This window comes from Zingiber officinale, chromosome 3A, assembly GCF_018446385.1.
Source record: "Zingiber officinale cultivar Zhangliang chromosome 3A, Zo_v1.1, whole genome shotgun sequence".
In the NCBI taxonomy this organism is placed as follows: Eukaryota; Viridiplantae; Streptophyta; class Magnoliopsida; order Zingiberales; family Zingiberaceae; genus Zingiber; species Zingiber officinale.
The window spans coordinates 30,585,806-30,657,894 of NC_055990.1; the positions used below are offsets into that span (position 1 = coordinate 30,585,806).

At 41.1% G+C, this 72,089-nt stretch overlaps 1 protein-coding gene and 2 long non-coding RNA genes across 4 annotated transcripts; 2 read left to right on the top strand and 1 right to left on the bottom strand.

Annotated features, from left to right (window-relative positions):
- Positions 1-20,481: 20,481 nt before the first annotated feature.
- On the top strand, positions 20,482-20,909 carry LOC122053640. Its single transcript, XR_006132278.1, has 3 exons — positions 20,482-20,527; positions 20,658-20,767; positions 20,861-20,909. It is a non-coding gene; the product is annotated as an uncharacterized LOC122053640 (long non-coding RNA).
- Positions 20,910-27,214: 6,305 nt separating this feature from the next.
- On the top strand, positions 27,215-29,624 carry LOC122053641. Of its 2 annotated transcripts, none has more exons than XR_006132279.1 (3): positions 27,215-27,423; positions 28,236-28,306; positions 29,595-29,624. It is a non-coding gene; the product is annotated as an uncharacterized LOC122053641 (long non-coding RNA). The 2 variants fall into 2 exon arrangements; XR_006132280.1 differs by having other exon boundaries at positions 29,592-29,621.
- A 6,012-nt stretch (positions 29,625-35,636) lies between these two features.
- LOC122050309 (putative disease resistance protein RGA3) lies at positions 35,637-44,216 on the bottom strand. The gene is made up of 3 exons (XM_042611227.1): positions 42,272-44,216; positions 41,272-42,177; positions 35,637-36,091 (listed from the first exon to the last, which is right to left on the bottom strand). Exons 1-3 carry the CDS (start codon positions 44,214-44,216, stop codon positions 35,637-35,639), a joined length of 3,306 nt encoding a protein of 1,101 aa, XP_042467161.1.
- Positions 44,217-72,089: the final 27,873 nt, after the last annotated feature.

The following is a 72,089-nucleotide window of genomic DNA, read 5'->3' on the forward strand; positions in this document are numbered from 1 at the left end:
CTCTTCAGAAGGTAAAACCAAAATCGAAGCCGACACTAGTCTCCTCTTCAGCTCCTAGAAGCTGGTCTTGCAATCCTCAGTCCAAGTAAACTTCACGCCTTTCATGGTCACGCGTGAAAGTAGCATAGCTATGCGGAAGAAACCCTCGACGAAAGGTCTATAATATCCTGCGAGTCACAAAAGACTGCGGATCTCCTACACTGATTTCGGCTGTTCCCAACGGTAACAACCTCTATCTCCTGTGGAACCACGGTACACTCCTACTGGTGACCGTGTGTCCCAAACATCATCACAAAAGACAATCCAAATCAGCACTACTGATAATCACATATAGATATTCTCGTCGAATCATCTCTGGATCTATGCAAAGGTGGTGCACGTAACTCACCTCTGATCCGAAATAGATCACCACATCGTCAACAAAGACAATGGAAACCAATCTAAACATCTTAGGAATACCCATATCATCGAGTCCATGATAACATCTAGGCTCTGTAAACCCTAATGGTCAAACCGAGACACATAATGTCCGTATCACAGACATTCCTAACCATATGATCTCTGATAATAAATCGGAAATCTAATCACCAACAACATAAATCACCAAGGAATAGATCCTCTAGTGTGAGAGCAACGCTCCATCACACGAAATACCACATAGGTGGGAGCAACGCTCTACCACAAGAAATCCTCCATATGTGGGAGCAACGCTCCACCACAAATAATCCAGAATATATATATCCACAATATATATGGAAGCAATGCTCCGCTACAAACAATCCGCAATATGTAGGAGCAATGCTCCACTACAAAACAATCCCTAAATATGTGGGAATCCAGAATATGTGGAAGCTACGCTCTACCACAAACGATCCATAACATGTGGGAGCTACGCTCTACCACAACAATACAAAAGTGCCCAAAGCACCTAACTATCTAGTTAGAGACTGCACAAGATCTCTCTACCACAGATCACTGTGGGTAGCCTAGGGTATAACCACCCAGTAAGCAAATCAAATCCATAGTCAACTCTATCATCCTCCTAGTGGGTCGGTCACCCACTAATGGGAGAATTAGTTGACCGGGTAAAACGACCAATATCATAATGTAGACATTTAATATTCTACATTTAACATAGGTAGAATCATCATGATGCTACCAACCATACATCTGACACACGTGTACACACAACATATGTATGATCGACATAATCCTCCGATTAGTACACACCAAAAATACTCACATCATAGGTATAAATCACCGTGATACCTCCAATATTACAAACCGAACCCGTGTGCACATATCAATATAGGTATAATCGACAATACCCCTCAAACAATACTCACATGACAAATATACACATATGCCAAGAGTATAATCAACATATACTTCCAATATGGCATGCTAAAACCCAGGTGCATTCACAAATCACACATAATCAACAAGATACCTCATATACCACACCAAAAACATATGTACATATCACAACACCGATGTTGTCGACAAGATACTTCCAACATGACATTCACACCCATGTGCACATACCACGACACAGATTTAAATCGATAAGACACCTCCAATATGTCAATCAGGCACGTACAGCTAACTAAATAGCTATAATCCACAAGAAACCTACAATAACCATATCTAGATGGAAATACCCTCACTATCCACAAAGGAACTATCCATCATAGAACTCCTTTAACTCATAACAATCATATGTACACTTCATAGATATGCATAATCAGCATATTTAATCCAATCTATCACACAAACCCTATGCCATCTTCTAAGTTATCCAATTAGGTACATACAGTCTAAAATTACAGTACCCATGGAATAGGATACATCGATCCTCTATCAACTGACCAAATCATCAATAGTATATGGCTAATTCAATCCTTTCCACGTCAGTACAAAACATGTACTCAAATGTGCTCTAGATACATAACTAAGCACAGATAACATAAAAGTTCGAACCTCTAGAAATAGAGTATGGCAATCCTCTACTCATCAACCAACAACACTAAATCATTCATCTTTCAACTGATCAAGATTACATTAATCCTCTTCAAGCAACTATGGTAAATCAAACTTCTAATGATCAATCTAACAAGAGTAGATCAATTATCCACTAATAAAATTAATTAAGATAAAATGATATACTACTGGCTAAGTCAAAATGAATATGTAGACACTATCCACTACACAGCTAATAATAACAGATGCTGGTATGTGCCTCGATCTTCTAATCAAGTCATCATAACAGAAGTAAATGTAAAATCACCAAAGCCTATAATCCTTAATCTCTATTAAGGTCAATCAAAATCAGTGGCTAACTCATCACATGTAATATACGCTACAACAACCAGACAGGTACTAATAAAGTATACTAATATAGGTGATAAACTGTAATAGTCAACAGGGTATATACTAACAGAAAGGTAGAATAACAGTATATACTAACATACCTCCTATAGCTTGGAGATGTCCTGTCACTGCCAGGTCCCAAAAACCCGAAAAGTCACATCGAGAAGACCAAAACACAAAATCCAAAACACCGGAAAAAATAAGACACGTAAGTCAATCCCTGATACCAAATAAATTGATATCAGATAAATCTCGAAAATCCAGAACACATAGCAAGTATCGTATACCTGCTCTGATACCACTAAATTGTCACGCCCCGGAGGAGTCCCTGTCCGAAGAAATTTCGGCAGCACCTCCCCTGTACGTCGGACAATCTGAAACTTTCTACATACACAATATACATCAGCCACAGGCGGCTGGAATATATACACACAACCACGCAGTTATATATATATCATCAGCCCACTCGGCTGGAACAAAACCAAAACACAAAGACTGCTAGCCGGCTAGGCTTACACAACCAATAACAAATACAAAATACCACATATCAACATCAACACTCCAAAATAAAACCGGAATACAGAGCTAAACAAACTGATACATAAACAAACAAAACATACGTGAAACCGATAAGTCTTCTGATGTGACGTGGGGACCAGCAGACAGGATATTCCAAGCGACACCAAAACCAACCTGGTACCTGAAAAAAATAGTATCAACGGGGGTGAGTTCAACAACTCAGCGAATACCAATGGACATGAGTAGTAAGATATATCTAACTGCAACAAACATGGAATACAGCTTCCTAATCATATATAGGGAATACGCAAAACTGAAAGGTAACTGAGGAAGCTGTACTCACCAGGAACTCCTATCCAGACAACAGGGTCGTCAAACCGAAAGTGTCAATAATCCTGTATGTAGGTCAAAAGTATGTATCCAACCAAAATGCAGCAACCAAATGCAGCAAACACAATTATAAAAATATAAATGCATCAATGCATATGATGCTAATGATGCGTCCTGGTCACCCCTGACGCCAGTCAGTCATCTCACACACAAATGGTGAGACCGAGTGGGTAGGGCTGTGACAACCGTGCACTCTGTCGTCACTACTCCTGATGGGTGACCGAGTGGACGGGATGCTGTCGGAGTACTCCTGTCCTGTGACCCCAAATCATAAATAGGGGAGCTCAATGCTCTCATCTCCGTGAGACGAGGAGAGGTATCTCTGGCTACCACGCCGAGTCACCGACCAACGGAGCCAAGCAGAGTCCACCGTCTGCCGGCTACTACTGCTACACTAAATGCCAGTGAGCCAAGCAGAAGCAGGCTGCCGGCTACAACGAGTCCTCGGACCAGCGGGCAAGCAAATGAACCGCCACACACATCGATATACCACTAATCCATCGGTGGTGGTGTATGCGATACATATAGTGGCGATGTGCTCAACTATAGTGGAGCCGACAATCGCGCAGCATGCAATCATGATGCATGACACTAAGCATAGTCATAAACTGATCAACATAACCATATCCATATATGTATAATATGGGTACCACAGTATCAGTGAGTCAAATCCATGAATCTAGGGTATACAGATCCTCTATGGTATAACAACCTAGATCCTAAACATATCCTCCTTCCATAACATATGTACCAACAATATACATAGATCAAAGAATCAGAGTCTAGGTACACGAATCATATATGATATACAAATAGAGGTACACAAACCAGGTATGGTATAAAAACCTAGGTATCAGATAATCTAGATACACCTGCCAGAAATAAAATCCAGAACCTAGTCCTAACCTCAATAGAGCATGGTATGTCACTTACTCTAGGAACTAAGGTACTCATGGTAATAAAGTACTCATGGCAATAAGATACTCATGGTAACAAATCACGAGATATAAGCACGGATACATAACAAGCGACAAACCTAACATGCTATGGATATCAAACAGTGACATACCAAAGACAAACATGTTCATTGCTTGCAGCTATAAAGTACTATGCATATCCAAATGACGATATCATAAAAGATAAGTCAAGAGGTACCCGCCTCCAATGTAGATCGTGTTGTATGTCCTCTAATCAGAGCTCTTGTCTCAAATCAAAACCCTGAAATAAATATACAATCAACACTTAGGTTTATCGTAGATAGGATAATGCAAGCCGAAACCTCAATAAATCCAATCTTATGACCTCACCCTTTTCTTCCAAAACTCGTCCAACACCTGATAATCATTTTCTATTAACATAATCCACCTTAACAATTCCTCAAATAAATGATTACTAACGAATCTAAATCTGTAACTAAACTCTAGTTAAAATCCACAACTGGAAATGAAATCAAATCTCCAATCTCAACAGATTAATGAATTCAAAAATCAATTAAAGATTATCAACTAGATGTCTAATCGGATTCAGTTCCCTACCCAAACAAACATCCAACCTCCTTCTCCTCAACAAATTAAAACAATCCATTACTACAATATTATCACTCTGCATCAACCCGAAAACAAAACAAACCTCACCTCCATGTGAATGTATCACTGTTGATTCAAAGTCAAAGATGTTGGCTGTCGGAACAAGCTAGAGGTCCTGCTGGAAACAAGAAACAACACCACAGCCTGAGATCAAACAATCGGGTGCTCCACCAATCCAAATCCTTCGGCACAATCTCACCTTGTTGGCTCGGGTCTAGGGCACGGCTCAAGAACAAGGAGTCGGTGGTGATCAACAGGGCAGCGCACAAGGACAGGTTGTAGTGGCCGCGGGATGGTCGTGCCTGGACACAGGCTAGGGCTCACAGACAGCGGCAACCGGCGGTGCTCAGCGGAAGTGGCGTCGTTGGCAGAGATGGGAGAATGCCAGACGATGCTAAGGCAAAAGATAGGAGTCCGGGTCTGCGTCGGCCAGCGAAGAGGAGAGGCGGCTCTCTGGTCCCTGGCGTCGTCGGCGTCGGCAGAGGAGAGGGAGGAACCGGCGGTTTGCGGCGCCGGTTAGGGCTCGCGTGAGGGAAAGAGAAGAATCTGGGCACGCGCAGGTTTGTGGGGGAAAAGGGAAATGGAGTGTAGGGAGAAATAAAAAGAAAATAGGAAAATGAATAAATAAATTCAACTTTTCCTCACTTAAATGGGGTAGCCTAAACAGGCTTTTCCAGGCCCCGTTTTTGTCCCCGTTAACTCGTCCATACGAGCTCCGAAAAATTCCCGAAAACTTTCCAAAAATTCTGGAAAATTCCCTTATTAATATTCGCCTATTTTCCGGTATTTTACAACGACCCTCCGACGCTCAAGTCACACACCAGCAAGTGAGGAAAACAAAGGAGGCAAAGAGGAAACAACAAGCAGTGGTTCCCTAAGACGTGTATGCGTCCCTCCGCGGATGGCTGCTCCCCTCCTTATATAGATCTTCGACGGGTAGACTACACGCTTCCGGGGTGGATGAGCATTCCCAAACTTTCCCCAAAAACTATCACCGGGAAAGGATCCCTGATATCTTACCATAACAGGGCAAACACATCTCTGCCAAGGCGGCGGAATCTTCTTCCGTACGATCTTCTGTACATCCGCGCCGTCCTTCGGCGGCACCGACTCCCAAAAGGATATTGTCAAGTGTCCCCAGTCTTATTTGTCGACTATTAGTCCGACTGGATTCCCCTTGATCGGTCCGACCGGCCACTACTTTGACCTCATACGCCTATGTCTGGGCTGATCCGACCAACCACTTACCTTGGTGCGTTGTAGGCTCGGCCAACCCTGTTCGAACTTTTCCGTCCGATCGGGGATGAATGGCATTCCGATCGGCTAGTCTCTTAGTTGACCACCCCTTGACTTTGGCGACCACTAAAGCGCTGAACTTCCTTGGAGGTGGGTCTTCCCGAGTCATCACCGGATCACATGCCTCCTCTTTAAGTCTAGTCGAAGGAGGCTATAAGTTCGACTGACTGGACAAAATGGTGCGGAAATATTACTCCCTGCTTGGCGCTCTGGTCGGATCTGCTTCTTCGCGGGAGATCCACCTATCGGCCCAAGTTTCTTTATGAGGTGGGGCTTTCGACAGGCTAATCGGTCAGCATGAGGGAACGTCCGAATATGAGTCAGCTACCCCCGCTCGGTCGGCCCATAGAGTCGTTGCCTTGGCACTTCTCCTCAACAAAATCTCTCGACATTGGTGCCATTCTGAGGCGTTAATGAGGAGGACACCTTCTTAATTGTTCCAACAACTACCCTACAAGCGGTCTCCACGTATCATCGCCTGCCACCACACACTTGATGTGATAGGGGGATGTGACCTTTGCACTACAAGAAAAACCCTCATAGACATCGGTGGAACAACAACAGTTTTAAGCAAAAACCGATGTCTTTGAGTATTTTACATCGGTTTTTCCAAAAATCGGTGTCTATGAGCGCAGATTTTCGCTCATAGACATCGGTTTTTTAGCCGATATCTATGAGCGCTATTTTTTTCGTTAATAGACACCAGTTTTGTTACGCCCCCAGAGGAGTCCCTGTCCGAGAAAATTTTGGCAGCATCTCCCCTGTATGGTGGACAATCTGAAACTTTTCTACATCTCATATACCTCAGCCACAGACAGCTGGAATAATAACAGTAAATAAAATCAATCACCACGCAGTTTATATATGTATTCAGCCTCTGGCTGTCACAACCACGCAGTTAAGATAATTAAACAGAAAGATAATACTCTGACTCGAAATCAACCCTACTCAACTACACTCGTAAATCCCAAATCCGATTTTTCTTACCTCTTCTGCCGTCCAGGCAGGCATGTAGTAGTATAAAATCGAAGACAAATCCATCAACGAGACAAATTATATAATATCTAAGTATTCAACATCCAAATCCAAATATAGTCAAGTGAGAATCAAAAACAATACAAACGATAGCAAATAGCTGGAGGTCTGCAGGGAACTAGCAACTGGAACTCCCTCCTGACAGCATCAACCTGAAAATAACAACAATGGAGGCGGGGTGAGTCCAACACTCAGCAGGTACAGTTGATATGCAAAGTAAAGAAATAACACCTAGCACTAATCATGCGTATAGTCTCCTGATAAAGATAAAGGTAAATACAAACCGAAGAAGACAGGAGAGAATCTGTACTAACCAGGACCCAGTCTAAGAACAAATAGTCCGAAAGGTATAGAAGACCTGTATGCATGTCAAACATAGGTATCCAAACAATATGCAGCATATAAATGCAGCAAACACAATCACAAACAATAAATGCATCATGCATATGATGCCAATGTCATGGTCACCCCTGACGCCAGTCAGCCAACTCACAACAAAAGTGGGACCAAGTGGGTAGGGCTGTGACAACCGTGCACTCAGCAACACTACTCCTGATGAGTGATCGAGTGGACGGGATGCTGTTGGAGTACATACATACTCCTACCCCAAATCATAAATGGGGGAGCGCAATGCTCTCATCTCCCGGTACGCTATGACGGGGAGGAATCTCTAACGTGCTACACGCTGCGTCACACTACCCCTGAGTGGATCAACGGAGCACCGGAAGAGTCAAACTGACATGCTACCACGCTGTGTCACGCTACCCGTGAGCGTCACAACGGAGCACCGAACAGTGATGAAAACTGGCAAAGTGCTCGACAATAATAGAGCAATCTATCGCACAGCATGCGATCATGCAAATGGTGCATGTCACTAAGCATGGTAATATACTAAACCAACCTCTGGACATATAACAATGGGCACCATAGTGAATAAATCAAATCAAGGTATACTAATCAAATAAGGTATCAAACCTAGGTCCTGACATGGTAAGACATGGTTATATCACTACCCGTGAGCATGATAAATCAGGTACAAGATCCATAAGAGGTGCAATCAAACAACCAATCAAACAGGTAACATGTATTGGGCAGTAATTAACCGAAACAAATATGAAACACAATTAATGCAACATATTATTTTCATTACTAAGCATATCAAAGACAAATAGTCAAAAGTACCCGCCTCCAATCGAAAAAGGTCCAAATCTGACTCCGAGATACTCGTCTCGCGTCAAAGTCCTGTGTCAAACAATAAATCTTTTTATTTAGCTACATTTCACATAAATAGCTAAATACAACCTCTAACCCTAAAATTTGGGTAAAACCCTAATCAAATATAACTCAAGTTAACTAGGGTTAGTTTTATTTAACCTTAACATTCTACTATTCGGGTTCAATTGAAACCTACACACGATTCCAAATTAACATATAATGCCAACACAACTAGCAAACATCTACAACAAAGTCCAAAACCCTAAATCTTACCTCAAACTCACAGCCAGATAGTTCCTACCGGAGAAGGGTTGTTTTGCTGCTGTAGACAAAAACAAGCAAACCTCACAATTGTTACGCAAAGCTTACAACTTATAAAAACTTCCACTGACAGCTACCTAGAATCACCAAATCCTTACCTTGTTGTTGCTGGATCAAGACTTGTGGCCGAATTGGGTTGTCCGCCACTAGAAGGTGACTGCCTGTTGCTTCCTCTGCCGAGACTTCACTGTAGGAGGTGGCTGAAGGAAGACACAACAGTAGAATTAGGGCACGGACGAACACACCAAGGCTAGGGTTGCTGCTCCCAACTAAAAACCTTCTCAAACCTCTGAATTCCAGCGATCTAGGGCACAGCACCGTGGAGGAGGCCAATGCTAGGGCTCGGTACAGTGGAAGAAGTCAACGGACGAGGGCTCGCTAGGGCAAGCGAGGAAGAGATGATCGGCTTCGGGCAGAGAATGCGTCGGGAAGAAGTCGGCGCTATGGCTCGGTTGCCGGCACAGATGATCGGCCGAGGAGAGTGGCTGGCGATCGGGAAACTAGGGCTCGGCTCTGCCCTTGGTTGAAGTTGTGCACCGGGAAGGAGAGAAACGAGGGGGTCGCAAGCCCGAGAGGAGAAATCGGTCGGAGAACTAGGACTGAGGAGAATAGCTCGGCTTCACCGAGAAGAGGAGAAGATAAAGGGAGGAACCGCCGTGGCCGGCGGTTAGGGCACCGAAGGAGAGGGCGCGCGGCAGCGTCGGGGAGAAGAAGGAAAGGGGTGCGGGACGGCTCGGGTTCGGCGACAAAAGCAGAGGAAAAGAAATAAAGAAATAAAAAGAAAAGGATATATATATATAATCTTTTCCTCGCTTAAATCGGATAGCCTAAACAGGCTTTTCCGGACCCCGTTCTTGTCTCCGTTAACTCGTCCATACGAGCTCTGAAACATTTCCGAAAAATTTCCAAAAATTCCGGAAAATTCTCTTATCAATATTTGCCTATTTTCGGTATTTTACATTCTCCCCCACTAATAAAAATTTGGTCCCCAAATTTCGTTATCTACCATCAGCAAGTACTAACAACAGATACAGAGTATAAATGCTGAACGGTAAATAAATCACATACCTCAAGTGAAAAGATGGGGATATCGAGCTCGGATCGTATCCTCGAGCTCCCAAGTAGCCTCCTCGTCCGAATGATGCTGCCATCCGACTTTAACCAGCCGGATAGTCTTGTTCCGCAACTGACGCTCTTTCCGGTCGAGAATCCGTACCGGAACCTCCTCATAAGTAATGTCAGGCCGAACTGGAACTGGAACATCTGCCAGCACATGTGTCGGATCGGGTACATATCTCCTCAGCATGGATACATGAAATACATCGTGCATGCCTGACATGGACGGTGGTAGTGCCAGTCGGTAAGCTACTACTCCGATCCTCTCCAAGATCTCGAAAGGACCAATGTACCGCGGAGCTAGCTTACCTCTGAGGCCAAACCTCTTCACCCCTTTCGTGGGCGAAACTCGTAGAAATACATGGTCGCCAACAGAGAACTCTAGTGGTCTGCGTCTCCGATCAGCATAACTCTTCTGACGATCCTGCGCCTCTGACATCCTCCGCCTGATAGTACGGACCAACTCTGCATCCTGCTGAACTCTATGAGGTCCCAACAACTGAGCCTCTCCAACCTCATCCCAAAGGACGGGTGTCCGACAAGGTCTACCATACAACGCCTCAAACGGTGCCATCTGGATAGCCGAATGGAAGCTGTTGTTGTAGGCAAACTCTACCAACGGCAGATGGTCCTCCCAACTGCCTCCGAAATCCATAGCACATGACCTCAGCAGGTCCTCTAAAGTCTGAATGGTCCGCTCTGACTGTCCATCTGTCTGTGGATGGAAATCAATACTGAAACGGAGCTGTGTGCCCAAGGCCTGCTGCAGACTCTGCCAGAAACGAGACGTAAACCGTGGATCTCTATCCGAAATGATACTCAATGGAACACCATGTAGTCTGATGATCTCTCGACAATACAGATCTGCCAATCGATCCAGGGGATTAGTCCTCCGAATCGCTAAGAAGTGCGTGGATTTGGTTAATCGATCTACGATTACCCAAATCGCGTCATGACCTCGTCGTGTCCTCGGCAATCCTACCACAAAGTCCATGGTAATGTGATCCCACTTCCACTCAGGAATAGGAATCCGCTGAAGTAATCCTGCAGGCCTCTGGTGTTCAGCCTTCACCTGCTGACAGACAAGACATCTAGCTACGAAATCCGCAATATCTTTCTTCATGCCGTTCCACCAATAGGAACGTCTCAAGTCTCGATACATACGGGTCCCACCTGGATGGATCGTAAATCGAGAACGGTGTGCCTCCTGTAATAGCTCCTGTAAGACCGGATGAAACTGAGGTACGCATAATCTGCCTCGGAAGAATATAATACCCTCCTCGTCTCGTGTAAACTCGGTCTGCTGCCCGGAAGCTATCTGACTGCTAATAAACTGCAAATGCTGATCACTGGCCTGTGCCTCTCGGATCCTCGTCCTGATCGACGACTGAGCAACCATGGTAACAAGAATACCGCCTGGGGTCCCCTCGCTCTCAAGATCTAACTCAGAAACTCAATCAAGTCCGTGATCAAGTCTCGTGGCAAGCCAAAGTCCCTCTGGACTTCCTGCTGAGTGCATCGCAACCACATTAGCTTTTCCGGGTGGTAGCTAATGGTACAATCGTAATCCTTCAGGAACTCCATCCATCTCCTCTCTCAAGATTAAGCTCCTTCTCGGTGAAAATATATTTGAGACTCTTATGATCAATGAGAATCTCAAATGTGATATCATATAAATGATATCGCCATAGCTTCAGAGCAAAGATGATGGCGGCTAACTCAGTCATGAACTGGTAATTCTTCTCATGCTCCTTCACTGACGAGAAGCATAAGAGACTACTATGCCGTCGCATCGAAGCGCCCAAACCTCAAGAGATGCATCGGTAAAGTACAACCGTCCTCTCGGAAGGTAAAACCAAACTGAGTCGACACTAATCTCCGCCAGCCTCGAAGTTGGTCTCGCAACTCGACCATATGAACTTCACGCCTTTCCGGTAAGACGTGTCGCGGCATAGCAATACGCGAGAAGCCCTCGACAAAACGTCGGTAATATCCGCCAATCCGAATCAGCGGATCTCTGAATCGACTTCTACCGCCCCAACCGTGACATTTCGATCTTCCGAGGATCAATGAAATACCTCAGAAACCACGTGTCCCGAAAACCAACCGAGGATAGCGAATGCACACTTGTGAACTTCGCATGTGATGTCGTCAAGAATTTCTAAGATCGCGAAGATGCTGCATGCTCCTCCTCGGAAGAGAGTAGACCAATATGTCATCAATGAAACGATAACAAACTGATCCAGATACTCCAGAAAGATGCGGTTCATCAAGTCCATAAACACCGCTGGAGCATTGGTAAGCCCAAATGGCATTACCAAAAACTCATAATGACCGTATCTGGTACGGAAAGCTGTCTCCTGAATATCTGAGTCTCTGACTCTCAGCTGATGATATCCGGATCGCAGATCAATCTTAGAATACACTGATGTACCTCTGAGCTGATTAAACAAATCCTCAATTCGTGGTAATGGATATTTATTTCTGATGGTCACTGCATTCAGCTGTCTGTAGTCAATACACAACCTCATAGTACCATCCTTTTTCTTGACAAACAGAACTGGAGAACCCCATGGTGAAACACTAGGGCGAATGAATCCTCTGTCTAAAAGCTCCTGGAGTTGAACCTTCAGCTCGTTCAACTCTTTTGGTGCCATACGATACGGAGCTTTCGATGTCGGCGCGGTTCCCGGAATCAGCTCAATAGCGAACTCCACTGGCCTTCTGGGAGGCAAACCTGGCAGCTCCTCTGGAAATACATCTGGGTACTCCCGGACTACAGGAACATCGGAGAGCTGCGAACTACTACTGTCCTCAGTACTGATCAACGATAACAGAAAAGCAGCTTCTGCGCCTGAATCGCCGAAATAATCGAGATACCGTCGTCTCTGATGCCAGTGAAACTCCACGAGGGTTGGTTCGGAGGCCGGAAGGTGACCACCCTCGTCTGGCAATCAACGGTAGCATGATATATTGACAGCCAATCCATGCCAAGTATGACATCAAACTCGACCATCTCCAATACTAGAAGATCTACCGTAAGTATCATGTTGCCAAAGTCTAACGGGCAACCTCTGATCTCCTGGGTGACGTCTAAAGTATCACCGGACGGTAGGGAGACAGTCAATCGCTGGGGTCTGCAAGTGGGTAATCTACCAATCTCCCGCATAAAGGTACGGGATATAAAAGAGTGCGAACTACCAGTATCAATCAAAATATCAGCGGAGAATGCATAAATGGAAATCATACCGCGGAAAACGGATCCGCTCACGCGCATCCTCCCCGTAATCGCATGAACTCGCCCGCCTCCGCGAGGAGGAGGAGGTACGCCCCGGGGCGTAAGCCTGCCACTGAGGCGGCTGGATAATGAGCCGAGAAGACCGAGAGGATGGTGACTGACATCAGGTACCGGCCGACCGAGTCTCGACATCGCTTCGAGTCGGATAATAAAGTCTTGGAGCAAAACTCTGGGTTGAAGCACTGGAGTACTCCTGCCCAAGCATGCCAAATGCCGCCGCTGGATGCTCCCTGCTGACGCTGTGAAGGTGTGAATATCCGCCTCGCCGAGACACCGATCGACTAGACTGCCCCTCTGCTCTAACCCTCCGGGCTGTGGCCGAGCCTTCACCGACAATCGGCTCAGGCCTGTGCAGGTAATAAAAGCAAACCGACTGCTCCAGAGGTCAAGTGATGTGGTCTCGGAACCACATCGAAACATCAGATATCGCTGGTGGACTGTTCGATCCCGCCGAGGAGACCGAAACGCCCCGAGGAAGATCGCCCCGACTTCGAGGCCTACGAAACCCGGAAGAACTCGACTGATCGTTTGCGACTACTCGATGCCGTCCTGCCGCCGGTTCCGCTGGACCGCCTCGATGTCCGACCAGATGCTTTTTTTCCGTCCGGATATGCTGTCACGAGCTAACTCTATCATCAAAGCTCGATTCAATGCATCGAATAAGATGTAATCCCTAATCCGCAAGCTGTACATGCAGATAACCATCCAATCCCTGTATAAACTGCATCATGCGAGTTCCGTCCTCCGCAACTAACTCTCGACAAAACTGAGCCAACCGGAGGAATTCAGATTATACTGGTCCATCGAGCGATTATTCTCTTAGACTCATAAAATCGCTTACGAGCCATCTGATAGGACAGTGGAAAGAAACGGCTCTCAAAAGCCTCTCTGAACCTGGTCCATGTGACGTTGCGCTCACCAATAATAGAACGTTGAGTAACCCACCAGGCATTAGCTTCATCCCGTAAATGGTAAGCAGCCAGCTCTGCTTTCTCCCACTCGGAGCAAGCCATATAGAAGAAAGTCTGCTCCATAGTCTCTATCCATGACAGAGCCATACTCGGATCGAGATCTCCGCGGAAAAGAGTGAAACGAGTCTTCATCGACTCAGCCAGTGCTGGAATCCTAGCTCGTGCAGCGACAATATCAGTGAGCTGTGTCGGGACGGCTGCAGGAACTGGCGGAAACACTGGAGCTGATACTACAGGTGGTACCGCGGAATAAACCGGAGGAGGAACTCCTGGTGCTGCTGTATATACCGGAGCATAAGCCGTCGGTGGTACTGCCTGGGGAACAAAAGTGGTGGCAGCTGGAGGTACGGTAGGTAATGGTACCGGATATGGTGCAGCTGCTGCTACTGTAGGCACTGGGGGCACAGGTGCCACTGGTGTCGGGTACACTGTAGGTCCAGGTGGCGGTGGTGCCGAGTACGTCGTAGGCTGCTCTGGAGCAAATGTCGGGTACGCCAATGGTACACCTGATGGTACCGTAAATACGGTAGGAGTGGATACCGTCGGTGTGGCCAAAGTAGGTATCTCTACAGGAGCTATCGGGATTTGAGAGCCCGATGCTCCCGCTGCATCCTGAGTCTGTCCCTGACTGACAGTGGGCATCTCTGGCATATCCAGAGATCCCGTGGTCCTCGCACGTGATCGTCCAGCACCACGTCTCGCAGCAATACTAGTAGATCGTCTCATATCTGTTAAATTAAATTACAGATATCAATACCAATATAACAAACATAAAATAACAACATACCTATTTGCCGTCTGGAGATATTCCGTCGCTGTCCAGTCCCCAATTTGACCTCAAAATTCCGAACGTACATATCGCCGGAAATCCAAATAAATCCGAAACGGAAATCCGAAACATAACCATATCAAAAATCCGATAATGCCAAGTTTGACTCGCAAACCTGGCTAACCCAAATATCCAGAATACCAACAACAGGTATCCGATAAATCTCCAGAACACCAAAAGTAGGTATCATAACCCGCTCTGATACCACTCAATTGGTATCAGATAAATCCCGAAAATCCAAAATACAAACATCCAACAAGTATCGCCAAACTTGGCGCTCTGATACCAAGTAAATAAATTGGTATCAGGTTATCCCAAACATCCAAAATATGAAAACAAAAGATCGTATAACCTGTGCTCTGATACCACTAAATTGTCACGCCCCTAGAGGAGTCCCTGTCCGAGAAAATTTCGGCAGCATCTCCCCTGTATGGTGGACAATCTGAAACTTTTCTACATCTCATATACCTCAGCCACAGACGGCTGGAATAATAACAGTAAATAAAATCAATCACCCTCTGACTGACACAACCACGCAGAAAGATAATACTCTGACTCGAAATCAACCCTACTCAACTACACTCGTAAAGCCCAAATCCGATTTTTCTTACCTCTTCTGCCGTCCAGGCAGGCATGTAGTAGTATAAAATCGAAGACAAATCCATCAACGAGACAAATTATATAATATCTAAGTATTCAACATCCAAATCCAAATATAGTCAAGTGAGAATCAAAAACAATACAAACGATAGCAAATAGCTGGAGGTCTGCAGGGAACTAGCAACTGGAACTCCCTCCTGACAGCATCAACCTGAAAATAACAACAATGGAGGCGGGGTGAGTCCAACACTCAGCAGGTACAGTTGATATGCAAAGTAAAGAAATAACACCTTGCACTAATCATGCGTACAGTCTCCTGATAAAGATAAAGGTAAATACAAACCGAAGAAGACAGGAGAGAATCTGTACTAACCAGGACCCAGTCTAAGAACAAATAGTCCGAAAGGTATAGAAGACCTGTATGCATGTCAAACATAGGTATCCAAACAATATGCAGCATATAAATGCAGCAATCACAATCACAAACAATAAATGCGTCATGCATATGATGTCAATGTCATGGTCACCCCTGACGCCAGTCAGCCAACTCACAACAAAAGTGGTACCAAGTGGGTAGGGCTGTGACGACCGTGCACTCAGCAACACTACTCCTGATGAGTGATCGAGTGGACGGGATGCTGTCGGAGTACATACATACTCCTACCCCAAATCATTAATGGGGGAGCGCAATGCTCTCATCTCCCGGTATGCTATGACAGGGAGGAATCTCTAACGTGCTACACGCTGCGTCACACTACCCCTGAGCGGATCAATGGAGCACCGGAAGAGTCAAACTGACGTGCTACCACGCTGTGTCACGCTACCCATGAGCGTCACAACGGAGCACCGAACAGTGATGAAAACTGGCAAAGTGCTCGATAATAATGGAGCAATCTATCGCACAGCATGCGATCATGCAAATGGTGCATGTCACTAAGCATGGTAATATACTAAACCAACCTCTGGACATATAACAATGGGCACCATAGTGAATAAATCAAATCAAGGTATACTAATCAAATAAGGTATCAAACCTAGGTCCTGACATGGTAAGACATGGTTATATCACTACCCGTGAGCATGATAAATCAGGTACAAGATCCATAAGAGATGCAATCAAACAACCAATCAAACAGGTAACATGTATTGGGCAGTGATTAACCGAAACAAATATGAAACACAATTAATGCAACATATTATTTTCATTACTAAGCATATCAAAGACAAATAGTCAAAAGTACCCGCCTCCAATCGAAAAAGGTCCAAATCTGACTCCGAGATACTCGTCTCGCGTCAAAGTCCTGTGTCAAACAATAAATCTTTTTATTTAGCTACATTTCACATAAATAGCTAAATACAACCTCTAACCCTAAAATTTGGGTAAAACCCTAATCAAATATAACTCAAGTTAACTAGGGTTAGTTTTATTTAACCTTAACATTCTACTATTCGGGTTCAATTGAAACCTACACACGATTCCAAATTAACATATAATGCCAACACAACTAGCAAACATCTACAACAAAGTCCAAAATCCTAAATCTTACCTCAAACTCACAGCCAGATAGTTCCTACCGGAGAAGGGTTGTTTTGCTGCTGTAGACAAAAACAAGCAAACCTCACAATTGTTACGCAAAGCTTACAACTTATAAAAACTTCCACTGACAGCTACCTAGAATCACCAAATCCTTACCTTGTTGCTGTTGGATCAAGACTTGTGGCCGAATTGGGTTGTCCGCCACTAGAAGGTGACTGCCTGTTGCTTCCTCTGCTGAGACTTCACTGTAGGAGGTGGCTGAAGGAAGACACAACAGTAGAATTAGGGCACGGACGAACACACCAAGGCTAGGGTTGCTGCTCCCAACTAAAAACCTTCTCAAACCTCTGAATTCCAGCGATCTAGGGCACAGCACCGTGGAGGAGGCCAATGCTAGGGCTTGGCACAGTGGAAGAAGTCAGCGGACGAGGGCTCGCTAGGGCAAGCGAGGAAGAGATGATCGGCTTCGGGCAGAGAAGGCGTCGGGAAGAAGTCGGCGCTATGGCTCGGTTGCCGGCACAGAGGATCGGCCGAGGAGAGTGGCTGGCGATCGGGAAACTAGGGCTCGGCTCTGCCCTTGGTTGAAGTTGTGCACCGGGAAGGAGAGAAACGAGGGGGTCGCAAGCCCGAGAGGAGAAATCGGTCGGAGAACTAGGACTGAGGAGAATAGCTCGGCTTCACCGAGAAGAGGAGAAGATAAAGGGAGGAACCGCCGTGGCCGGCGGTTAGGGCACCGAAGGAGAGGGCGCGCGGCGGCGTCGGGGAGAAGAAGGAAAGGGGTGCGGGACGACTCGGGTTCAGCGACAAAAGCAGAGGAAAAGAAATAAAGAAATAAAAAGAAAAGGATATATATATAAAATCTTTTCCTCGCTTAAATCGGATAGCCTAAACAGGCTTTTCCGGACCCCATTCTTGTCCCCGTTAACTCGTCCATACGAGCTCCGAAACATTTCCGAAAAATTTCCAAAAATTTTGGAAAATTCTCTTATCAATATTTGCCTATTTTCGGTATTTTACAAGTTTTAACAGTGATTTTTAAAATCTGGTGTTAATGAACCAAAATAAAATATTTTAATTTTTCCACTAGCCAAAATTTGCAACACTACACAAAGTTCCCTCCAAACCTAAACCTATATCGCGCCCCTTCCTCCGACCATCTCTCTCAGCCTAAACCTAAACCTAAACTGACCATCTCTCTCAACCTCATCTCCCTCTTCCCCTTCCTAGATCGACGCCCCTTCCTTCTCCATCCAACCACACCGCATCTCCTCCAACTCCGGTGAGAAGAGGAGACCTTCTTCTCATTCTGTAGCTTTTCCTTCCCCATCTCCCACACATTCCCTTCCCCAATCCACACCCATGCCCTATCCTCTTCCTCGGCGTACCATCCTCAGCGAGGACGGCTCCGATTCGTCGCCACCGCCGCGAAGAAGAAGAAGAACCCTTGGCTCGACCCCTTCGACTGCGGAGAGGACCCCGACATCGAGTACGGATCCCTCTTCGCCGACGGAAAGCAGGAGGAGGACCCTCGCCCTCCCGACAACCCCTCCAACCCCTACGACTGCTCAAGTTTCCCATGGGATTCAACGTCGAGCTCGCCTCGCTCGCCTCCAAGGTCCGCGGCGACGTGCGCCTCTGCTGCTGCGTCATCTTCGACGGAGTCTACGAGAACCTCCTCTTCTTCCCCGTGATCCAGCTCATCAAGGATAGGTATTTTTCTGGTCCAGAGCAGCAAAACACGGTTTCTAGTGGCTTAGGGACCAACTCAAATACTGCAAACTTCAAGAAACACGTTGACAACAAAGATCTTATTCTTTCTTCACCAAAACCGGTAGGTTCTGGTTCAGGAAAATATTCTGTATTTGAAGATGAGAGTACGATATTGATAGCATGGGATTGTCTTTTTTCTTTGTTGAGGAAAGCTGAAGCCAACCAACAAGCATTTCAAGCATCTAATGGGGGCAGCATCATTCTACCATTCCTGATATCTGATCACCACCGAGCTGGTGTTCTTCGGCTGTTATCTTGTTTGATCATTGAAGATGTTTTTTAGGTATGTATTAGTATCTGATTCTTCTTAAAAGGATGAATGTTTCCAAGTGGAACTTAATTACCCTATTCTTTACAGAAGTTTGGAATATTACCCATATTGATTCTTTCATCTCATAAGTTGAAGTTTATATCTTACCAGGTTCATCCAGAAGAGCTAGGCGCACTAATTGAGATTCTCAAGAGTGATATGATAACAAGTGTTTCTGGATCTCAATACAAACTTCAAAATGATTCGAAATGTGATATGTTAGGTTCACTTTGGTGTATCCTTGGAGCAAATAATGCAGCACAACGAGTATTTGGAGATGCCACTGGATTTTCATTATTATTGACCACACTACATAACTTTCAGAGTAGTGAGCTTCCAGATGTTCTGCAATACTTTTTTTTTGTGTGTTATGCACAATTTGTGAATTAATCTTACTTTTGGTTGGAGAATTACCTAGGATGCACTGCTCTCTTGCTGGAGACAATCAGCCCATTTCTTTCCCCTTGGGCTTACATGCATCAGCAAATCAGCTAGTGCTGCAACAACACCATGCTCATCCACAATCATCTTCTTGAAGTCATGGACAGCGGAGAGGCTGAACAATGTAGCAGCTGCATTCTCCCTTGCCTCAGTAGTTAACCCATATCTCAGAACATATACTATTAATTCCAAACAACCATTCTCCTCCATAATCTTTCTCTTGTTTTCATCATGAATAGATATGTTCAATATTGCAGTCAGGGCATTCTCTTGAGCAACTGGATTTGTAGACCGGAAAAGCCGGTAGAGAGCTGGGATTGTTCCACCCTCTGCAATGAAAGACCTATTCTCCTTCCCAGTTTTTGCCATTAATCAGAGTTCACGGGCTGCAACAGCCTTCACTTCCTGCGAACCAGCTGATAATTGTTCTACTAGCATTAACACTGTGATTCAGTTAGCTTTGATTGTTGTGATTCGGTTAGCTGCTAATGATGTTGGGAGTCTGAACAAGGCCTCGATGTTTGAAGTCTTGATTGAGTTGCTTCTTTTTTCGAAGACAAATGGTTTATTGCCATTCTTCATTGTTTTAGTAGGTCTTGTGGATGCAGGTTGATAGAGTATAAATATGAACTATTGTGACATCTTTGACTTGAGGAATCATATAATAGTTTTTGGTAGGATGCTGTGTGGTATTGTTCTCTGCCACAAGTTATGCGCTAAAAAAGCATGGTTAATTTGTTGTTAACTGTGGATATTGTAGATTTTTGAAGTACATGATGATTTGTTATTGACTTGCATACAAAAGAAGAGAAGTTTATTTACTATGTGTAGTTCTTGTTTGTGTGAACTCTTAATCATTTTCTATTTATTTCAGGTTCTTCATAACATTACTGTTGCAGAATACTTTCACTGGAATATGCTACGTGATTCAATAACTCCTATTTTTCCACTGGACTGTTAATCTCTTTTTGATTTTGTGGATAACTTTGCTGCAAACTATGCTCTGAAGAGAGTTTATTATGTCAACTATGCATTGGGGATATTTGGACGCAGGAAACCTTGCTGGCATCTATTATGAACAAAGTCAACTTGACATGGCAATTCTGCATTACAAGCAAGCTATCAACTGTGATTCTACCTTTATTGAAGCTTACAATAATCTGGTAAGTTGATAATGGTCTAATATGTCAAAATGTGGTATCCTTCTTGATGGTGAGCCAGGTTAGTTAATGATCGACTTTCTTGCACATTAAAAGGGGAATGCTCTCAAAGATGCTGGACATGCTCTCAAAGACGCTGGACATTATAGGGTGACTTTTTAATTTGGAGATTTTTATTCTCTTAAGTTTTTTTTCCTTGTTGAATAACTTCATTTTAATAATTTTTCCCAAGTTATGCTTTGCTTTACAACCTAACCATCCACAAGCATTGTCAAGCCTTGTCAGCATATACATGGATTGGTAAGCTTTAGAAATGTTTGATGGCAACTGTGCGGATAGTTTATTTTTGTTCCTTAATGAAACTTCTCTTCATGCAGCAACATGATGAGTGTTCCTGCATCATTCTATAAGGCAACTTTAGCAGTTACAACAGGGATATCTGCGCCCTTCAACAACTTGGCTATTATATACAAGCAACAGGTAGAGTACTATATCTGTCTTTTTCATTGCAATCATGTACTAACAACATGTTCATTGCCATCACGCCCTCGCAATCATGCTTGGTTTTTTGTCAAAAAGTTGGCTACAGCACGTTTATGTTTTAACAGGATACAGTTAGAATGCCATCTAGACTGCTATGAGATTGAAGTGAGAAGGATCATCAGTGATGGATGGTCGTTGACCATTTAGTGTAACTACCTCTCATTTTAGTGGGGAAGCATCTGCATTGGCTTTGACAAATACAGTTTAAAATATTTTATTGGATCAAACTTTTCTTAGGGATATGAATTCCAGTTTACTATGTGGAATTTTTGTAAAAATCACTTCTCGCTTTTATTTCTTCCTTATTCAATCATGAGATTTTTGTCTGTTTATATTGGCAAGATACTTCTGCTAATTTTGTTAATTTGGTAGATACTAGGCAGCACCTACACAGCTACACTGCTAGTTCAACCTTTGCTTCCTGTGTGGATATTCAATCATGAGAATTGCTGGTTTATGCTAGTTCTTCGCAGACTGCTGCTGATGGTCTTGTCAATAGAGGGAACACATTTAAGGAGATTGGTAGAGTTACTGAAGCAATTCAGGATTATATACGTGCTGTGAATATCAGACCAACTATGCCTGAAGCCCATGCAAATTTGGCTTCAGCTTGCAAAGATAGGTAATTTCTTCTTTGAATTTGTGCCGGTGTTGGACTATATCAGTATCTTACATCTATGATTCTTCTTTCTATTTATTTGTGGTTGAGATAATTGATGAATGTTTCTCCTTTTAAGCATTCCAATTACTCATCTTGTTACCTGGTGCTCTTACTGCTTTTTCAACTATGATTTTTTGTCTTGATTTACTAATATATTATTTATGTGTTTTTACAGTTTACAAATCTCAAATATTCCAGAGTTGAAATTGATGAAGTACGGTTCGAGTGGGCTGAATGTATGCTAGATTACATTTGAAGTGCGGTTCTACCTTGATGTGTTAAAAGAATGTTCTACCTTGATTTTGATATCTATTAGCTAGCTTTTGATGTAAAAAGAATGTTTGGGTATTTTATGGATACTGTTGTAAGAAGATTATTTATATAATTTGTGAATATTTGTGTATTTTATGGATATTGTTGAATGAAGAATATTTGTATAATTTGTGAATATTTGTGTATTTTTTTTATTATTGTTGGTTTTTCATTGTTTCAGAAATCAAATTTGTGCTATTAAAAAATATACATATTACATCGGTTTTCCACCGCTGCAAAACCGGTGTTATTAACTAATATTACATCGGTCATTTACTGCTGCCAAAACTGGTGTTATTAACATACAATATTACATCGGTTTTACCCCGTTGATGAAACGGTGTCGTTAAGTGATACTACACCGGTTAATAACCGATTCGAAGACCGGTGTCGTTAAGTGATACTACACCGGTTTTAACCCGATGTCTAAAATGACAGACTTTTAACATCGGCTTCATAGACATCGGTCGAAAATGAAATAGACACCAGTGGAAAATCGATGTCTATGAGGGTTTTTGTTGTAGTGTTGCCGTTTTGAATTTCAACGGCCAGATTTGTCTCTAGGTATCCATGATACCGATTGGACGGCCCAACCTATCCTTTAGAGGTTCATAAGCTCGCGGCCGCCGCCTTCCTCCTTCAGCATTTTTTGTTTCTGATGACTTCCTCCATGTTCTTCGGCGAACTCTTTTGCTGCTCTTGCTGCTTCCGCCTCCGATGAGTCCATTACTTTCTTCTGTAGCCCTTCTCTATTCTGCCCTCTCCGACGTCCCTCCGACGAACTCTTTCATTATCTTTCGTTCCTTTTTCTTCGCTTCTTCTTGGCCCTTCTCCGTTACTTCTATGATCATGGCCAGTACCTCACAGTCCTCGATCCCGGCTTCGGGTCCTTGGTACAACAACCTGGAGTCCAGGTTCGATGAGGATGATGCTTGGACTCTGGCGAACACCTTCGAACTCCCCCTGTCTACGAGATCCATGTTCCGTTAGCCACTGATCAGCCGTCTGATCCGTCGATCCGCTGTGCTTGCTTCTTCCGGGATCAATTTATTGCCGGTCTGCGGATGCCCCTTCATCCCTTCATTGTAGATGTTTGTAAATATTTTGGTTTATCTATTTCCTAGTTAGTCCCGAACTCTTTTCACCTTTTGTGTGGGGTAATCATCTTGTTCCGCTTGCATCGCATCCCTCTGACCCCTTCCGTTTCCACTACTTTTATTACCCATAGCTTTTCGATCAGCCAGACACTTTCCTCTTGCAAGCTCGCCCTGGCCTAGTCTTTTTTGACAGGGTACCCTCTTCCAATAAACATTGGAGAGAGTATTTCTTTTTTGTTCACTTTCCCGATCATCCACCGTTCCAAACCACTTGGCAACTTTCGTTGGGGCCTCAACCATCACTGCCCCGCTATAAGAGCACCCTGGCCTACTTACAAGCCGCCTCCATGCTGGCCGGTCAGAAGTTCAGCATTCATAAGTTACTAGAAGAAGGAGTCTTGGCGCTCTTCGGCCTTAGCCCGATCAGCCCATCCGAGCCAGTCGACTTAGGTAAACTGTTGACTCGCTCTTTTTTTCTTTATTGTCTAACTGATTTCTTTCTTTGTTTTGCAGCCGACATCATGATGAGGGCACGACTGGTTGGGCAATCGAAGCTTACTACTGCTGACATCGACAAAGTAGTGGTCGAAGTTTTGGCCGAGGGCGGGTTCCGATCAGACCATCTTCTAGAGCCATCACCGACCGATCACGGGCCCAAAGGCATTCAAGAGGCTGGTGGGGAGTCGGGTCAAGTGTTGACTGAAGGAGCGGTGATTGGTGCGTCGATCGCTGGACTTCCGGCCACTCAATCCATTCCCGAGGAGGGCTCGCTATCAGAGACGCCGCTTGAGAATACGCACAAGAGACACCAAGTGGAGAAAGCTGCTCGCTCAGCTTCTTCAGCGGTGAGGACCACCGATCGGACGGGTGCTCCCGGACCAACATTGTCGAAGGCCGCCAATGTCTCCTCTGATCGGACACCCTCCGACCCTCTTGTCGCCCCTTCCATCGCCAGTTTGCCGCCACTATCGGGTCAGGGTCGTGTCTTAAGATCAAGCATCAATCCTGCGCCCTCTTCTTCCCGCGCTGGCCGCTCGACTTCCTCTCATTCAACCCCAACCGGTCGGAGACGCGTCACTGCAACCCTCCATCTTCCAACTGAAGAGCTTTCAGCAACGGGGGACTCGGCAGGCCAGACTGAACACCGGATCATTATTCGAGGCCAATTGCCCGAGGTGTGGGAGGATGCACGTGCCCGAGCGGTGGCCGCGCCCCCGGGTGTATTAGCGGATAGCCACACTAGGCAACTTATCGGCATGAGTTTTTCTTTCAGCTCCTGTACCAATTAATCTGGCCTTGTCTCTGATCTACTCCAATTTTTTATTTCTGCAGTTTTCGGCGGACGGCCTCGCTATGTGCTAGAGGCTCGCTTTTGTGGAGGATGAGCTAAGACGGCTGAAGGAAACTCTCGGCCAGTCGGGTACCACTCATGGCCTGAATGACACTCAGGTGGCTCAACTACAGGTCGATTTGGCCAAGAGTGAAGAGCTGCTCACTACCGAGCGGGGCAAGAGTACTGAGCAGGCCGGGTACATCGACCGACTCAAGAAGGAGATTACTACCTTCGAGAGCAAAATCATGCTCGCCACTAACCGTAAGCAAAGGGTCGTTGATGATCTGGAAAAGAAGAATGTGGAGGCACGGGCTCTTGAGCAGAAGCTGAAACAGACCGAGGACGAGCTGAAGAAGGCAGAGGACCTGCTGGCGTCCAAGTGGCAAGCCCACGAGGAAATCGATCGCGCTAGCATCAAGCGTCCACCGCCGGCTAAGGCTCTGTAACGACCCAATTTTCCCTATTTCGAGTTCTAAATGTCTTTAAAAACATTTAGAAATACTTTTAAAAATATTCTAGAGATTTTAAAGAATTTTTAGAGTATTTTTACGTAATTTTTGGAGGTCGTTTAGTATGTTTACAAAAAGAAAGAAGTTTTGACAAAAAAAAAATGTTGAAGCTGAGACTCGAACCCAAGACCTCCGGTCGAACCCGACTTAACCGAACTCAGCCAACCAACTGGTATGCGAGTGTTTTGTTAATCAAGTATGAAGTAAGATATATATAAGTTATAGTTGATAACAAAACCCTAGATTTAAAAGAGAACTTAAGTGTTTTCCCGAACCCAAAAACCTATTCCCTCTTTCTCTTCTCTCTCGCGACGACGGCTCGGGCGAAATCCCAACGAGAAGACTTAGGGCACGTCTCCTTCCGGCGGCCGACGAAGTTTTGTTCGGTGAACCTTGTGGATTCGAGCTCCTCTCGCCAAGGAGAACAAGAAGATAGGAAGAGATCACTGGGATCTTCATCTCACCCGAAACCCTAGAAGCATTAGAAGCCGATTTCGGTTGTAAGTTCAAGCAAACCGCGGTAAGTACTACTCACCTGTGGTAGGAGTTGCTCCGAATCTTTGGATTTCGTTTCCTTGTTTTCGGATTGTAGTTCTTCTTGTTTTTGAATCTACCGTGAGTTTCCCTGTTTGGGTGATTGCTGCGGTGAACCTTGGATAAGTGGTTTTCCTTGTTTCCCTTGAAGTTGAAGCATGCTGTACTGATTTTTCTGTTTGTGCTTACTGCCGTGAGTTAGATTTTCTGAGGCATGTAGTAAGAGTAGTTTCGGGGTTGTATTTTCACTCCTTACCATCCACAACATGCTCCCTTGTTCGGATTTTTCTGTGCAGAATGGGTGCTAGGGGTTTAGCCGTTTAGTTAACAAGCATGAGCAACTCCTTAGTCAGAATTCTTGCCTGCTTAACCAACATGAACAGATTCCTTTTTAAAATCAAATGATTTCTCCCTTTTGCAGTAACATCCATTTAGTTCTTCACTTCTGACTGATTAATATCTTTCTAGTTCCTTTGCTTTTTGAATTTTGGTGTATATGCAAGATCCAATGATTTTAAATCACATTTTCAGATTTGACTTAATGTGTAGTGTCCATCTCCATTCAGTCCCTTAGTAGATCAAGAATGTCATGCTATAGAATGTACCTCTTTTTTATTGGAGAAGATGATTCTGTTTCCATTTTGATATCAGGTTCATAAGCAGGGTGTTGCACTTGGAAGATCTGTTGACTTGACAAAGTTTGATGGTTATGACCAATTGATCGAGGAGTTAGATCAGCTATTTGAATTCAAAGGAGAATTGATGGCTCCAAATAAAAATTGGATGATTGTATTTACTGATAATGAGGATGATATGATGCTTGTTGGAGATGACCCTTGGCAGTAAGCATGCTTCTACATTCCTAATGTTCTTCTCTTATGTATATATATCTTCCATTTTCTATGTATAAAGTGGATATGTTGACAACTGGTGTTGTATAATTTTCTGCAGGGAATTTTGTGCTATGGTCCGTCAGATTTTTATATACACAAAAGAGGAGGTCCAGAAGATGGATTCAAGTACCTTGAACCCAAAAAATGAAGATTGTCCTGATATGAAAGAGAATGTCAAGGAAACAAAAGACAGTCAATCTACATCATCATCTAATTCAAAAAACTCATAGGCTTATCCTGCAATGTAAGTAGGAATCTCTTTTTGTTTAATATAAATTACCGTGATAATCATTTTATCCCATCATTTCCCAGGTTATTGAGATGTTTTATTTGAAAACTATGATAGGTTAGGTCCTCCATTAATTCAACATTTGAAAGATAACTCCAACAGTTAATCCCCGAGTATTTCATACTCATATTACAGCTAGTCAAGTATTTATGCAACATGTTATCTGTCAATGAAAATTAAACTGCATCCTTTGCAAGAAAGACTGACAACTAGAAAAATAGTTCAATATCGCTACTAGTATTTCATGTTTGGAAATTTATTTAAGCAAGAAGTTTGCAGGCTGACGACATCTTTGCCATGTGCAATTCAATCTTTGTAGGATCTTGAAGCACAAACAAAGTGATTGTTTGTGCTTTATCTAAGTGATTGTTTGAACAGTTTTATAGCATGCATCTTGACAATTAATATAATTTTGAAGATCATTATCAAGGAAGAATGTTCAAAGGAAAGTAAAGGCTAAGGAGAAGATCACGTAATTAACTACACGGGTAGGTTTCCGTAAGAATTCAACTTTTTCTTGATCTCTTCTTATGCAGTCCATGGTACACATTAAAGATTTCACTGTAGCTTATTTTCAGTATTCTAATATGTAAATTAATACACTTCTGTGGATCCTCCAAACAATCTAAGTTGTGATGGATTGATATCCCTTTATGTTCCAAACCTTTGTTTTTTTTTTTGGAGCTTGTAATTTTCATTGCAAACAATCCATATGGTGTATGAATTACATTCAATCTAGTATAAACTTAGCACTTTCGCTTCAGAGGCAATTTATGGGTTTTATTCTACAATCATGTTTACTAATTGATCAGATTGATTAAGAAGGGCGTTGGAGTAGCTTGGTAAATTTGTTTTGCTAGGTTATGATAAATTAGCATTCAGCAGAATAGATGTTTGGATTTCTTCTTCAAATCACATAGTAATATTTCTCTTGTCATTGGTGAAACAATCAATCCACTCTCATTATAACTTCCACAACAGAAAATTTTATGTTATTTGCCTACTACCAATGCAGTTTAACTGATTTTACATTGACTGAACAAGGTTGATTTTATTTAGGTATCAAACTCTCCCATTTGTTTAAGATATTACATGTCTTGTTTGTTAATTTCTCCAAACCATTATTTCTCAATTTGTTAACAAGGAAACTCATGTTAGCATAGTCATGATCAGAGCTTAATTATAGTTTACAATTATCTGAGTGTTATTGATTAACTGTTCTGTCCTTTCTTCTGGTTCTTTTTTTTTTAATTTGTGCACTCATTTAGATGGTTTATTATTCTTGTTGTGATGAATTCAGGTCTAGTGAAAATACTGAAGAAGTATGACAAGAGAACAGGAGCACTTATCAGGCAGCCCTTCATCGAAAAGGTGTTGCAGCAGCCATTCTTTACAACTGATCTCCTATACAAACTCGTGAAGGAGTGTGTGGCTATGCTCGACCACCTCTTCCCCAGCAACTGTTGGTGCGGGAAGCATCTGACGATCGAACCTTGGTTTTGATAATGGCAAAGGATTCAAAGTTATGTTAGTGTGTGATCTAACATGTTTGAATGAGTGTTTCAGGCAAGTCCTAGCTGCAGTTAGGCAGGTGAAAAACCCTAAGGGGTGGTAACCTTAGGTCTTAGGGGGCGGTAACCCTAGGTGGAGGAAAACCCTAAGGGGTGGTAACCTTAGGTCCTAGGGGGCGGTAACCCTAGGTGGAGGAAAACCCTAAGGGGCGGTAACCTTAGGTCCTAGGGGGTGGTAACCCTAGGTGGAGAAAAACCCTAGGGGGCGGTAACCGTAGGTCCTAGGGGGTGGTAACCCTAGGCGGAAAGTCCAGTCGGTCTGGAGGACCGGACTGGCATCAGGTAATCTCTCCTGAGGGGAGTAGGTGAGGACGCGTTCCCCGTAGAGGGAACAGTAGGCGTCGGGTCGACCTAGGGTTTCCGGTAGGAAATCCGAAGTCAGACTCGGACAGTCCGAAGACTGTCAGCTCTTTTTTACTTATGAATTATCAGATTCTAACATTGTCTTGCGGGGTATGCAATTGCTCGGACTAACCTTGTTTTGCAGGAGAAGCAGCTCCTGGAAAAAGGAGGTCCAGGCGCCCGGGATGGATCCGGGCGCCCGGGACCAACATTTATCCCCTGCGCGACTTCGCGACTTCGCGACATGGAGCAACCTGGTTGGCTGGCCACGTCACATTCCAGGCGCCCGGAAAGGCCCAGGCTCCCGGAACCTCATATAAAAGGAGGGTTGAGGTGCAGCTTTAAAGAACAATCTTGACAACGATCTTCTAAGCATTCTCCGTGCAACAAGCTTCTAACGTCTCGACTCAGAAGTGCTGCAACGACAATTCGGCGCTTCATCTTTATTCTTTTTATTGTCGGTACAAGATTCTTTTCTGCTTAAATTGTACTTAGCGTGTAATAGCTTTTACGGATTATAGTTGTTGCCCATCGGAAGCGATCAAGGATCGCGGGCCTTCGAGTAGGAGTCGTCACAGGCTCCGAACGAAGTAAATCCTTCGTGTCCACTTTATTTACTTTTCCGCTGCGTTATTTTTGAACAAGCTTTTACGATTTCGAAAAACGAAATAGCCACGAGCGCTATTCACCCCCCCCCCCCCTCTAGCGCTTTCGATCCATCAGCAACAACCTGTCAATTTCAGCAGAATGCGACGGACAAAATGGAGTGCCAAAGCTGGCACAATCAGGTGGGAGGGTTCCGGAGTTGGAGGAGATTAAATATATGCAGAGCTTATACATGAAGAGCACCGTAGCAGCGCTGCGGTCCTTGAAACAGATTAGGAGCAAAAGTTCAACAGCTAAAACAGATTAGAAAATCTTGTGTTATATTGTTCTACCTTTGTTTTAATAGTGTTATCATTTTGTTGGTTGCTTATGAAATTTTGTTGGTTGCTTATGAAATTTCTTCAGAATGTTATAGATATTATTTTTGAATGTTAGAAAATTGTATATTAAATTTTATTTTGAAATTTAGTATTTTGAATGATTTATAATATTGGAAAATTGTGTATTAATTTTTTTTATTTTTTATCTAAAAAAGACAACGGTTTTTCACCGTTGTCGTAGATAGTTTAAAACTGTTGTTGAAGACCCTGTTATTAAAGGTAGACGCTCAAAGACAACGGTGAAAAACTGTTGTCTTTAAAGGAAAAGACAACGATTTTTCACCGTTGTAAAACTGTTGTCTTTGCCTTCAAAGACAACGGTTAAAAACTGTTGTCTTTGGGCACCCCTTTTAACAACACGACATTTACCAACAGTCCGAAAGAGGCTACGACAATGGTGAAAAACCGTTGTTGTTAGGCTTTTTTCTTGTAGTGTTGTATGCCTTGTTTGGGGGTCTTTTGGTTGTACTTTCTGTTTGCCTTCATCCGATCGACATAAACTTTTAGGCAAAATTGGGACCCATCTTCTTTTTAACATTCTTCTTTTTGCCGTTTTTACGTTTGTCTTCCAAATGTGACAAAGTGATCGCCTTCATACCCGCTTATCTAGTCGACGATTTGGGTGAGATTCAGGTGGTGCGAGGATCTAAGGTCGCCGCTCGATCGTCGATGACGCGAGGGTTTAAGGTCGTCGCTCGACCGTCGATGACGCGAGGGTTTAAGGTCGCCGCTCGACCGTCGATGATGCGCTCATCAAGAGGTGGTTTGGAAAAATCCAATTATTTTCTTCCTGCGACCAATAAGAATACATACATGCAAGGGTACATGAATCCACTCGCGGACCTCTCATCCGACTCTGTATGGTTAGAGGTGGTTTGCGCTCCACGGTCGATCCAGTCTTCTTCCTTCCGCATCTTCCAAATAGCAGGCACCTGATCGCAACTTCTCCACTACCTTGAATGGGCCTGCCCACGGAGCTTCCAACTTTTTGACGTCGCCGACCGGCTTAACCCTTTTCCAGACTAGATCGCCCACTTGAAAAGACCTAGGGATTACCTGCCGATTATAATTTTTCCGCATTCTTTGTCGGTATGCCGCAAGCCGGGCAGCTGTCTTGTCGCGAGCCTCGTCGATCATGTCAAGTTCCATCCGCCTTTTTTCGTCATTTCCCTCGTCGTAGTGCAACACCCGATCGGACTTAACTCCAATATCCACGGGGATGACAGCTTCCCCTCCATACACCAGATGGAAAGGAGTGAGGTCGGTTCCCTCTTTGGGGGTGTCACGCCCCGGAGGAGTCCCTGTCCGAAGAAATTTCGGCAGCATCTCCCCTGTACGGCGGACAATCTGAAACTTTCTACATCTCATATACCTCAGCCACATGCGGCTGGAATAATAACAGTAAATAAACAATCACCCACGCAGTTTATATAATAAGTAAACAGAATAATAATACCCTGACTCGAAATCAACCCTACTCAACTACACTCGTAAAGCTCAAATCCGACAATAAGATCAACTTACCTCTTCTTCCGTCTAGGCAGGCATGTAGTAGAACAAATCTAAACCATACGAAAATCCATCGATCATAAGAATCCATACAATATCCAAGTATCAAATCAACCAAGTCTAAAACATAGTCGAATGAGAAGCATAAACAAAACCAAAGATAACTATAGCTGGTGGTCTGCAGGGGACTAGCAACTGGAACTCTCTCTCCTGACAGCATCAACCTGAAATATAACAACAATGGAGGCGGGGTGAGTCCAACACTCAGCAGGTACAATTGATATGCAAAGTAAGGAAAATAACACCTAGCACTAATCATGTGTACAGTCTCCTGATAAAAATAAAGGTAAATGCAAACCGAAGTAAACAGGAGAGAAACTGTACTAACCAGGACCTGGGTAAAAGGACAAACAGTCCGAAAGGTATAGAAGACCTGTATGCATGTCAAACATGGGTATCCAAAGAATATGCAGCATATAAATGCAGCAAACACAAACACAAGCAATAAATGCATCATGCATATGATGCCAATGTCATGGTCACCCCTGACGCCAATCAGCCAACTCATAACAAAAGTGGAACCGAGTGGGTAGGGCTGTGACGACCGTGCACTCTGCATCACTACTCCTGATGAGTGACCGAGAGGACGGGATGCTGTCGGAGTACACACGTGCTCCTACCCCAAATCATAAATGGGGGAGCGCAATGCTCTCATCTCCCGGTACGCTATGACGGGGAGGGATCTCTAACGTGCTACACGCTACGTCACACTACCCATGAGCGGACCAACGGAGCACCGGAAGAGCCAAACTGACGTGCTACCACGCTGTGTCACGCTACCCATGGGCGTCACAACGGAGCACCGAACAGTGATGAAACTGGCAATGTGCTCAACAATAATGGAGCAATCTATCGCACAACATGCGATCATGCAAATGGTGCATGTCACTAAGCATGGTAATATACTAAAACCAACCTCTGGACATATAACAATGGGCACCATAGTGAATAAATCATATCAAGATATACTGATCAATAAGGTATCAAACCTAGGTCCTGAACATGTGAAACATGGTTATATCACTACCCATGAGCATGAAAAATCAGGTACGAGATCAATACGAGATGCAAACAAACAACCAATCAAACAGGTAACATGTATTGGGCAGTGATTAACCGAAACAAATAAGAAACACAATTAATGCAACATGTTAATTTCATTACTAAGCATATCAAAGACAATAAGTCAAAAGTACCCGCCTCCAATAAGAAAGGTCCAATCAGTCCAAATCCGGACGTCGAGAAACTCGTCTCGCGTCAAGGTCCTGTGATAAATCCTACAATTTAGCTAAGTATAAACAAATAGCTAAATAAATTCCTAATCCATCGACCATCTAGGGTTAGTTTCATCAACCCTAATTACACCATCAATCAAAATCAACCAACATATTTGATTGTATTCATTAAGTCTTACCTCTGGATCAAACAAAAGGAAGATCACAGCGGTTAGTGCTCTTTCTCCAACAAGGTCTGCAAAGGAAGTCACCATATAAGGTCTACACAGGATTTAATATAATTAACCCTATGCTTACATAACAAAAGTAATACCAATAACTCAAACCATCGAAATCATCCAATTCATCTTCCCAAACTCACCTCAACAGATTCCAAATTCTTCAGCCGAGACCTCCTTGCTAAAGTTTTCCCCACAACGCACAATGCTTGGCTAGAAACTCTACCTCACAGTCGTGATTTTTAATCCACAATAGGGAAAATTCTTCACTGAACAGATCACATACGAAGATCAATAATGGAGATTATTAATTCAACAAGGCATTCAAATATAACCTACTTCCATAATCCATCTACTAACCTTACTGATCTCCAACACCTTCAATCCGTGACCTAGCCACAAGGAAGGTGGAAGACAAAAATCCTCAGAGCCCTACTATCCCGTTCACTCCAGCGGTCGGAGGACTAGGGCACAGGGAAGGCAGCCAAGTCGGATTTGATGGTCGGCGCGACTCTGTACAACGGCATCTCTCGGTTCCCAGCGATCTAGGGTAGAGTGGTGTTGAAGAAAACCTCAGCGGAATCACGCAAGAAGAGAGAAGATCGGCGTGTTCCCTTGAAACTCTCGGCTGGTCTGAGAAGAGCTCAACGCCGACGCTAGGGCACTCCTCGGAGGGGTAGCCGGCGATGGTGCTAGGGCAAAAGGGCGTCGTCGCCGTGAGAGACAGAGAGTGCTAGGACACATGCGCGCCGGCAGTGGATCGACGCTGCTCCGTTCGGCCTCCGGTTGTGGCGGCGCCTGGTGCGGCTCGAGGAAGAGAAGAAGGATAGGAAGGAATCGGGAGAGGAAGTCGGTGCGAGGGAGGTTTAGGGCATGGTCCTTGGCAATGAGATGAAGAGAAGGGGGAAGAAGGAACCGCCGGCCCGGCGCCGGTTAGGGCACAGAGGAGAAGAAGGTCGCGGCGAGGAAACGGGCGCGCGTGGAGAAGGTGTCGAGCACGGGGAAAAAAATAAGAGAAAAAGAAAAAGAAAAGAAAAGAAAAAGGAAAAGGAAATAAAACTTTTCCTCATTAAAACAGGGTAGCCTAAACAGGCTTTTCCGGACCCCGTTTTTATCCCCGTCAACTCGTCCGTACGAGCTCCGAAAAATTCCCAAAAAATTTCCAAAAATTTCAAAAAATTCCCTTATTAATATTCGCCTATTTCCGGTATTTTACAGGGGGTCGTTCATAGCACCCACAACACGCTAGGTAGTTCGTCCACCCAACTGCCTCCCAGGTGGTTGAGCCGGACACACAGTATTCGGAGGATTTCCCGGTTGATGACCTCAGTCTGTCCATTGCTTTGGGGGTAGGCCACGGAGGTAAAAGTTTGCTGGATGTCGTAACCCTCACACTCTTCCTTTAGCTCGTGGCTGGTGAATTGTCTCCCATTGTCCGAGACGAGTCGGCGAGGAATGCCGAATCGACATATGATGTTCTGCCATATGAACTTCTTGACCATATTTTCTGTTATCCTTACTAGTGGCTCCGCTTCCACCCATTTTGAGAAATAATCCACGGCTACGAGCAAAAGCTTTCTTTGACCGATCGCTATAGGAAAAGGGCCGACTATGTCCATTCCCCATTGGTCGAACGGGCAGGCGACAGTGGACGCTTTCATTTCGGCGGCCAGTCGATGTGCCAAATTGTGGTACCTTTGACAGGACAAGCAAGTGACCACCTCCCAGCTCGCATCTTCCTGGAGTGTTGGCCAGATGTAACCCGCCAGGATAACTTTCCTTGCCAGCGATCGTCCACCTGGATGTCCCCTGCAGGAACCTTGTTATACTTCTTGAAGGATGTGTTCAACACCCACACACTTGAGCAGAGGGTGTGAGAATCCCTTTTTATATAATTGCTCGCCCACCAATGTGAACCGAGCGGCTTGCTTTCTTAGAGTCCGATTGGCTTCATGGTTTCCCGGTTAACCCCCTGCTTGGAGGAACTCAATGATAGATGTCCTCCAATCCTCCGGCAAGGGTATCCCTGCTGATTGGTCAACGTGCGCCACCAGGGAGACCTGTTCGATTGGGCAACTGGTGACGATTGGCGTCATTGCACTGGCCAGCTTTGCCAGTTCATCTGCTGTTTGGTTCTCCAATCAGGGAATTTTGTGTATGACAACGTCTTGGAAGTTCGCCTTGAGTTTCTCGAAGGCCTTCGCGTATAGCCTGAGCCGCGTGCTATTGATCTCGAACGTTCCGCTCAGCTGTTGGACTGCCAACTGTGAGTCTGAATGTAGGAGTACCTTGGTGGCACCGACATGCCGAGCAACTTGTAGGCCGGCTATGAGTGCTTCGTACTCAGCTTTGTTGTTGGTGACTCGGTAGTCCAACCGAATGGATAGCTGCATCCGGTCTTCTCTCGGAGATATGAGTAAGATGTCAATTCCACTTCCTTGACGAGCGGACAACCCATCCACGTATACCCATGAGGATTTTGGTTCCGGATTTTGCACTTCCGTAACAAAGTCCGCCAATGCTTGTGCTTTTATGGCCGACCGGGGTTGATATTGGATGTCAAACTCACTGAGCTCAGTGGTCCACTTGATTAGCCGACCGGACACCTCGGGGTTGAGCAATACTCGACTCAAGGTGTTGTTGGTCATCACGATTATTGAGTGGGCCAGGAAATAGGGTCGGAGCCTTCGGGCGGCGAGAACTAATGCATAAGCGAGCTTTTCGAGACCGGTGTAGCGAGACTCGGCATCTTTCAATATATGACTCATAAAATACACTGGTTATTGTATTCCCCCCTCTTGCCTGACTAATGCCGATCCAATTGCATACTCGATAGATGATAGATAAATCCAAAACGGCTCCCCCACGATCGGTTTAGCCAAGATGGGCAGGGAGCTAAGATATTGCTTGAGCTCTTTGAAGGCCTGGTCACACCCGTCATCCCATTGGAACTTGGTTGCTCGCCGCAGAATCTTGAAAAACGGCAGGCTCCGGTCGGATGACTTGGAAATGAACCTTGACAAAGCCGTGATTTTTCCGGTCAGCCTCTGTACTTCTTTTAGATTGCGGGGTGGTGACATGTCTTGGAGCGCCTTTACTTTGCCGGGGTTCACCTCAATCCCCCGCTCGGTGACGATATAGCCTAGAAAATGTCCACCTTTAGCGCCGAACAGATACTTGATCGGGTTGAGCTTGATCCAGTAACTTCTCAGCGTCTGGCAAGTTTCTTCTACGCCTGTACATAAGTCGACAGATCAGAGAGACTTAATGAGGATGTCGTCGACATATACCTCCAAATTCCGCCCGATCTGTTTTCGAAATACTTTATTCATTGATAATAAACATGTTCACGAGTTAACGAGTCGAATATTATGAAATTTGAATTTGATTTATTTTAATGAGTCTCATTAAACTAACTCAAATAAATTTTTATTAAATCTCGATTCGAATAATTTATGAACGACTTAATTTATTTACACTCTTATATTAATCTTATCTATCCGTATTAATTAATTCTACCACTCGAGTGACACAATGGACATAAATATTAATGTTCTATGGACCTTATCATTGCACTGCTCACAAACTCATTGCGTTGGCTGTAAATTGGATTCTTGTCATTCAACGTGGACTTTTTTACCCAATGCAGAGAGGAAAAGAAAGAGAGCCCACTGCAGTTGTTTGGTCAGCGAATTCGATCTGGAAAAAAAAAACTGTTAATAGTGACGCTATTAACGATGGAATATATATATATATATATTCACCAAACAAATTCGATCTGGAAAAAACAAACTGTTAATAGTAACGCTATTAACGATGGAATATATATATATATATATATATATATATATATATATATATATATATATATATATATATATATATATATATATATATTAGCAACGAATTTATTATATTTTCCATCATTAATAGTTGATAAAGAAATAAAATTTAAAGTGAAATAATCTATTTTAATATTAAATATATTTTATAAAAAAAATTGAGCATGAAAATATCATGTCCAAATTTTATAACAAAATTATAAAAAATAATTAAAATAAGTATAGCCAATACATATTTTAATTTATCAGTGAAACCTAACTTACACTAATGAAAAAATAATATTACTGTTCAAATTTAATTTTGATAAATAATAAATTAAACATTACCGATAAAATAAATTTGGCTAGTAAAAAATTTACATATTATCGATCAAATCTAACTTTGGTTATAAAAAAAATTAAATATTATCAGCCAAAGTTTGTAAAATTTACACAACAATGACATGTATAAAAATTAAATATTACTCGTCAAATCTAACTTTGGTTAATAAAAAATTAAATATTATCTATCAAATCTAAGTTTGACCAGTAAAAAAATTATACATTACCAATCAAAACTAAGTTTGACTAGTAAATAAAAAGTATACATTACTAGTCAAATCTAACTTTGACCATCGCATGACTGAGGAAGACAGAGTGCACGAGAATGTATGAAGATCAAGAGTTGGATGCAATGAAAAGGGCGAACAAGCATGTGATTTAAATAGGAAAGAAAGGGAAGACATTGATAGACTATTTTAGTGATATTGAGTAGGACAGAGGGGATAATAATTTTTAATTATTAGATCAGTTTTAATCTAACGGTAAATAATATCAAAGTTAGAGGACCTTGCTTGCAATCCATTGCTGTTATTTTATCCAATGAGTGATTGCCATGTCGATAAACTATTGTAGAGCTTAATCAGCAATTCAATACAATCTTGATATCCTTTTAAAAGTATTTGAAAATTTAAAATACAAAACATTTCACAATTAAATTTAGAATTTAATATGAGCAATTTGAAAATTGTTCCTACGAGTTCAAACAATAGAAGTGATTAGCAACAACATTTGATACAGAACTGATGTTAAAAGTATCCATTATCATTAGTTTCAAGATTGTTTTTTAATAGTTGTATCATTAAGAGTAGTTTACAGTAGTGATTAATGCAAATTGACGCTAAAACTATGCAATACGAGCAATTTGAAAATTCATTCTAAAACAATGGAGCAATAGAAGCGGTTTATAGCAGTATTACAAAATTATGTTAAAAGTGTTCAGTATGAACGATTTGATAATTGTTCTTAGAAGTTAGAATAATATAAACAGTTAGTATTAGCATTTGACATAGAACCGCTATTAAAAGTACCCAATATCAATAATTTCAATATTTTTTCTAATAGTTATATCATTAAGAGCAATTTATAGCGATGGTTTATTCAAATCTATGCTAAAACTATACAATAGGAGCAGTTTGAAAACTTATTTTAAAACAATGGAGCAATAGAAGCAATTTATAGCAGCACTTTACATAAAATGATGTTAAAAGTATTCAGTAGGAATAGTTTGATAATTGTTCTTAAAAATTAGAGCAATAGAAATGATTAACAGTAGTGTTGACATATAAGTTATAAATGCTTCACTCATTTTTGGAGCTGGGCAAATATATCTACCTATAAATAAAACCAAAGGTTTTAACATGCATACTACAACAAAATATGCAAATGAAAGGAATAATATTAGTAGTATTTGGAACAAGGAATTCATCTTGTGATAGAGTTGAGTAATTCTATAGAGTTTATATAAGGTACGATCACGACCTTCAGTTAAGCATGTTGACAACCATATCAGTAGTGGTCAAAGGAGAAAATCAGAAAGTAATAATGTATTCATAATTTATTTTACCTATATTACAAGAAGAATAAAAATCAATCCACAATTCAAACAAAAATAATATCATAAACATAAGTATATCCACATTTGTTGCCACCAACATAACTAACAAAGACTTACAATTGCTTGCAAAAGAAAATTATGCCTCAAGATCACCTTACCCAATCAGATTTACCGAAAGATTTAGGTCAATATAAGCAAATATGATCTGCTGAAGCTCCCATAAAGAGATATCCTTTATAGCAGTATCTCATAGTTTCACTAGTTCATGCAAAACAGTTTTAACCATATCAAAGATATGAATTTTATTTAATATCAATGATAAAAATTTCATTTAAAAAAAAAAGCTTAAAATCTGCTTAGATTTGGTATTAGAAAGAAAAACCTTGGGAATGCTAATAAAATTTTAGAACGTGGGAATTGCCTCATTCAAGTAAGCTAGTCAATTGATATTTGTATAATAAGAGCATAAGATGAACTATAGAAAAAAAAGCACAATTTCTTACATCTAAGAAAAATAATACAAGAGAATAAAACAATCTTGAATTTACCAAATGAGAAAATTACATTTTTAGTCCTGTAACTTACATTTTTTTCAATTTTAGTCCTGTTATGAGTCAATTTATATTTTTAGTCCTGTAACTTATAATATTTTTCAATTTCAGTCCTTTTTCCTCTAAAATTCAAATTTTTCAACAGAATATGATAAGTTGTAAATTGAATTTGGGGATTTTGATTTTTTATGACCCATGTGCTTTTTATATTCCAACCACAAACTAGATATTTTTCGTTGAATTTTTTTAATTTTGAAGGAAAAAAGACTGAAATTGAAAAATATTACAAGTTACAGGACTAAGAACGTAAATTAACTCATAATAGGACTAAAATTAAAAAAGATGCAAGTTACAAGACTGAAAATGTAATTTTCTCTTTACCAAATCAAGGCACCTTTATAACAATACAAAGCATAGTCAACCCAGTACTACGTGGAAGGAATATAAACACACATCTAACCTCAATGAAAAATATAATAAACCACATAAATCAAGAAAAATTATCTTTATTCCACCTGAATGAAAAAGTATTCAGATCGCGTCTAACCTAGCCGCCAGGTTGAGGTGTCACTTGAGGGCATGGCTAGCCTTGCTGCTAGGCTATGGTGGTGGCCAACCTAGCGACGAGCAAGGTCGTGGCCAACCTCACCGCCAAGTGGCAGTGACACTCAAGGTTACGCCTAGCCTCGTGGCCATGACTGAGGACCTGGCTGTTGCACTTTGCCACGACCAAATCGAGCCAAAGAGGGAAGAGAGGAGATGTACTAGCGACGGTCCCGTACTTTCATATGTTGGAGTGAATCGGAGATCTGATTGATCGACATGGCATGTGAGAGTATGGGAGTGCGGGAGTGAAATAGAGATGTTAGGGCTACAGGTGATTTTAGATTCCTAAAAACTTTAACGATGAATCTTAAATTCATCGCTAATTTAGCAACGAATTATGAATTCGTCGCTAAATTAGCAATGAATTATGAATTTGTTGCTAAATTTATGAATCAAAATTGGGCCAAAATTTTACATTTTCAACGAATTCAAAATTTGTCACTAAATTTCATCGTTAATTGCAACGAATTTAAAAATCATTGCAAATTAGCAATGAATTATCAATTCGTTGTAAAATTTACAGCGAATTTGAATTCATGGCTAATTTGCAAGAATTTTGAGATGATTTTTTCTAATTTTGTTGTTTGCGATGATTTTTTTTATCGCTATTTTTTTTTTGCTGATTTATGATGAATTATTTTCATTATTAAAATTCGTTGCTAAACTAATATTTTGTTGGGAGTGGAAATGCCGTACATATTCTCTTCTTGCGTGCCTATGACTTCCTACAAATTTTCTCATTGTCAAATTTAACAAAACTTAACTAAATGCAAGACTAAAAGTAACTAGTCTATTTTCTTCACCAACTATAATGACTCATCATGAATCCAAAAGCAATAGATTCAAACTTCCATGTTATAAATATATGGAAAAGGAGTTCCCCATCATTTTAAAGAAAAAAATGAATGGTAATATTTAGATATAGATAGAGGGCACAAATAATAATTTACAATTTACAAAATCATTCAAATAATATACACCGGAGCAACAAATAAATATCTTATGCCTTATAATGTACCATTCAAAGCATTTCTGAGGAAGCAGACACAAATAAGTAGCTTATAGGTTACACTACACAATCCAAAAATAATATACAAAAGAGTAACTTTAGACACATAAAGACAAAGAGATGCAAGCCTACAAACACTAAAATCCGAGGATAAATAATATACATAGATAGAAGCAATGCATCACCAAACACCAATATGATCTAGTGGAAATATGCTCCTTAGTCAAATTATATCAATTCCAACGAGCTACGACCTTCAAGTAGAAATAAAGAAACAAGTACATTTTATTTGTGATGATATTATAAAATCCACCATTAATTACTTACTAACCTTAATCATAATGGAGGAAACAATTAGCCACGGAAGCTTGGTTGATCCTGTCCTATCTCTTCGGAGACCGATAATATTGATTGATCCTGTCCATAAAATAAAATAGTTGTACAAGTTTTTTTTCCTAACAATATTGAAAGATATTCAATAAGATACGGTAAGAAAATAGATGACCAGAGGACTTACAAGAGTGATGAAACTTCCAAACTCATCCTTTATTTCGTATTTGTACGAGTCCTTATTGAGCAATAAGCGTCTTTCACGATCAATGCTATCAATAGTAACTTTTGGAATTCGTTGAATGATGTGCCAATTTTGCTTCCCCTTACTGCAACTATCTAGTAGAAGTGAATTGCATTCCATGGAAAATTTATGCAAAGTGACATTAACCAGGCATGACGCCCATTGCGGAAGCTGTTGTATTTCAGAGGGGAAAACAACTCGGAAATACTGAAACATGCCAATCTTTTCCACATATTCCAAATTTGGACAGTTATTAATTTGCAAATACCTATTTGAGGGAAGGATGCTATTTTTCAGCTTTGGGCAGTGGATGATCTTACATTCTTTCAGATTAGGAAACGAATTGAGGTTCCTTGCATGAACATCCTCGTTAGGTTCCACAACATCTTGTGTCTCAGACAACACCCACGTTTCCCAATTGGTCATGTTTTTGAATGCTACATACATAAGTTTTGGGAATGCAGGCGTTCTGCATCCCAGGAATTCAGGCCCAATACTCTTGATTGCTTCTCCTCCTTCAATGTGTAGGATTTTAAGATTGGGTAGTTGTCCCAAAGGAGGGAGCACTGTACATGATGGAAAATTGACAAGATTAAAAAATGTAAGGTCAGCCAAAGAATCAAGTCCAGAAGTTGACACCATCCACTCTGGAAACTGTCGGCCAGGGAAATTGACGGTGATGCGAAGGCCTTGTAGTGTCGGTGGAGGACTGAGTTGGTTGAATATCCTCTCCGCCTCAGTGATTTGCTCCTCACTGTATTCATTAATATTCATTGTCCATCCAAGATTCAATCTCCTAAGAAATGCTTTGTTCGCAAGCACAAAGTTTCTGCTTCCTGTACTTGTCGCCCTTTCCAATTTATCTATCCGTAAAAATCTTAGATTGCACAAATCCAGAAAGATGGTTGAGATTTTTTAACTTCCCAACTCCCTTTGGAACATGGGTGAGCGGAGTACCCTCAATTCGAAGGCACCTCAAATTGATCAACCTTGTGATGCCCTTTGGAAGTTCATGCAGTGATTCACACCCCGACAGATTCAAAGTTTGCAGGTTTGCAAGACACTTAATGGATTCAGGAAGCCTTCTAATCTTTGTTCGATCAAGACCCAAGTATTTTAGATGCAGCAATTTCGTAAGAGAATCTGGGAGGCTGTCTATGGATGTATCACACAAATCCAAGACCCTGAGACGCTTTAAGTTTTCAAATGCATGATTCTCTATTCTCTTGATTTGAGGACAATTAACGAGGTGTAGGGCTCTTAAACACTTTTGCTCTATTATCGCATTGGGGAGCAATAACAAATCGCCTTGGCTTGATATGGACAAACGACGGATCTTCGTCAAAGAATTTATATTTGTGTATAGAGCATTATTAATGATAATCCCTTCCTCTTCCATCAAATTTTCCCCAAAAGATCGTAAAATATCATGCATAACAAATCTTGTACCTGTTAAAAATATATTATCCATTTGCAAAAGGTTGCTTGCAATAAGTTCTTTGTAGTAGTCTTCTGCAATATCTTCCATCAAACTATTTGATCGTTCAATCACAAACCCTTCGGCCACCCACAGTCGGATTATATCTGATCGAATTGATATGGCACAGTAAAAAGCACAACTAAGAAAACATTGTTTAAGGTGACAAGGTAAATTCTCATAGCTCAAGTATAAAGCCTTTGATACTTCGTTTTCATTCTCTTTCATAAACCATAAATCACTTTCAATAACATTTTTCCACTCCCTCTTAGTCCTTTCCTTGCGGAATAAAACACCTGCTATCACTTTAATTGCCAGAGGAAGACCATCACATTTTCTGACAATTTCCATGCCAACTTCTTTCAATTCAGAAATTATTTGATCCTCTCCATCTCCAAAAACAATCTTTCTAATTAATTCCCAACCATTGTCTTGGTCCATTTTCTCAACATGGTGAACAAAATCAGCTCTCATATCCGTTGCGACATCTTCATGCCTAGTGGTAAATAAGATAGCAGTCCTACACGAACCATTCAAAATGGGATTTCTGAGCAAATCTCTCCATACACTTGCGCTCCATATATCATCCAATACAAGAAGCAAACTTTCTGAAAGAAGAGAAACAATTCTGCCTTCAACTTCTGCTCTACTTTGAACACCATCATCATTTCCTCTTACACCTCTCAGTACTTGTTTGAGCAGCTCAATGTGAGAGTAATCCTTGGATACATGTAACCACACTCTGTTTGGAAATTGTTTTTTCACCATTTCATCGTTGAATATTTTTTGTGCCAGAATAGTCTTGCCTATTCCGCCCATCCCAGAAATTCCCAACACACTGCATCTCTTTTTGCTATGCTCTATCTCCGAAATTAAGCCTTCTGCAGCATCTACAATTTGTGTCCCTACAATATCTGCAGCCACATGTATGGGAGAGGTAGGAGATATCGACTTTTTTACTGGGGTTTCTTGGAGTCCTTCATATCTATGCTCTAATAGTCTGGGTATAACACGATTATCCTCTTTTATTTCATCAAGTCTTTCATCAACTCTTTTTATTTGATGGCAAATGTTTCTGCGGAACTTAGAACACTGAAAGCAAGATGAAAGCAAACTGACCGGAGAGCATACCCCTGAAGAAGATGGATGGGCCTCCAATAATCTACCACCTTCGATCAAGCAAAGATCAAGTATGTCTTCTGCATCATACATGATATCTTTTAATTCCTTCACCCAATTGTCGATCACAGGATCTTTCTGTCTTTTTTTTTCGGCATCTTGAATATAAATACTAATTCTTGATAATTTTCTATGAAGTCTCTTAATTTCTTCTTTAACGCCTAGCACTTTACTTATCTCTCCCTCGATAAATTCAGATAGTTTGTCGATGTATCTTTTAACAAAAAAGCTTAGGACCACTGCCATTTCTTGAGGCTGATGAATCAACTCCTTTTGGCCAGAACAAATTAAATTTTTACATGTTTGCACCAGAACATTTACTCTCTATGCTTGCATTATTATCAACTGTTTCTTTGCCTTCATGAAAATTAAAAAGAACCTTTATATTAGAAACGAATTGTGAAAAGTAACCAGAAAAGTTGTTAAGATATATTAAACATCTCGAATGGCTTTTATGGGAAGGAATTATAAGAAGAAGAGTTTATGGGGCAAAAACAATCACGTTGGATATATCTAGCTTTTTCATGAGATAATTAAACTGAATGGTATTTGACTTACCAAGCTGTGAGGAAGAGGATCAACAGAATAGCTGAATGGTTTGAGTTTGCTGTCATATACTTCCAGAATTTAAAGGAAAGGAGTTTGCATCCCTACTTTTCTAGCCAAAGTTATTTGCCTTCAATATCTGTCCATGTCCAAGTTTATGCATACCAAATATTGAACCGAGCTTGTATAAGAAAACTAAATAATATTCCAGTAAAAGGGAGAGTAAGATGAAGTAGCATATACTTGATTGAAGGATTACATCACATACCTACAAATAGAACTAGTATATGCATGCATAAACATACTGAAAGATTATATACAATAATTATTGTATAAAATAATATATTTATTATTTTATTAATTAGTACAATGTATATATATATATAACAGTGTCCTATCAAATTTAAAACGTTAAGTCTGTGTTGTAGTAGCTACGAGTATATGTAGTTTTTACAATTATAGTAGCTATGAGTCTAAAGCTATTACAATGTTAAGTCTGTATTGTAACAGCTACGGATCGATAAATGCTATAATATAGACTTAACGTTGTAATAACTATGGACTCGTAGCTATTACAACATGAGTAAACAAATCATGTTCACATTGTAACATTATAGTAGCTATGGTTTCGTAGCTGTTATAATACAGACTTAACATTGTAGCAAGTACTGATAATTGTAGTATCTAAAAGTTCGTAGCTACTATAACATAGACTTAACATTATAGCAGCTATAAACTCGTAGCTGTTATAATCGTAGTAACTACGATTCCGTAATTACTACAATACATACTTAACATTTGAATTTGGCGGGGGCGCTAGCACAGTAGAAAAAAAAATTCTGCTATAGTGAAAATCGTGCAAAGTCACACAATGTGAGTCGCGCAGCATACCAGCTCTCTCTCTATATATATAGGTATGATATGTTGGGTGCCCAACATGGTCGACTGAGGGCTAACCATATACGAAGGGCACTCAGAACAAATCCAGACCCGTGTGGGCGTCCAATTTGGATGACGGGCAACTCTCATAGTTAGGGGCATCTGAACTTGATATGGATGTTCCCAGTATTTTAATTGTGAGGATCACCCCAATTGAATATATATATATATACACCATTGTACCATCATCTTTTAAAAAAGTTGAAGTAATTGTTTCATCATCTCCTACTCGATCGGCCATTTGTTGTATGAAATATATATATATATATATATATATATATATATATATATATATATATATATATATATATATATATATAGAGAGGACGTAGTGAAATTAAAGTAACATATAATCAGATATCACCGATGACACTGCATGTATAAATAAATACATGAATAATATTGCCATATAGAATTTTTTAGCCAAACCATATGCATTTGTTTAGGAGAGAACAGCATATCTTCAGATACAACTTGACATAACTTAGGATAAGAACCTTTTAACCATTCAAATGTCAAGGAAGAAAAGAAAACTTTCCGAGTTAATAAGTGAGCACATTATTAGTTGTTCTTCTTATCTGAGCAAGGGAGATAGAATCTGGAGTAGCAAGTAAAGATTTTATTTCCATAGCTAGTACACTATCAGGATCTAGATCCCCTGTAAGTTGTGTCACTGCTTGAATCGTCTATAGAAAGTTTGAATAGATACAAATATTTTGAATACCCAAGGGAGCACATAAGTCCATTATATAGCGAATCGTTGTCAACTCCGCACCCTTCACCGACTCTAGGTCTCGAATAGCTTTCGCCTTAGCACCTGAAACCTACCATGCGAATCTCAAACAATTGATCCAACACTAAAAAAGGTTCTTGACCTCATCATAGCTCACATCTACATCCAGCGAAACCTGGTTAGGATCTGGAGGGTTTCCAAACCTATTCTAAGTTTACCTTCATTAAAGGGTATAGTGGCCTTCTGTCAAGTTAGACTCTCAGAATACATCAAGCATTGTAAGCACCCAATCTATCTTGATCTTCATCAATATACTATCCAAATTATGATTATATTTACATATCTCTCCCCACACTGCCCAACACATCATTGTAAACAGTTCAAACTCATCATTTGAAACCATCATGGCTAGGTAGAGGTTGCAATCCATGAAAGAAGTCATATTGGCATTGATGAGATAGCTCTAGAACTCGGTACATTTCTATACACTTTGAACCACTCGACAAAACAAAATATAGTGACTAGTGTTGGTGTTTCTATGCATGTACAAAAGTATGTTTTTCAAAAACACTGAGAAATCATAATAATTTCCTAAATTACACTACAAGAAAATCCTCATTCAACAACACTCAAACGACAACGGTTTTATATCAAATTGTTGTTTTTTTGTCTTTTAACAACGGTTTTAACAAAAACCGTTGTCTTTTAGCAATTTTTTTGACCTACGACAACGGTTTTTAAAAACTGTTGTCTGTTTATGCTTTTTTGGGGCTACGACAATAGTTTTTAAAGGCTATGACAACGGTTTTTGAAAACCATTGTCTATGTGCGATTTTTTTGGGGGTTACGACAACGGTTTTTAAAAATCGTTGTCTATTAAGTGTTGTTGAATACCATTATTTTTTCCCTCGCCATTTTTTTTCCCTTCGTCATTTTTTACCGCCGAGTTTTTCTTTCCCTCTCCCCGAAATTTTTTGTCGCCGATTCCACCCCTTTACCTTCTCGATCCCTAAGCATTTCCGTCCAACCTACGATCTCTTCATCTATTTCGCGTTTTTCTTTCTTGATCTCTTCTCGATCCCACCTCGCTGCCACCAAAATCCCCCCAACTTCCCCGACGAGCTCTTCTTCATTATATCCTGTAAGAGGAAGGTGGAATGAATTTGCGCTTCTTTTGTTGTCTCCTCTTCTTCATCCTGGAAGAGGATGCGAAGGGCTTAGGGTGTCTCAGATCTCAGCGGCGACTCCTCTCCTTGTTGTGCTCGGTCCCTCTTCGCCAAAACCTCTTCCCTCCTCGTTTGTCATCTTCCTCGTCTGAAGGGTGTCGTGATCGGTGTGTGATGACGACAGGTGAGGCGGCAGCATCTCCAAAGGTCGGCGTCGCGTTCTCCAACCGCCTCCGGCACGTGGAATCCATGTCCCTGAACCCCTCGGGCGCTGGTCGGATCTCACACCTTAATGTTGTCATCCTCGATGAATCCCTAGAATCAAAGGAGAACGACCTCATCTTCCCCTCACAAGAATTTTCTAGCCAGGCCCTCGTCTCCCCTCCCAAACAGGTGCGTGCTGCTTGTACTTGAACTCTTCAGTTCGAGCTTTCTTGGGCTAATTCCGTTTTGTGGGCTTGAAGGTTCCTCCTTTGTTGGGCATTCCGTTGTTTTTGTAAGTAAGTTTTGGCTTTTTTTAGGTTTATGTAAGTTTTATTCTTTTGTGGAAACTTGTAGATTGTGATATTTGCTATTGTACAGAACTAGTTGTGTGCTTTTTTTCCCGATTCGGAAGAATGCAAAAACTTTAAAATGGAACGTTGTTTAGTTTCTTGGATAAACTTGTTTTGCCTTTTTTTTTCTCAGCATTAATATCATGTATCTTCAGTATCGGAACATGTATAGAAATCGATAGAGGATCCAGCTGGTTCTGGTCGGAGATCGCTTCCTAGTTCTATTGGAAGGAGAAGTGGAATCCGGAGGTCTAGACGCAAAACATTGTTGTGAGGAAGGGAATCGTCAAATTCGAGGTGAGTTGTCTTACACTTAATCTTGTTTGGTGGACAATGATGAATATTCTATGTGTTCTTTGTTTCTTCTTTTGGAGTTCAGTTGTTGACGTAAATGTGATATTTGTTAGAGAATGTCAGCATCCTTGTGAAGAGTTTGAGTGTTTTGCTTACTGAATGAGTGAAACTGTTACAAATGGATAAGAGAACCTGCCAATGTTTTTAAAATCTCATTGTTCAAATAGTTTGAGACTTTCATAGGCTATATTTTGTTGCTGATTGATGTCTTAATTTTTAATAACTTTTATTCTTGTAGTTGTTGCCTTATGATTGGGTTACTTATATTCAATTAGAGGCAAACTTTTCTTCATGCTTTCTTTTGTTTTGGATACTCAGATATTGCAGTTTTTGTTCTTATTTTGTTCATCATCTAGGTATTCCAGTTTGATTTTTGGTTGCATACATTTTTAGATCATTTGGAGGTTAAATGACAGACTTGTTAAGCTACATATTTCCTTACATGTTTTTATGTACTTACTATAGCTGCACGAACTAAAAATTACAGTGGGGCTGAACTGGAAGGTGTTGTTAGAAGTGCTATCTCATATGCCTTGAATCGACAGATAAGCTTCGATGATTTGACCAAGCCCTTGGATGAGGAGAGCATAAAAGTCACTATGGATGATTTTTTGAATGCTCTTCATGAGGTTGGACCAGCTTTTGGTGCATCAATGGATGATCTTGAACGACGCAGGTATGTTCAAGTTTGACATTGTCTCGGTTGAAGCTGATTCCACATCTTTGAAAGCAATTCTACTTGGGGATGTTCAGGAGGGCCTACAAATTTTTGTGCTATGAATTTTGTTAATGTTACATAATGTGGCATTATCTTTAATGTGCAAATGGCTTTCAGGCTTAATGGGATTATCGATTGTGGTGAGAGGCACAAATGCATCCAAGAGAGAGCCCTGCTTCTTGTGGAGCAAATCAAAGACAATTAGAGCCCACTTGTTACATACCTTCTAGAAGGTCCAACTAGCAAGTAAATTTACAACCAGCTTACTAATTGATTAATCTGACTTTTCTGTTGATTCAATCTGCTATTTATTCTTTTATGTCAGTGGCAAAACTTCAATGGCGGCTACAATTGGTATAGAGAGTGATTTCCCATATGTCAAGATTGTAAGTTGTGATATTATTGATGAAAGAAAAATAATTACGTTAGTACCATCATGTTAAATGATTAAATCCTCTCATTATTAGATTTCTGCAGAAAGCATGATTGATTCGGTGAAGCAAGTAAATGTGCACAAATTGTCAAGGTGAGTTGAATGCTAGAACAATTTTAGTAAAGGTTCTCAATTTATTAAATTGTAAATGAAAAAATATTTTAAGTATTTATCCTACTAATTTTGTCCATGCATTAGTAATATCCTACTAATTTTGTCCATGAATTGTTTCTATCTGGGTTGCAAGATGAATTAGTTCCCCCTTTGCAGATGCAGATGCTGCACTCTAAAGCTATAGGAAATAACTAGATTGTAGATTTGTGGATTTTCCAAATGGCATGCACATGGATACATGGTACTCTAGTGGTGATCGGTATTGGCGAACAATCCAGTTGTTCTTGGATCAGTATGTTGTAGAGTTCAAAGAATTTAATGCTAATGCAAAGTAGGTGACAACAAGGGGGTAAGTCAGATCTTCTCTATCTGTGAAATGAAATATTCTCGTAAATCTGCCTGCATCAAAAGTTGATATATTTAATTTACTACTTTTTGGATAGTTACACTATTCATCTAATGTCTATCTCTATGCGGTGATTGTTGAATTAAAGCAAGCAGTGAAAATTTTAGACAACTGTATGCATTTGCCACTTCTTGACATGTGCATGTCCTTGTAGATGAGGCAGCAAGGTGATCTGCAATATTTTAGACTAGCTCTTTGTGTAGTATGCAAACCAAACGCCAAAGATGTTGCAGCAATTCTATATTTAAATGTGACCAACCAATCATCTGGTTGAAGAGCATTGATTGCCATTTGGATGATCTAAGCTCATCTTATTACTTCATATCTTGTTCTAAACTTTGTATAAAATGGTAAATGGTGGGAGAGTGAATAGCCGGACATGTATTAATTTTGTAAAGAATGTGCAAGATAATTTGACTAGGGGATTTTGTCATGAGCTTGCTCAGATGTGACAAATATCAGGAATGGTATGACTTCAACTTTTTACTACATTATATGATTTACTACATGCAACTTAATTCTTAATTATCTTATTTTAAAAAGAGACACATAGATCATTATTTTTATCTATATGTTTTATAGGAATTTTCTCTAGATCCTGTACTTCATCCTTTAATTGCTCGACCTGATCATGTTGAAAGAGCGCTTTCAGCACGTTATTATGATACAATGACCATACTCCAACCTCAGGGAAAGGAGCTTGATTTGATCATTGTAATATTGTCTGATAATGATGGTTCTCTTTATGGTATGATGTCTTTCTTGCACTTGATCTTGTTCGACACAACTTGATATTTTTGCTTGTTAACAAATATCAATTGGCTGAACCTTTTAGCTTTAATTTTTTCCCTTTCCTTGTTCGCTTTATTATTATATGCTATAGTTATTACAAGTGATCAAAAGCAAATATGTGAGACTGACCTTGATTTAGTTTCACAATGTTGTTTGACAAAGCATGTTTTCAGGATAAGTAAACAGTACCTTGCCAATGTTGGCCTTTAGATCAATGGAAATGTTGCAAAAAAAAAAAAAAAAAGGGTGGAACCGCCACCTTAGCGGCCCCCTGAGTCCGACCCCACAGATATCTAGAGGGGGTAAATCACGGTTAAGCTGGGCAGGAGGGGTGACTGGGGGTCAAGTGGAATTTAAAGCGCAGCAGACCGAGTAGATCAATGGAAATGTGAGTACGTGGAAGGTGGATCTATTTTTCTTGTTCTACTTTGTGTTGTACAGTTCTTGTCGATGCATTGTCAAGGCACATTCCTCTTGTTAGCGACTAACCAACTATAATATTTGGTGCTGACGTAACACATCCTCATCCTGGGGAAGATTCTATCCCTTCTATCGCAGTTGTAAGTAATTTTGTCAATCTTCATTTCTTGCTTTATGTATAGTTGCCTTGATGTATCCTTACTATCTTGATTATATTTGGTTTGTCAAGTTATTGCGTCTCAAGACTAGCTCGAGGTGACAAAATATGCTGGATTGGTCTGTGCTTAGGCCCATCAAGAAATCCTACAAGTTAAAGATTGTGATGGGACTTGGGTTGACAATAATTAAGTGCAATCCTACATGGCATGAACCACCATCACAAGTTTCTAGTCTTTTGGCTATTCTTCATTAGTTGTAAATGGAGTTTATTTGTTTATTTGTATTGGGATAAATTTTATTTGAACATGAGATATGTCTCTTCTTTTGTGAGTGTAATTCTTGTATAACTAACATTTTGAATGATATTAATGTGGAGAATATTCTTTCTTGATTATGATTCTTTATTATATATTTAAATTGAAATATGATATATTGGTATTAAAAGATAATAATTTAAAAGACAACGGTTTAAATCGTTATTGTTGTCTATCACCCTTAAAGACAACGGTTAAAAACCGTTGTCGTAGCCCAAAAAACGGTTGTAACTAGTAGTAAAAATGCTCTAAATAACAACGGTTTTAAACCATCTTCTTTTCATTCAAAGACAACGGTTTAAAACCGTTACAAAACTATTGTAGTTTTATTCAAAGACAACGGTTTAAAACCGTTGTCGTCCCCCCACTTTTAACAACACTGCCAATTATAATAGTTTTAAAGGGCCTACGACAACGGTTTTTAACCGTTGTCTTTTAATATTTTTGTTGTAGTGTTATTACAACATGCATCACACACATCCACCAGAACATGCATATGTAGACATAATCATAGAATAAAATTTGTTTAGAAACTATACCTGTCAGATGACATGTAATGGAAACAATATCAACTAACAAACTTCACAAGATTTACCTCTGTCGATAGACAACTTTGCAAAGCCACAAGTCGCATCTCATTTTTGGTACTAGCCGAAGGAAGGAGACGATGTGATATGAGAGAAGAACACATGGCTTGATTTGTGCTCAGTGGCTAGTGTAACCTAGCGACACAAATTGGGATATCAACTAAGTTGTTGTTCGGATGCAGGAGTTACTTTTCGACACAATGAGGCCAACAGTAGGGGCTATCCGGCAGTTAGGGCCGATGATATGGTGGTCAGTTGGAAGGCACGGCAGCAGGGTGGCTGGTTGGAAGGCTCGGCAGCAGGGTGGTTGGTTGGAAGGCCCAGCAGAAGGGTGGCCGACAGTTAGGGGTATAAATGAACCAAGTCGCTCATGAGCTATTCGAAGCTCGATTTGATAAAAGCTTGTTTAAGTTCATTTAATGAGGCTCGTTAAGATAAACAAACCAAGCTCAAGCTTCACAATATTCAGCTCGTTAGCTCGTGAACATGTTCGTTAAGATCATAAATCAACTTTGAAATAAAAAAATAATAGTTTTGACATTGAATTTATAAATTTTACACTATACTTATGAAACATACAGACAAATATATATATTAGAATAAAATTATAAGTTTTAATAAGAATATTATAATTTTCTCTAAATATATAATTAAGTTTTTACTAAATATTTAAATTTATAATTTATATTTATTAAGATCGTTTAGATTTAATAAAAACTCGAATAAGCTCGTAAGACATGAATACATTCGTTAAATAAAACTGTAGCTCAGCTCGATTATAAACGAGCTAAACTTAAACATTCAAGAGTTCGGCTCAGCTCGACTTGATTACACCCCTACAGACAGTGGCCAGAGGCGGCAAAACAAAAGGGTGCAACCCTTTTTGATGGTTAGCAGCACAAGAGAGGGAGAGGGAGGAAGATAGAAAAAACCTAAAATCCAATTCTCTTGTATTTCTTCTCCCATGAAGATGTATTTATACATTTCCATCGAAGTTTGATAAGCAAGATCGTCGAAGTAGAAGATATAGCTAGCAAGAAGGATGACACAGAAAAAGGAACTAACATGCTCGGTGCATCCGAGGGACGAGGTGCAATGGAAGAGTACATCGGTGGGCGAGAAAGACGTATACAGTGTTCGAGGGAAGAGAAGCAGGGGAAGAAGTCTGCTCGAGGAGAAGGCCAAAGTTGGGTTTGGGTAAGCTCAATTTCAGAGGGCCGGAGCATCACCCAAGCGAGAGGAACAAAAAATGATTAACAAGGGAAGTTAACTATTTTTAGATAAACAGTATGAAGGCACCTTCAAAGGATTGGAAGGCGCCTTCCCTAGCCGTTACTCGAGGATAAAATTTTATCCTCGGGAGATAGAATTGTTAGATCGTGAAAGTTGATAGAGGGGGGGGGGGGGGGGGAATATCGATCATAAAATTCGTAGTGAGTACGCAGCGGAAAAGAAAGAGAATAATGCTAACAAGAATCGATTTACTTGGTTTGGAGCATTGGTCGACTCCTACTCCAAGGTCCTCACTCGTCGAGTGCTTTCGTTGGCCAATCACTAATAGTTCGTAAAAATATTACAAATGAAAGTATAAGAACTTTTAAATAGGAAATGGCTACACTCCCTGGAGGAGGAAGGTGAGGGTCATCGGTAGGAGAAGGATGAGCTAAACAAGAAGGAAAGCCACAGTTCATTTGAAGTTTGTAAGCCTCTAAGTCGCCAAAGTTGGAAGTGCAACGAGTAAACCACTCGCTGGAGGAAGTCATCATGGCTGAGAGATGATTGCGGAGAGAGGAATAGCAGCTAATGGAACAAGAAGAAGAAGGAAAACCCTAGAAATGGAAGACGATGGGTTAAACCCTTCTCTTCTTCTGCCCTTTTAAGAAAGAACCCTTAAACAAATAATGGAAAAAAATAGCATAAGGGAGAAAAACACAAAATCATAGGGATAAAAGAAAAAGTGGGATTGATAATGTCATGCCCTAGGGGAGTCCCTGTCCGAAGAAATTTTGGCAGCATCTCCCCTGTACAGTTGACAATCTGAAACTTCTACAATGCCCTCAAGGCCACATATACATTGGCCAACACGGTCGGAACAATAATAATAATAATAAAACACAACACACAGACATCCACATAGTTTAATAGTTAACCAACTAGAACAGTGATAAGAAGACTCAAAAACAACCCTACTCAACTACACTCATAAAGCACAAAACTGATGTCCTACTCCACTACACCCATAAAGCTCAAATCCGACGATAAAATCAACTCACCTCTTCTGCCATCTAGGCAGGCATGCAGTAAAACAAATCCAAACAAAACTCATTGACAATATCCATAAAGTAAATTAATACAAGTCCAGATGTCAAAAGTAGAATAAGTCTAAACATAGTCTAATAAAGAAGAACCAAAAGATCAACACACGTCCTCGTGAACTGCAGGGGACTAGCGACTGGAACTCTCCGGACAACATTAACCTGAAAATAACAATGGAGGAGGGTGTGAGTCCAACACTCAACGGGTAACAACTGATATGCATAATAAAGAAAATAACAACCAGCACTAATCATGCGTATGGTCTCCTGATACAAGAAAGATAAATGCAACTGAAATAAGCAGGAGAAAACTGTACTAACTAGGACCAGGGTATAAGTATAACAGGGTCATCAGACCGAGAGGTATCAAAATCCTGTATGCATGTCAAACATATGCATCCATCTAAATGCAACATATAAGTGCAGCAAACACAATCAGAAAAATGCATAAATGCATATGATGCCAATGATGGGTCCTGGTCACCCCTGACGCCAGTCAGCTATCTCACACACGATGGTGAGACCGAGTGGGTAGGGCTGTGACAACCGTGCACTTTGATTTCACTACTCCTAATGAGTGACCGAGTGGATGGAATGCTGTCGGAGTACACCTATCCTCCTACTCCAAATCATAAATGGAGGAGCTCAATACTCTCATCTCCCGGTACACAATGACGGGGAGGGATCCCGGCATGCTACCATGCTGTAGTACATTACCCATGAGCGTCCCAGCGGAGCACCACCGAGCAAACTGACGTGCTACCACGCTGCGTCACGCTACCCATGAGCGTCCCAGCGGAGCACCGATAGAGATGAAACTGGCGATGTGCTCAACAATAATCGAGCAGACTATCGCACAACATGCAATCATGCGAATGGTGCATGACACTAAGCATGACAAAATCCTGAGCAGCATAGCAATATCCATTTATATGTAAAATGTGTACCATAGGACAATGAACCAAATCAAAGGTACACAGATCAGATAAGGTATATGTAACGCCCCACCCCTTCCTGCTCAAGCTGACGGGGGTTACTTATCTTTCCTTCTTAAAACAGCGGAAGTCTTATTTATAGTATATTTTTTTTTCTTTACTTTTCAAATCATCATCACTAACTATCTATTATATGAGTCACATAACATGCTTAACATAAATTTAAATCATAATACTAAAGAGCATGATGAAATGTCATGGAGTCACAAAAGAACGACATAAACATAATTCTTATTAACTAGAAGCAGGTCTTTCTCTTTAGCCGAGTCACTACTACACACGTCCTTCTTGCCCCCTCCTGCTGCTCCCTTAGTACATCCATTCTTTGCCCTTATCTGTGGTACAAGGAAAGTAAGCTGTGAGCACTCAAGGCTCAGTAAGATTCTTTCCTACTCACAAAAACCGTATAACATAACTAAAACTCCAAGGCATATAGCATAAAGACAACTCATCATATCATGTATAGAAGCATCATATCATAGCATAATCATAAGGTATCATGGCATATCATAACAAAAATCGTAAAGTGCATCCTAGCATAATATAATCATGATCATAACATAGCATAACATAATCATAAAGTTCATCCTAACATAACATAACATAATCATAAGCATTATGACATATCATGATAAAATCGTAAGGTGCATCCTAGCATAACATAATCATGATCATAGCATATCATAATATAAACATAAAGTTCATCCTAACATAACATAACATAAACATAAGCCTCATGGTATATCGTAACATAATCATAAAGTGTTATGCGAGATGACTTTCAAAAACATGATTCATGCAATAATATATGCAACATGTCCTTTGAAAACTTATTATATATATACTTAAACATAATCATAACATGATTAGGGTCCCGGCTTGTACCACATACATAAATGCGCGCATCCTATGTCGGTCCAAGGTAGCAAGTCTTGAACCCTATAAGGCATACATACTAGGCCTGTTTCTTAGTCCATCGACCTAGGGGCACTTAGGAGCCCATCCCTAACGAGGCTCGTTTCTTAGTCCATCGACCCCGGGGCGCTTATGGAGCCCACCCTTGGTACAATCCATATAAAGTAAAGTATCATGTCATACATATCATGGTTCTTGTTCTTTCATGCACATCATATTTCTTATCATATCATGGCATATAGAATTTGGGCACACAGCTCATCATAATGACATGTAAAATTTGGGCACACAGCACATCATAAATACATGCATAATTTGGGCACACAGCTCATCATAAATATCATGCATAAATTGGGCACACAGCTCATCATGAATAGCATGCATAACTTGGGCACACAGCACAGCATAAGGTTTACCATCATACATAGATCATAAGTGTACATAATTTAACATAAAAGCATAGCAAGCTCTTGCCACATCATAAAACATTGCATGTGAGATACATGGAAAACATATTTAGATTTCTAACCCAAATGTCATATAGTGGCCGAAACATATAGTTGTGATTTAGGTAAAAATCAACATACAAGCATGTGAACCCTAAACCAATATCATATCATATACCATAAGGAAACATCATGAGCATGTTTAGGTAGGGTTTTAGGTTTCCTAAGCTTATGAACTTATCATGGCCGAATCTTATCAATCATTACATTGGGTTAAAAACAACATTCAAGCATGTGAAACCTAAGCAAATGTTACAAGGAACATCATGAGAATAGTTAGGTTAGGTTCCAAGTTTCCTAGGCCCTTAACCTTGTTGTGGCCGAAACCTTTAAGGCTTGGAGCTAGGTTTCAAGTGTCATAAAAACATGGAAACCCTAAACAAGTTTCATAGCAATTATTACAAGGAACATCATGAGCATAATTAGGTTAGGTTCCAAGTTTCCTAGGCCCTTAAACTTGTTGTGGCCGAAACCCTTAAGGCTTGGAACTAGGTTTCAAGTGTCCTAAAAGCATGGAAACCCTAAACCAATTTCATAGCAATTTTTACAAGGAACATCATGAGCATAATTAGGTTAGGTTCCAAGTTTCCTAGGCCCTTAAACTTGTTGTGGCCGAAACCCTTAAGGCTTGGAACTAGGTTTCAAGTGTCCTAAAAGCATGGAAACCCTACACCAATTTCATAGCAATTTTTACAAGGAACATCATGAGCATAATTAGGTTAGATTACAAGTTTCCTAGGCCCTTAAACATATTGTGGCCGAGACTTGTAAGGCTTGCATCTAGGGTTTAAGTGTCATAAAAGCATGAGAACCTAAACAAATTTCATAGCAATTATTTCAAGGAACAACATGAGCATAATTAGGTTAGGTGCTAAGTTTCCTAGGCCTTTAAACATGTTGTGGCCGAAACCTTTAAGGCTTGGAACTAGGTTTCAAGTGTCATAAAAGCATGGAAACCCTAAACCAATTTCATAGCAATTATTATAAGGAACATCATGAGCATAATTAGGTTAGGTGCTAAGTTTCCTAGGCCTTTAAACATGTTGTGGCCGAAACTTGTAAGACTTAAAACTAGGGTTCAAGTGTCATAAAAACATGAGGACCTTAAACAACTTTCATAGCAATTATTTCAAGGAACAACATGAGCATGTCATATCAATTTCATAACTTGTCTTAAGGAGGATCATGGCATAATTAGTTTAGGTTTAACAATTTTTTCTAGGCCCCTAGTCATATCATGGCCGAATACATATGAGCATGGAATGAAGTTTAATCATCATATAGGCATGAGCATATTATGTTAACAACTTCCTCATCATGAAGCACATATCATAAACAAAATAAGAAACATGCTTGGTTTGAGTCTTAACCTACCTATTTCCTTTGTTCATGTTTGGCCGAGAGTCTAGGGGTATAACTCTATGTTCTAACCAACATTCTAGCATATGAACATTAGATAAATCCCTACCATAAAATACATGCTACAAGAAACATATTGAGCATGTCAAAATTTAGGTCTTTACATTTCCTAGATCTTTCTTTTTGGTCTTGTCTTGGCCGAAATTTTCATGAAGTTATCTTAGGTTTTTATGTAACTAAACCTCATAGAAAACACACAAGCTATTGTACCATAGGTGAGGGAAAACTTACCTCCTTTCGCTTGTGGTTTTTCTTAAGTAAAGAAGATATCCTAAGTGCCAAGGAAGGAGAAAACTTCTTCTTCTTGTACCTCCTTTGGCTTCTTTTGCTTGGAAGGGATAGAACTTGAAGGCTTCTTCTCGAAATTTAGCTTTCTTGGAGAGGGACTTAGCTTAGCTTTTGGAATAAGGAGAGGGAAAGGCTCTTGGTTTCGGTGAAGAATGAGGAAGGAGGAAGAAGGAGGAAGAAAAGAAATTTAATCTCTTGTTTTTTTTTCTTCTCCCAATCTATTTATTCCTTTGCCAATGAAACATGTCTTCATTCATTCCCTCAACTCCTCTTTTCCCCCACTCCTTTAATTCCCATGAAAATAGAGAGAGGGAGGGAAGTAGGCAATTCACGTTTTGCTTGCTTCTTCTCTTTACCAAGAGGAAGAGGAGGTAAGCCACTTGGTTTTTTCTTGCTCTTTTGCTTAGTTTTCTTTTATTTTCTTCTCACCTTTAACTAAATTTTCATTCCTTTCTATCCAAATATTATTCATTATCCTAGTAGTTATCATACACCAATTTATCTTCATTATTTGTGGGAGGTTCAAGGTTCAATCCTTGACCTCACCTCTTCTTATTCTATTTTTTTGTTTCTATTTTCCCTTTTTCTCTTATCCTTTTATTTCTATGCTCTAAAGAAAATAATATCCATATACCTATCTTATAATTTCGTGGGTGTTACAGTATAAAACCTAGGTCCTGAACATAATAAAAATATGGTTGTGTCACTACCTCTATAAGCATGTATAATCAGGTAAATACTAACATGATGTGCATAACAAATAAACAAACAAGCATGTAACAGATCGGGTAGTGATCAACCGAAGCAAATAAGAAACACAATCATTTCTATTTGTTAAAAATATTACTATGCATATCAAATGACATAAAGTCAAAGTACCCACCTCCAATAAGAAAGGATCGTATCCGGTCCAAATTCGACATCGAGATACTCGTCTCGCGTCAAAGTCCTGTATCAAACATATAGATATATTTTATTTAGCTACAATTCTTATAAATAGCTAAATAAAACCTCTAACCCTAAATTAGGGTAAAAATCTAATCATACCAGTAAACAAATTCCAAACCTAATCCATATATATAACCAACTTAAACTTAACTAAATTTCTGTACTATTCATTTCTTATTTTTTCCTAGCTCCAATTATGTGTGTGCTGTAACAAAAGGAATGACTTCCTCTACACCTTACCTCAATTCACCTCACTGCCATTTCTTGATCCACAGTAAGTTTATGCCTAGAGTTGTGGATTGTCCACGCACAAAGATGACCGGAGCTGTAATCACTGACCAAGCCTTAAATCTCAACAATTTAATATAAAGAACAGAAATTAGTTCTTCTCTAATCAGATATGTGGCATGTCTTACCTCAATCCAGTGTCAGCGGTCTACTCTTCATGACCAAATCCTCTGACCACCTAGTGGTTGGCCGATGATCCCCTCCCAATCCCTCCAAAACTCTGTGACAGTCGACTAGAGGGAAGGCTGGGGCACGTCAGAAACGGCGCTGCTCAGGTCGAGAGGCGACAAAGAGGGTCCGGCGGTGGTGAACTAGGGCACAGAAATGCAACGCAATGGCCGCCGGAGAGATCAAACGGTGGCCGTCGGCTTCAAGCTAGGGCACGGCGTCGGCTGTAGGGCGTCGCCGCTGCTCCGTCTGACGGCGGCGGCGGCGGCGGCGGAGCGACGCAACGGAAGGGCGACAGTGGGTCAGTGGTGGCAGATCGTCGCCGGCGCTTGGGGGAAGAGGAGCGTCACAATAGGGAAGAAGAAGAGAAATAAAAAGGAGAGGAGGAGAAGAAGAAATGAGAACTCGGCCACGGCTTATATGCGAGGGAGAAGGAAACCGCCGTGGCGCTGGTTAGGGCATGCGAGGAGAAGGCGTGGGTGGGCTCGGCACGCGGGGGAATAAGCACAGGGAAAAGAAATAAAGAAAAAAAAGAAGAGGAAATATAAATAATTAAACATTTCCTCGTTAAACGGGGTAGCCTAAACAGGCTTTCCCGGGCCCCCTTTTTATCCCATAAACTCGTCCATACGAGCTCCGAAAAATTCTCAAAAAATTTATAAAAATTCCAAAAAATTCCCTTATCATTATTCCCCATTTTTCCGGTATTTTACATTCTCCCCCACTAATAAAAATTTGGTCCCCAAATTTCGTCATCTACCATTAGCAAGTACTAACAACAAGTAAAGAGTATAAATGTTGAATGGTAAATTAAATCACATACCTTAAGTGAAAAGATGGAGGTATTGAGCTCGGATAGTATCCTCGAGCTCCCAAGTAGCCTCCTCGTCTGAATGATGTGCCATCCGACTTTAACCAGTCAGATAGTCTTGTTCCGCAACTGATGCTCCTTCCGATCTAGAATCCGTACCGGAACCTCCTCATAAGTGACGTCAGGCTGAACTGGAATTGAGATATCTGTCAGCACATGTGTCGGATCGGGTACATATCTCCTCAGCATAGATACGTGGAATAAATCGTGCACGCCTGCTAGCGACGGTGGTAGTGCCAGTCGGTAAGCTACTACTCCAATCCTCTCCAGGATCTCGAAAGGGCCAATGTATCGTGGAGCTAGCTTACCTCTGAGGTCAAATCTTTTCACCTCTTTCGTGGGTGAAACTCGCAGAAAAACATGATCACCAATAGAGAACTCCAAAGGTCTGCGTCTCCGATCAGCATAACTCTTTTGGCAGTCCTGCGCCTCTGACATCCTCCGTCTGATAATACGGACCAACTCTGCCTCATAGTGAGCTCTATGAGGTCCCAATAGCTGGGCCTCTCCAACCTCATCCCAGAGGATGGGTGTCCAACAAGGCCTACCATACAACGCTTCAAACGGTGCCATCTGGATAGCCAAATGAAAGCTGTTGTTGTAGGTGAACTCTACCAATGGAAAATGATCCTCCCAACTGCCTCCGAAATCTAATACACATGACCTTAGCAAGTCCTCTAGAGTCTGTATGGTCCGCTCTGACTGTCCATCTGTCTGCGGATGGAAAGTTGTACTGAAACGGAGCTGAGTGCCCAAGGCCTGCTGTACACTCTGCCAGAAACAAGACATGAACCGGGGGTCTCTATCCAAAATAATAGTCAAAGGGACACCATGTAATCTGATGATCTCCCGGCAATACAGATCTGCCAATCAATCCAGGGAATCAGTCTTCCGGATCCCTAAGAAGTGCGCGTATTTGGTTAATCGATCAACGATTACCCAAATCACGTCATGGCCTCGTCGTGTCCTCGGTAACCCACCACAAAGTCCATAGTAATGTGTTCCCATTTCCACTCAGGAATAGGAATCCGCTAAAGTAAGCCAGCAGGTCTCTAGTGCTCGATCTTCACCTGCTGACAGATAAGACATCTCGCTACAAATTTCGTGATGTCTTTCTTCATACCGTTCCACCAATAGGAACTCCTCAAATCTCAATACATGCGGGTCCCACCTGGATGGATCGTAAATCGAGAGCGATGAGCCTCCTGAAGTAGCTCCTGCAAAACCGGGTGAGACTGAGGTACGCATAATCTGCCTCAGAAGTATATAACACCCTCCTCGTCTCGTGTGAACTCGGTGTGCTGCCTGGAAGCTACCAAGCTACCAATAAACTGAAAATGCTGATCACTGGCTTGGGCCTCTCGGATCCTCATCCTGATCGATGACTGAGCAACCATGGTAACCAGAATACCCTGCTCTGTCTGTCCCTGCTCCTCAAGGTTTAACCCGGAGAAACCCTGAATCAAGTCTGTGACTGAAGTCTGGTGGCAAGCCAAAGTCCCTCTGGACTTCCTGCTGAGTGCATCGACAACCACATTAGCTTTCCCCGGGTGATAGCTAATGGTACAATCATAATCCTTCAGGAACTCCATCCATCTCCTCTGTCGGAGATTATGCTCCTTCTGAGTAAAAATATATTTGAGACTCATATGATCAGTGAGAATCTCAAATGTAATGCCGTATAAATGATGCCACCAAAGCTTTAGAGCAAAGATGATGGCAGCTAGCTCTAGATCATGAACTGGGTAGTTCTTCTCATGCTCCTTCAACTGTCGAGAAGCATAGGAGACTACCCTGCCGTGCTGCTGTTAGTTAGAGCCCTAGAGCCAATCATATGATGATTGTTGTATGGACTCATTATATCATATTCTTAAGTATATAAAGGCATTTGTTTTGGTTATTATACTTACTTGTATTGGTGTCAAATAACTAAGTATAATAGCGTCCTTGAGTAGAAGGTTCTTATCTATATCAATCGATTGATTGAATCGATAGTGAGATGATATAGAGAACACTACTCTTAATCATTCCTAGTCAAGTATTAACATTCAGGGACAATGTTAATGCGACAAGACTAGCATGTAGGTCAACCCGATGACTTGATCTCATAAGTCATGGATATAGAGATATCAAGTTGACACATGGGTATGCATTGGAGAATGTATACTAAATGACCCGCCATGAGAAAGTATCATGGATCGTTATATGAGTGTCATATACTTTCTCATGTGGCTATTAGTATGACTATTAGTCCTTGGACCTGAAGTCACCATGGTTCCCTACATAAGGAGTTACATACTTTAGCTTCGTCAAACGTCACCCGTAATTAGGTGGACTATAAAGGCGATTACTGGGTATGTAACAAATTATGCGGAGGGATGTGAGTGATGTAGATGGGATCTATCCCTCCTATATAAGGGAGTGACATCGTTATTCTTGATAGAGTGAGACCACTAAGTACATGACCATGCCCAAATGAGTCAATATGAGATATTGAGCTCATTTGATTTGAGTGAGTCTACTTGGAGTTCAAGATTTAGATTGATTAGAGGATGACACCATCTATGCCTCAAATTGATCAATCTAGATGTCAAGGATAGAAGGACACTTGTCATATATTGTGAAGAGTCACAATTAGTAGTCACAAGGTGATGTTGGATCTCAACATTCTTGTAACTTGGGTAGTAATGATGTGTTGCTAGATACTGCTCATTACTTATGCTTCTAAATGGGTTTAGGAGCATTGCCAACGTTACAAGAACCTATAGGGTCACATACAAAGGGAAATTAGATGAAGATTAGGTTCATTTGATGTACCTAGAGGATTAGGTTCATGTGATGAACCAAATTGTATTAAGAGTAATCCAAATTAGATTAATTGAGTAAGACTTGATTGAGTTAGACTTGAGTTAGACTCAAGTGAGGTTAGACTTGAGTTAGACTCAAGTGAGGTTAGACTTGAGTTAAACTCAAGTGAGGCTAGACTTGAGTTAGACTCAAGTGAGGCTTAATGATGATATTCATTGAATTTTGAATTCAATGATAAATGGAATTCAATTTGAATTTTAGATTCAAATTTCGAATGAGTTTCAAAATGACCATTTAATGAAGAATATTAAATACTCATTAAGGCTCATTAATGAGATTCATTAATGGTGTTAATGAGCATTAAGTATTTTCATTAGATGAAAATACTTAAGCCATTTTTTACTCTTATTTTCATTATCGATCATTATTATTCCTCCTTGCTTCTTCTTCTCTCCCTCTCCTCCTCCTTGGCCGAAACATCTAAGAGTGCTAGCACACTCTAGGTGTTTTTCTCCACCTAATCGTTCATGTGGATACACATAGAGGGGTGTTCACTTGACACCTTTGAGATTCGACATCTTGTTGGACGAGCGGGATTCGCGAAGGGCTTCGCTACAAGGGTAATCTCTTTACCATGTAGATCTAATGTAGATCTAGGATAGAAAAACATGTACACGAAATTTTTGTTCTTTTAATCTTCGCACGGATCCGGTGGCATAGGATTTCGAGGTTTCCGTAATGCAAAAAGCGATTTTTACGGCTCGAAAATCCCAACAGCTGCATCAGAACATCGCCCAAACCCTGGAGAGACGCGTTGGCATAGAGCACGAATCCGTCCTTTCCAGAAGGTAAAACCAATACTGGAGCCAACACTAATCTTCGCTTCAGCTCCTGGAAGCTGGTCTCGCAATCCTCAGACCACGAGAACTTCACGTCTTTCCTAGTCTGGCGTGTCAATGGCATAGAAATCCGAGAGAAACCCTCGACGAACCTTTTGTAATATCCTGCTAGTCCCAGAAAACTGTGGATCTCCTGAACTGATTTCGGTTGCTCCCAACTGGTGACAGCCTCGATCTTCTGATGGTCTACTGAAATACCTCTCCTAGAGACCACATGTCCCAGAAAACCGACTGAGGATAGCCAGAATGCACACTTGCTGAACTTCACGTATTGCTGATGTAGTCGAAGAGTCTCCAAAACTGTGCGAAGATGCTGCACATGTTCCTCTTCGGAACGCGAGTAGACCAATATGTCATCGATGAAAATGATAACAAACTGATCAAGATACTCCAGAAAGACGCGGTTCATCAGATCCATAAATACCGCTGGAGCATTGGTAAGCCCAAATGGCATTACCAAAAACTCATAATGACCATACCTGGTACAGAAAGTTGTCTTCTGAATATCAGATTCTCTGACTCTCTGCTAATGATACCCAGATCGCAAATCAATCTTGGAATACACTGATGTACCTCTGAGCTGATCAAACAAATTCTCGATCCATGGTAAGGGGTACTTATTTCTGACGGTCACTGCATTCAGCTATCTATAGTCAATGCATAATCTTAGTGTACCATCCTTCTTCTTGACAAATAACACTGGAGAACCCCATGGAGAAACACTAGGGTGAATAAATCCCCTGTCTAAAACCTCCTGGAGTTGAACCTTCAGCTCGTTCAACTCTTTTAGTGTCATACGATAAGGAGCATTCGATGCCGGCGCGGTCCCCAGAATCAGCTCAATAGCGAACTCCACTTGCCTTTTGGGAGGCAAACCTAGTAGCTCCTCTGGAAATATATCTGGGTACTCTCGGACTACTGGCACATCGGAGAGCTGTGAACTACTGCTGTCGTCAGTACTAATCAAAGATAGCAGAAAACCCTGACAACCATACAACAGCAGCTTCTGAGCCTGCATCGCCAAAATGATCGATATGCTGTCATCTTTGATGCCAGTGAAATTCCACGAGGGTTGGTTCGGAGGCCAGAATGTGATCACCCTCGTTTGGCAATCAATAGTGGCATGATATGCTGATAAACAGTCCATGCCAAGAATAATATCAAAATCGACCATTTCCAATACTAAAAGATCCACCGTAAGTATTATGTTGCCAAAATCTAACGGGCAACCTCTGACCTCTTGGGTGACGTCCATGGTGTCACCGGAAGGTAGAGAGAAGGTCAGTCACTGCAATCTGAAAGTGGGTAATCTACCAATCTCCTACATAAAAGTACGAGATATAAAAGAATGCGAGCTACCAGTATCTATCAGTATATCTACAGATAAAGCATAAATAGAAATCGTACTGCAGAAAATGGATCCGTCGGCTCGCTGCGCATCCTCTCTGGTGACCGCATGAATACGCCCAGTCTTTGGCAGAGGATGAGGTGGCAACGCTGCCTGCGACTGCTGCGTCTGGGCAGGAGCCTGCCACTGAGGCGGTGCTGGATACTGTGCCAGAGAAGTCTGAGAGGGTGGCGACTGATACTGTACCGATGGCTGGGACTGCGTCTGATATTGAGCCTGTGGCTGGGGCTGCGACTGGTACTGCCCCTGAGTCAGATAATGAGGTCCCAGAACAGAGCTTTGGGGTACTATGGAAGTACTGGGGTACTCCTACCCGAGCATGCCAAATGCAGCTGCTGAAGGGGAAATTGTCACCTGCTGGCGATGTGAGGGTGGAAATCTCCGCCCTCCTCGTCGAGCCCCTGACTGACTGTGCTATCCTCCCTGAGCAGTAACTCCGGGAGCAGTATGCTGAGCCTTCAGCGGGCAATCTTGACTCTGGTGCCCAGGCAGTTTGCAATAAAAGCAAACTGACTGTCCCAGAGAGCAGGCTGTGGTGATGTGATCTCTGGACCCACATCGAAAATAGTGAATGTCACTGACGGTTTATTTTCGGTCCTGCTGAGGAGACCAGAAATGTCCTGAGGAAGACTGCCCTGACTTCTGAGGCCTACGAAATACCCCAAAAGTACCCTGACCTGGCCGATTGCCACTGCTCTACTACTGTGTAGCCTGTGACTGCTGGATCTGTCCAGACGTCTGACCCGGCTGCTTCCTTTTTCTGTCTGGAAACGCTCTCTGCTGAGCTGACTCAATCATGAGGGCTCTGTCCAACGTCTCCAAATAAGATGCACTACCAAGACCGGCAAGCCTTACTTGTACCTGTCCATCCAGCCCCTGAATGAACTGTTGCATACGTGAACTGTCCTTAGCAACCAGTTCTGGACAAAATCAGGTCAATCTGTCAAACTCTGCATTATACTCTATCACCGACTAGTTGTTCTGTCACAACTCAGGAAATCCTACCGGCGAGCCATCTGATAAGCTCGTGGGAAGAAGTGGCTCTCAAAAGCCTCTCTGAACCTGACCCAAGTAATGTTCTGCTCGTCGATAATGGAACGTTGAGTAACCCACCAGGTGCCGGCCTTGTCCCGTAAGTGAAAAGCAGTCAGCTCTGCTTTCTCCCACTCGGAGCAAGCCATATAGAAGAAGGTCCGCTCCATAGTCTCTATCCATGACAGGGCCACACTCGGATCAAGGTCCTCTCGGAAGAGTGTAAATCGACTCTTCATCGACTCTGCCAACGCTGGAATCTTGGCTCGTGCCGCGACAATGTCAGTGAGGTGTGTCGGACCGGCTACAGGAACTGGCGGAACCACTAGAGCTGGTGTTACAGGTGGTACCGCTGAATAGACCGGACGAGGTACTCCCGGTGCTGCTGTATAAACTGGAGTATATGCCGCCGGTGGCACTGCAGGGTCAGCATAGGTGGCTGCGGCTGGATGTACGTTAGGTAGTGGTATCAGATGTGGAGGAACCGGTATCACGGGTGCAGGTGTTGCTGGGTATACTGTAGGTACTGGTGGCACAGGTGCCACTGGTGTCGGGTACACGGTAGGTCCAGGTGGCGGTGGTGCCGGGTACGCCGTAGGCTGGGCCGGAGTAGGTGCGGGGTATGCCGGTAGTACCCCTGGTGGTACCGTAAATACAGTAGGGGTGGATACAGTCGGTACAGCCGAGGTAGGTACCTCTAAAGGAGCCATCGGGGTCTGAGAGCCCGATGCGCCTGCAGTATCCTGAGTCTGTCCCTGACTGACAGGCTCAACACTAGTAGGCATCTCTGACAAGTCCAAAGATCCCAAGGTCCTCGTACGTGGTCGTCCAGCACCACGTCTCGTAGTTATTCGTGTAGATTTCCTCATATCTGTTAAGTTATACCACATATATTACTACAAGTATAATAATTATAAAATAAACATCATACCTATTTGCTGGCTGGAGATGTTCCGTCGCTGTCCAGTCCCCTTTTTTTTTCCTCAGAATTCTGTACAAGAAAATCACCTGAAATCCATATAAATCTGAAACGGAAGTCCGAAACATAAACATAATGGAAATCCGTGCTAATCCGAAATAAATACCCAAGTTTACTAGTAAACTCGGCTAACTCCAAAAATCTAGAACACCATAAGCAGGTATCATAACCCGTTCTGATACCAATAAATTGGTATCAGCTAAATCTCGAAAATCCGTAACATGAAAATCAAACAAGTATCGCCAACTTGGCTCTGATACCAAATAAATTGTCACGCCCCGGGGGAGTCCCTGTCCGAAGAAATTTCGGCGGCATCTCCCTTGTACAGCTGACAATCTGAAACTTCTACAATGCCCTCAGGGACACATATACATCGGCCAACACGGCCGAAACAATAATAATAATAAAACACAACACAGAGACATCCACGCAGTTTAATAGTTAACTAACTAGAACAGTGATAAGAAGACTCAAAAACAACCCTACTCAACTACACTCATAAAGCACAAAACTGATATCCTACTCCACTACACCCATAAAGCTCAAATCTGACGATAAAATCAACTCACCTCTTCTGCCGTCTAGGCAGGCATGTAGTAAAACAAATCCAAACAAAACTCATCGACAATATCCATAAATTAAACTAATACAAGTCCAGATGTCAAAAGTAGAATAAGTCTAAACATAGTCTAATAAAGAAGAACCAGAAGATCAACACACGTCCTCGTGGACTGCAGGGGACTAGCGACTGGAATTCTCCGGACAGCATCAACCTGAAAATAATAATAGAGGAGGGTGTGAGTGTAACAACCTAATTTTCCCTATTTCGAGTTCTAAATGTCCTTAAAAATATTTGGAAATGCTTTTAAAATATTCTAGAGATTTTTAGGAATTTTTAGAGTATTTTTATGTAATTTTTGGAGGTCGTTTGGTATTTTTACTAAACGAAAGAAATTCTGACAAAAAAATGTTCAAGTCGAAATTCGAACCGTGGACCTCGGACCCGAACCAAACCTTAATCGAACCCAGCTAACCAACTGTTCCGTAAACCTTTTGTGAAAGAATATGGAACGAAAATTATTTAAGCAGTAGTTAGATAATCAAATACCAAGTTATTAAGCGAGGACTTAAGGTTTTTCCCGTGACCTAAATCTCTCGATCCCACTCCTCCTCTCTCGCGAACGGCGGCGGCGACTTCACTGTTTCGTATCCCTATTTTCCAGCTACCTTCCAATATTAATCAACTACACCACAGAGTTAGAAACAAGAAATAATATTTAAAGCAAGGTAATATTTGACAGTCTCTGGATTCTCCAGTCTTGACTTTGAGTTTTGTTGAAACTCTAGGTCGGATCGGCACCTACTGTTCCCTCAACTGGGAACGCATCCTCACTGGATCTCTCCTCTAGTTGCTTACCTCCACTTACTAATTGTAGACTTCCATGATGTCAGGTCCCTTAACCCACCAGGACTTCCTACCATATCTCAACCAGTCTAGACTTCAGCCAATCGTCTAGTCCTCCCTGACCTGACTAAACTGCCAGCCAATTGTCTAGTCCTCTCTGACTCAACTGGACTTCCTGCCAATTGTCTGGTCCTCCTGACTCGACTAGACTTCAACATAGTGTCTAGTACTCTAGACCTATCAAGTTTATATCCTGCACACTTGGTAGACATATTAGACCACAGTCATCTAATTTTAATTCAATTGTCATTCATTAAAACTTGAGTTAGATCATTAGTGTTAACTAGATCAACACTAACTCATATATCTTATTATATTTCATGCTATTGTCTGTTATGCTAATTCTATGATGCATGAAAACTTTATGAGTAGATGAGTTGGCAGACACTGGTTGGCTTGCCTACATCATCATCCAAGTGCCCGAGAAGGGATAGAGGAAACTTGGATAGAGCTTCATTGACGTGCTGTCACGTCAGCAATCCAAGCGCTTGGGGGTGGTCCAGGTGCCCAAAGTTGGATAACTTAGCGTCGAAGCAGGATCGAATAGGCTTCAGTGGAGATGTCCAGGGGTGGTCTAGGCACCTAAATGAGCCTATGAAAGTAGCTTCGACCAACATCTTCATGACATTAATCTATATGACTTTCATACTCAAGCGTTGTTCTGAGAAGCTCTCTACGACACCGAAACGTTGCTCCAACAACCAACACTCAAGCTACTACACAACTTTGTTGTTGGTATAATTTGTTTATTGTTTTGTACTTAAATCTTTGTAACTATTTGAGCTTATAATGAATTGACCAATGAAAGCACATAGTGAGTGTGGGCCTTGGAGTAGAAGTCATGAAAGACTTCGAACCAAGAAAAAGAAAAGGTGTTAACATTCTTTATTTTTTGTTCTGCTGCATATTATTTGTTTTTTGAAAAAAGTAAAAAAATGACGTGCACTATTCACCCCCCCTCCTCTAGCACTTTTCAATCCTATAATTGGTATCAGAGTGTGCTCCCTCTAAATTGGTGCAACTACCTTTTCAAGTATTTCTTTTTCATTTTTTTGTTGTCAATTAGAATCGGTGGAATCACCTCTTCTAATTTTTTTTTGCTCATGATTTTTTGCTTCTCGAAGTTGGTGCAATACCACTTGAGTTAATTTAGTTTTGTCTTATTTTTCTAACACTACTAATTCAAGACCTAGTTTTGGGACTTTGTCTTTCTGTTATTTATTTTTCTTGCAAGAATCTCTCATTTTTTAAATGACCCAAAGTGAAGAACATAACACTGCTCACTCTCCATTCTTCAGCGAAGATGACTTCCCTTACTCGAAGAAGAGAATGGAGGTTTACCTAAAAACCATCATCGACCAATGGTTCAGTATGATGAGGCTACAAGGTTCCAAAAGATGATACAACCAGTGTAATCCTTGATCTAGAAAAATGAAATCCAAAAATGTAGAAACAGGTCCAAGTTGACTCAAAGGCACTGAACACTCTCCAATGTAAGTTGACTAAGGAAGAACTCAATCAGGTTAGACCATTGACAACTCGAAGGAGCTCTAGGACAAACTAGTTAAGCTACATGAAGGCACAAACGACGCTAAGGTAACCAAGCATGGTTTATTATCAAAACCTTAATTAACTGATGATTAAATCTAAATCTAACACAAAATCAAACTATCTTCAAAATAAAATTTTTAACTAAATATCTCACAAAACTATAAGATTAACTTGGTTGAAAATATAGATCGAGTGAGATGAAAATTTTAACTTAAAATTAAAAATTAACTTACAAAAATTTTAAATTAAATTAAAACTTAACTTAATTTAATTAAAATTAAATTAAAACTTAAAACTTCAATTAAATTTAAGTTAATATAATTAAAAGTAAATTAATTTAATTAAACTTAAATTAAAAATTAAATTAAAACTTAACGTAATCAAATTTAAATTTAAAATTAAATTTAAAATTAAATTATAACTTAAAATTTCAGTTAATCTTAAAGTAAATTAACTTAATTTAATTAAACTCAAATTAAAATATTAATTGAACTTAAATTGAAACTTTTATTAAACTTAATTAAACTTAACTTAATTAATTAAAAATTAATTAAAATTAAAATTTAATTCAATTAAAATTTAATGTTTCAAACCTAGCTAATATTTAATAATAATTCCTACTTTTTATAAGAATCTAAGTGAATATTGAATAGTGGTTGCTCCAAACACATGACTAGGGATTACATCAAATTCACTAAACTGGCACTCAAAAGAATAGGAACGGATGCCTTGAGAAACAACGATAAACTTAAAGTAATTGAAATAGGTAATATTGAACTCAAATCTAATTTCAGTATTTACAAAGTATTACTTGTCGAAATCTTTAAGTTCAATTTATTTAGCATTAGTCAATTATGTAATACTAGTTTTAAGGTTAAGTTTCTATCATGTGAATGTTTGATTAAGCACACAGACAACCCTTAAATAAAACTTAAGGGATTTAGACAAAACAATATCTATGCAATTAACCTAACTTGCTCCTCACTTAAGTATCATTTGACACAAAAAGAAAAAACTTGACTATGATAT

What these genes read in the sequence shown, in the direction of transcription:
- LOC122050309 (XM_042611227.1), bottom strand. Translation starts at nt 44,216, where the DNA reads ATGGCAGTGGTCCTAAGCTTTTTTGTTAAAAGATACATCGACAAACTA. An exon ending in GAGGTGCCTTCGAATTGAGG is followed by an intron (nt 42,178 to 42,271) that starts GTACTCCGCTCA and finishes TTTTACGGATAG; the next exon opens with ATAAATTGGAAAGGGCGACA. An exon ending in AATAAAGGATGAGTTTGGAA is followed by an intron (nt 36,092 to 41,271) that starts GTTTCATCACTC and finishes ACTTATGTACAG; the next exon opens with GCGTAGAAGAAACTTGCCAG.